This window comes from Tenrec ecaudatus, chromosome X (genome assembly GCF_050624435.1).
Source record: "Tenrec ecaudatus isolate mTenEca1 chromosome X, mTenEca1.hap1, whole genome shotgun sequence".
NCBI classification, from domain to species: Eukaryota; Metazoa; Chordata; class Mammalia; order Afrosoricida; family Tenrecidae; genus Tenrec; species Tenrec ecaudatus.
In genome coordinates, this window is record NC_134548.1 from 110,249,087 (window position 1) to 110,321,175 (window position 72,089).

A 72,089-nucleotide genomic window follows, 5' to 3' on the forward strand; every position below is an offset into this window, starting at 1 on the left:
TGTTTTATCTTGTTCACTTCAATTCCTTTAATGTAACAAAACCTACCCCATGTCCTTCCGGTGTTTCCTGTCTCCATATCCCCTTCTTTCCTAACCCTTCTGAACTTTCTCCTTGGTCCCTTTGTTCCCAAATGGCCCATCATTTTAAGGTGTACCCACATCAGTATGGTTACTATTCTCCTATTATTTGACTGGAAATGGAACCACAGGGATGAGCTCAGTTCCAAGAATCATAATCTCTGGATTTCCACAAGTCTCTATCTAACCAGTAAGTTAGGTCTCCCTTACAACTTTGCATTTTGTTCCACATCTTTCTTCCACTCTATGCAGATCCTTTTAATGTGATCCCTTTCAGAGAAGTTGGTAGTGTCAGCCAGGCACCATCTCCTTAGATTGATGTCAGGGTCATGGAGACTGATGTTTTTGTAGCCCCCAAAGCAAGAGAATTAACCCCAGGAGGTGACTGGTTTTGTCTAATTAGTATCAGCATCTGGACCCCTCCCCCTTTGGGTTGTTATTATTGAAAAGCCATACATACCTTAACATTTACTCATGCATCCCTTCTCCCTGGGCATTGCTTGCTTTATTTTTAATGAATTTTTTGTTGTGAATTTGTGATTAGGTGCTGTCAAGTTAGTTCTGACCCATAGTGAACTTAGGCAAAAGAACAAACACTGCCCATTCCTGTGCCATCCTCACACTTGTTCCTATGCTGGAGCCCATTGTTGCAGCCATGGTGTCAATCCATCTTCTTGAGAACCTTTCTCTTTTTCTCTGCCACTCTACCAAACACGATGTCCTTCTCTAGGAACTGGTGTCTCCTGACAATGTGTCCATAGACATGTAAGATGAAGTCTCACTGTCTTTGACTCTAAGGAACACTACTGTGAATTAAGTGAGGGGGTTTTCATTTCAGACCATCAACTCTGAATTTAACAGTTAAAACCATCATGAGGCTCCACTCCATATTCTTTCCCCACCCCCCGCCCAATTTCTCTTCTCTTTAAAAAAAAAATCACTTTATTGGGGGCTCATACAGCTCTTATCACAATCTATCCATACATCCATTGTGTTACGCATATTTGTACATATGTTGCCATCATCATTTTCAAAACATTTTAATTCTACTTGAGTCCTAGTATCAGCTCATTTTCTCCCTCCCACACCCTGCCTACCTCATGAACCCTTGATAATTTATCAATTCACGTCTTACACTGACGGATGTCTCTCTTCACCCAATTTTCTGTTGTCTGTCCCCCTGGGAGGGAGTAATATGTAGATCATTGTGATTGGTCCCCCCTGTCTTCCCCCACCTTCCCCCTACCCTCCTGGTATCAGTACGCTCATTATTGGTCCTGAGGGTTGTATCTGTCTTAGACTCCCTGTGTTGCCAGCTCTTCGCCGTACCAGTTTACATACTCTGGTCTAGCTGGATTTGTAAGGTAGAATTTTGGTCTGTGGAGGGGAGGAAACATTAAAGAACTAGAGGGAAGTTTTATGTTTCATTAATGCTATGCTGCATCCACCCTGACAGGCTCATCTCTTCCTTGTGACCCTTTTATAAGGGGATGTCCAAATGTCTACAGATGGGATTTGGGTCTCCACTCAGCACTCTCCCTCATTCACAGTGATATGGTGGTTTTGGTTGTTGTTTTGGATCTTTAATGCCTGATACCTGATTCCATCAATATCGCATGATCACACCGAATCGTGTGCTTCTTCCATGTGGGCTTAATTTCCTCTCAGCTAGATGGCCACTTGTTTATCTTCAAGTCTCTAAGACCCCAAACACTATTTCTTTTGATAGCTGGGCACCATGAGCTTTCTTCACCACATTTGCTTATGCACCTATTTTGCCTTCAGTGATTGTGTCAGGAAGCTGAGCATCACAAAATGCTAAGTTATTAGAACACAGTGTTCTTGAGGTGAGGGAGTACTTTAGTCGAGGCCCAAGGTCTGTCTACAATCTTAATATTTAATATATAAATATATGTACATAGATCTATTCCCCTATTGTTATATATAAATGTTTACACATGTACATGCCTATATTTAGATCTCCATAAAAGTCCGTTGCCTCCTAGTTCTTTCCTCTACTTCCTTTCACTTCCCTCTTGTCCCACTATCATATTTGGCCTTCTTGGGTTTCATTAATTCCTCTTGGCTACATTTCCCTTGATCAAGCCCCACCAGACATCCTATGCCCTCTTCACCATTGATTTTAGATCACTTGTTGATCCCTTGTCCCTGGGTTGGTTGGCACACACCTTCCTTTCCCTGACCTTCCCTTCTTCTGTGTCCTCCATGGAACTGTTGGTCCCATTGTTTCCTCCTCCAAATTGTGTATCCCACCTACCTTATTTAGATAGGCATGCGGAGACAATTGTAAGCAAAAAAAAAAAAAAACCAAGAGAAAGCAAAAAGAAAACAAAACCCTATAAATTGTTCAAGGACTGTTTGTTGACCTTTAGGAGTGTTTTCTGGTAGAGTCTGATGGGGTGCTATGCTCTGCCCCCAACGTCTATTTTTGGTATTCCCCAGGGACTTCATTGCTTTGCTCCTCTTGCTACTCTGTTGCGTGCCTTTAGTGCTTTGCCCCAGTATCATGGGGTCAGAATGGGCACAATTCCAGTACTGTGTCTCCAGTGTTGTCCCCATAGGGCTATGGGTCAGTGAGGGACGCCATATCGCATAGTGGGGCCAGGCCTATGGTCCTCTCTCTTCATTGGCTGCTCTGAGCAGGAATATTGTCCTCAAGGCTTGTTGGGCCAGGATGTGTTCCACTCTCTCTCCTTCCGTCTTTGCTCCTGTGTGCTCTGCCTAAGCTGTAGTTTTAGTGCTGTTCTCTGAAGTACATTTTTTCTTGGGGGGCGAGGTCCATGTAGTTGGGATTGCGGCTGGCCGTGCAGACCTCTCTATTGGTTCCCTGCTTCATGCCGGTATGTTGCATTCATGTCTTTGCACACTGGGTTGAAGTTTGTTCCCTCTCTCCCTCTCCTGTGTAGATATAATAGATATAAACCATACCTCCCCTTGGGTAGGTTAGTGCCTATTCCCCCACTACCAATGTCTGTTTTTTCTTTCTTCTGCCTTATGTATCCCTGGATTTGGTCTGGCCCCTGCCACAGAGCCTGGATCTCACCCCAAGAGTTTATGCATATCCAAGCTTTCCCTCTATGTCCACTTTGCATTTTTAAGCTTACCTCAGTGGACTCATTTTGTGCTTGTTCTTTTGTGATTGACTTGCTTTGCTTAGCATGATTTCCTCCAGTTCTTCCTATTCAGCAATGAGCTTCATCCATTCATCACTGCTTTTTAGGGATGCATAATACTCCATTGTATGTATGTACCACCGTTTTTTAATCCATTCGTCCATTGATAGAAATTTGGGTTGTTTCCCACTCCTTGCACTTGTGAACTGTTCGGTGATGAACATTGGAGCACAGATGTCTGGCCATGGTTTGTTTCTTGCCTCTTCTGGGTATATGCCCTCTAGGGGGATTGCAGGGTTGTGGTAGTTACAGAATCTGGTGTCAATTTGAGTATAAGAGTGCAGGGGTGGAGTCTAGCTGTCAACCAGGATATATTCAATGAGGCCTCTGTGTGGGCATCTCTTTCTCCTGAGGATACTTCTGCATTTCCTCCTTGGAGGTGGGAGACACTCTCTATCTCTCTGCTCACTCCCTTGGAGGCTCTCTATTGGCAAGGCTCACTCCCTCTGAGACATCCCTATGAAGAAGACACATGGAGAGAGGCTGATGGAACCAGACCTCTGAAGTTGGAGAAGTCACATTGAGACCCTGGCAGCACTGAGTTGGTCCCACTGCCACTGGATCCACAAGACGTCCCAACAAATGGCCTGTGATCTTCCTGAATTTGGTGATATTGCATGTGTTTCATAAATCTGAAGAGGACTTTATAGATTGGTATCAGACTTATGGACTAATATCAGACTTATGAATTTGATCTGGACTGGGCTGGGATGATTCTCAATATTCAATTGCTCTTGTATATAAAGCTCTTTCTTATACACGTAGGCGTGTCTATAAATTTTCTCTAGTCTCCCCAGACTAACATATGGGTCATATGGTAACTTGATTTCCATCTGTTTTAGGCATCGCCAAATCAATTTGCATAATAGTAGTATATACCTATAGGACTACCACCAGTGGACCAGAGTGCCTATCTCACCACAGTCCTTCCAAACCTTGTTATTTTCTTATTTTTGGAATTGGGCTACCTTTGAGAGTGTTAGGTTGCATCTCACAGTTGTTTTAATTTACATTTCTCTTATGGCTAATAATACGGAACAGTATCTCATATTATTATTGGCCATTTGGATTTCTTCCCTTGTGAAACTTCCGTTCAGGTCCTTTGCCCATCTCCTCAGTGGGCAATTAATTTTTGTCTTATTGTAAGCTTGCAGAGAATTGTAGATTTTAGTAATAAGACCTTTGATGTGTCAGAGCTAAAGAAGTTTTTCCAGTCTCTTTTTACATTTTTGGTGAATTTTTTCAATGTACACAGGTGTTTTATCTTCAGTATTTCCCACTAATCAATTTGTCCCTCATATTATTTGTGCTAGGTGAGCTGCCCATACTGGGTCAGCAAGGATCTTTGATAGGGCTAGGTTTCTTTGTATTCTTTGCGTTTTTCCTCATATGGGAATACTCTTACTTCTCTATCTATCGTGATAGATAATTTGGCTGGATACATTATTCTTGAGTTTGCATTATTTCCCTGCACTTTTTAGAATATGTCACTCCACTCTCTCCTCTTCTTCATACTGCCTGCTGATAGTCTGAGCACATTCTTATTTGGGCGCCTTTATAGGTGATTGTTTTTCCCTAACTGCTCTTATGATTTTCTCATTTTCCTCAAAGTTGGATAGTTTAACTTGGTGACTTCTTTTGGGGCTTCAGTCTAGCAGGTGTTCTTTCAGCCTCCTGAATGGTTGCCTGCTTTTCATTCATTCAAATGGGAAGTTTTCCTCTAAGAAGTCCCTCGATATATTTGCTGTTGACTTCTTCGTGGTGTCTTGTTTCCATTTATTCTAATGTTTTCTTTTTCATAGCATCAGACATTGCTTTCAGGTTTTCTTCAACTTCTCTCATTATCTTATTTGACTGCCTTTCCAGTTTGTTGAAGTCTGTCTCTTTATTCTGTACATCCCTGGTGATATACTCTGTATCAAGTCTGTTTGAGAAGTCTGCTAATTTTCTACTGGCTTTTGTTATCTTGTCCATTAGGTCTTGTATTTCCCTTTGGTGTGTGGCCTTTATATCCTCTATCACTTCATCCCTTTTCTGCATTGCTTACCTCATATACAGTATGATTCCAAGCAGCATTCTGAAGATTTCTTTTTGTGGAAGATCAACATCTACGTCTTCTATGCACATTGTTAGGTTCAGGAATACTTTGGATATTGCCTTTTGTTTCTCCTGTTTTTTCGTAGAGGTTGTTGGCCCTGCTTGCTGTTTGTGTTGTGTTGTTTTAGAGGAACCTGGTGCCATTTTCGAGAGAATCAAAGAGCACTGGACTTTCTTTTTGGGAGACTTGTACGAATGCTTCTTCGAACTTCCTGCAGCTAATTGCACTGTGATGTCAGGCTACCACTTTATCCTCCTGTGGTTTCACTCTTTCCCTAGCCAGCTAGTATTATGTTATTTGGAAAACAAGTTGAATGGTCTTCTTATGGGATGCTCATTGGGTCGTTGTGGACCCACGGGGATGGAGCTGCACTGGATCTCACAGGAAGCCATAGTGGTGTGGCCACAGTCTCTTGCCACACCTCAGAGGGCATGCAGGGGTGCCTGTTGCAATGGGAGTGCCATGGAGGGCCATTGGGTATGTCCGCTTTGGTGTAGAACACTGCAGATGGTGGGCGGAATTGCCTTAGTCAGCAAGAACGTTTTGTAGTTTGGGCAGAGGTTCCAGCAACAGCGGGGTGCACTGGAGAAGGCTGGCAGAACTGCCTTACGTTACGTGTGAAGCACTACAGCAGGTTGGAGGAAGTTCCCTCAGCCACATGGGATCATGAAGGACGAGCAGCAACTTCCTCATCCACATGGAGCATTGTGGAAGGTAGGCAGAGTTTCCCCCAGCCGAGTGGTGCACCACAAAGGATGGACAGGAGTTCTCCCAACTGCTTGAAGGGCCTTGGAGGGTAGGTGGGAGTTCCCCTTCAGTGGAAGGTGGGTGAGATTTTCCCAGTCACATGTAAGGTCACAAGGGCGAGTGGGACGAAGCTCCCCCAGCTCGGTGGAGGGCAGGTGTAGTTGCCTTTGGTAAGGTGCAGTGGCCTGTGGGCCAGCAGTGGCTTGTGAAAGAAAAGAGAAGGAAAAAACCCCAGCGGAATAAAACAAACAAAACTGAGCCTGCTGTGACTGTGGGCAACAAGGGAAGAGAGAGAGAGAGGAAAAAAAACCTAAGGAATTAGCTGAGTCCCAATAGCCTGACCACGTGGCACCGGTCCCGGCAGAGCGGGCGCCATGATTGCCACACCAGAAACCTCGAGTGTCAGCACGGAGCACTGGCGATCAGGTGGGGGTCCACCTCTGGGTCTGAGAGATGCTCTGAGTGGTCTTGGAAATCGAACATACAAATTTGATACCCCTACTCTGCCCCCAACTGTCACCACTCACTAATCTCCTAGGAGCTCCGGGTGTGATCTAACTACCTATCTGTGGCTATCTTCCTGGAGTCCTCCTTGCTCACCTTTAAACTTGATTTTTTTTCCTTTTGGCGGTGATGCAGAATTGGGGTATATATTCGAGTATAATCCAACCCCAATATCAGCTGAGGCACCTAATTGTACCGTAAACTGCATTAAAAATGTGCTAAAACTCGGCTTATACACGAGTATATATGGTACATAGATTTTAATAGTTAGTCCTTTGTCTGTTGTGTCATGGCTAAAGATTTCCCACAGTCTATGGGCTCTCTATTTACACTTTTGGTGTGTGTGTATATCAATCTTCATTTCTTTTTTTATAATTTATTTTTAAAATAATTTTACTGTGGGCTCTTACAACTCTTAGAACAATACATACATCAATTGTATCAAGCATACTTGTACATATGCTCCCATCATCATTCTCTTAACATTTAGTTTTCTATTTGAGCCCTTGGTATCAGTTCCTCTTTTTCCCTTTCCTCCATTTCCCTTCACCCACATTTCTGTTGTTCACCCAACCTTCTGGGGGGTTGTTATACACCCATCATTGCAATCCATTCTCCCTTCATCCCCTCCTACCCCCACCTTCCTCCACCCTCCTGATAATACTACACCCATTTATGTTCCTAAAGGGTTTATCTGCCCTAGATTCCACATGTCATAGCTCTTTTCTGTGCCAGTATACATGTTCCAGAATATCCAGAGCTGAAAGGCAGTACAGGGGTCACGGTGTGTGTGTGTGTGTGTGTGTGTGTGTGTATGTGTGTGTGTGTGTGTGTGTGTGTGTGTGTGTCTCAAAGAACCAGAGGAATATTGTGTGTTTCATCGGTGATATACTGTGCTCTAGTTGACTCATCCCTTCTTTATGACTCTTCTGTAAGGGGATGTTCTATTGTCTACAGATGGGTTCTGGGTTTCTGCTCTGACTTCCTTGTTCTCAACAATAAGTTTTTTGTTTGTTTTGGGTCTTCTAGTGCCTATTACCTGATTATATTGACACCTCATGATCACACAGGCTGGTGTGCTTCTTCAATGTGGGCTTGTTGCTTCTGGGCTAGATGGCCATTTGTTTAACTTCAAGCCTTTAAGGCCCAGAAGCTATATCTTTTCATAGCCAGGCACCGTCAGCTTTCTTTACAACATTTTCTTGTGCCCCCATTTTGTCTTCAGCGATCGTGCTTGGAGGGTGAGCACCACAGAAAGCCAGGTTGTTAGAACAAAGTAACATTGCAGTGAGGGAGGGCTTGAGCAGAGCCCCAAAGTCCGTCCACTTCTTCAACGTATTGCCATATAAATATATGTAGCTATGCCAATACCTCCATTTTAATGAATTGATATATTTACATAAGTGCACACCTATGTTTATACCTCTGTCCATAGCTTTGCTTCCTATAGCTTTCCTGTTTCCTTTTAATATCCTCCTTTCCCACCAGCACACTAGGAGGGGCATTTCCTGGGACCTCCCCAGGACCAGTGGGGATAATCATAAATGTCAGAGGACAGATCTCAAATTATGAATGCTTTTCATTTTTTTTGCTAGATTTTTTCTCTTTTTATTCAATCTTTTGTTTTGTCTCCATTATTGATGTTTTGCCTACCTATGTAAGATAGTGAGGGATTTATGGAGTGTGGGGGGATCAGTGAACAAACAGCACTATAGACAGGGTAACAACTAGGGAATTAAAATCAACAACTAGGAGGATGTAGAGATCCTGGGGGTGTTGGAGCAACAGCAATCTGGCTGACATGAATTACTAAGAGGCAGAAGAAGGGAAAGTGTGCTGGTGGAAAAGGAGGATGTTAAAAGGAATCAGGAAAGGTATAGAAAGCAAAGCTATGGATAGAGGTTAAACATAGGCGTGCACTTATGTAAATATATTAATTCATTAAAATAGTTTATTTTGGGGATTCCTCGGGGGTTTGTGGCTTTGTTCCCAATGCCAATCTGTTATGTTCCCTTCTTGGGTCACCCCACTGTGGGGGTTGTCAGACAGGACTCGCTCCCCACCATGTGTCCCCAGTATTATTCTCTTTTGCGGTGTGCTCCAGCTAGAAACATTATGTCTTGAGCTGTTGTCAGTCCTACAGCTCTCTCTGTGCCTTAGCAACTCAAAGCAGGGACACCATCCCCAGAGCTTGGTGTGCCAGTATGTGGTCTAGTTCCTCTCTCTCTATTTAACCTTCTTGGTTTGCTTCAGTATGGGCATTGCAATCCAGCCCCTCTCCTCAAACTGTAGGTTTAGTCTTGTCTTCTGTAGCACATACTTCCGGGTGGGGGGTAAGTTTGGCTCTGATTGGGACTGACCCTGCAGACCTCTCTGTTCATGAGTTGCTCCATATGGTTACACAGCCCTCAAGGTTTGGTGTATTTTGTAGGGCCTGCACTCACACTCCCATTTCTGTAGAGAAATAAACAATACCCTCCCCCTGGGTGGATTAGTGACCTACACCCCCAGTGCCATTGTCTCCTTCCCCCCAACTTTTCTCTCTTGTATCACTACCCCCCACTGCTTTCTCCTTCTTTGTGTTGGAATGACATGTACACCCTTGGATTTGATATATCTCCCCCACCACCACCACGATTGCGTGTAACTCAACCCATATGTTTGATATAATAGGCTTTTCTTCTGTACCTACTGTGGTGATTATATTTGCTTCAGTGGACTCATGTTGTACTTGTCATTTTTTGATTGGTTAACTTCACTTAGTATCATTTTCTCCAACTTTTCCCATAATATGCTATGCTTCATGCAATTATCAGTGATTTTTAGTGATGCTTTGCACAGTGGCTGTGTCTATCTACATGACCACCAACAACGGAGGAGAGTTCCTATCTCGCCAAATCCCTTTCAATATTTGTTGCTCTCTGATATTCTGCTTTTGGGCTATCCTCAAGAGTGTTAGGTAGTATCTCATAGTTGTTTTAATTTTCATTTATCTGATAGCTAATGATTGGGGCATTTTCTTGTATGTGTCCTGGCCATTTGGGTCTCTTCCCTAGTGAAACTTATGTTCAGGTCTTTTGCCCACTTCTTCAGGAGCTTAATTGTTTCTCCTTTTTGCAGGCTAGGAGGATATTTTACATTTTTACTACTATGCCCTTTGTCTGTTGTGTCATTGCTAAAAATACTCTCCCAGTCTGTGGGTACTCTTATTAGTCTTTTAGTAAAGCCTTTTGATACACACAAGTGTTTTATCCTTAACATATCCCATTTGTTGATTTCAGCGTCATCTATGCGTGTACCCTATTACAGTTAGCTTATGCATTCTCTGTGCCAAGGTTCTTAGGTTTGTCCTTATTCTTTCGTTGATGGTTCTGGAAATTTGGGGTTTTACTTCTAGGTCTGCGATGAACCTTGAGATTGTTCTTGTGCATGGGATGAGGTATGGGTCTTCTTTCATTTTTCTACAGGTAGATATTCATTATTTCCAGCACTATTTGTTAAAGAGCACATCCACCTTCCACTTGATGCTTTTGGGCCCTTATTAAAGATCAGTTGTCTATATGCTAATGGCTTTATTTCTGGGTTAGAGCCCTCCATCTTGGTCCGTCATCTTAAGTTCTGTGCTAATTCCAGTTCTTTGAAGATGGTTTTTAGTATTTGAATCATGATAGTGTTACGCTTATATAGTGCCTTGGGTAAGATTTATTTATTATATTGAGTGTTCTCATCCACAGGCACGGGATATTCTTCCATTTGTGGAGATAACTTTTGGTTTCCTGTAGTAGTGATGTGTAGTTTTCCTTGTATACATCTTTTGTTTTATTCGGTTAAAGATATGCCTTTGTTTTTGGTTATTGTGAAGGATACTGCCTTCTTAATCTTCTCTTCTGTAGTCTTGTCTGATGTATACAGCCAACCAATAGGCTTCTGGATTTCTCATCTTTTTTTCATGTTTGTGTTGATCACTATACATAGCTTTCTGATAACTACTTTTGCTGTGTCCCAAAGGTTTTGGTATATTGTGTTATTGTTCCCGTTTGTTTCAATGAATTTCTTCATTTCATTCCTTATTTAATTTAATATGCAGTCTCTTTTAAGACTTGGTTGTGCGGTAACATGTGACCTGTGTGTTGCAGAAGATTCTGTTGTTGGATATAGTGCTCTCTCTGTACATGGCTCAGAGGTCATGTTGGTTGATTGCATTGTTTAGATCTTTTGTTTCTTTATTGAATTTCTTTCCTGATGATCTGTCTTTCATTGTGAGTCCTGGATTTAAGTCTTCTACTATAATCACCAAACTGTTTCTTTTCAGCTCTGTGAGGACTCGATAAATGTATTTCGAGGGTCTTTCCTTGGAGGTGCTTATGTTTATTGTGATAATATCTTCTTTTCCTAGTGTTCCTTTAATAATTATGTTGTGCTCATTCTTGAATCTCATATTATTTTCCTTGAGGTCTATTTTATCAGAGATTAATGTGGCCACTGATGTTTTGTTGGTGCTGCCATTGACATGGTAAATTTTTCTCCATCCTCTGTTTTTTAGTCTATTTATTTTCTTGACTTTAAGATATGTCTCATGATGGCAGGATATAGAGGGGTCTTGTTTTTAAACCAAGTTTGGTTCCTCTCTCTCTAGATTTAATCCACTGACATTCAGTGTTATTATAAATATATGTGAGGTTTTTGCTGTGTGCGTTTGTTTTTCTTGTGTGTGTGGTATCATTGGTGTCTATTTTCTGCCTCTATTTCTGTGTCATTTTGAGTGACATTATTATTTAATGGGTTCCTGAGTAGTGTTGTCCTGTGTGCTGCTTTCATATTTGTCCTTTATTGCTGTTGATTTTGTGTCCATAGTGATCTAATTAATACTTTTTGTAATGCTAGTCTTGTTTGTATGAATTGCTTTAATTTTTTACTGTCTGGAACTATCATTATTTCTTTCTTGCTTCTGAGCAATAGCTTTGTTGTATATAGGACTCCTGGTTGGCACTTTTTTCACCCAGAAAAAAAAACTTATTATTTTTCTTTAGTATGTTAATCTTTCATTTTTTCCCCTCTTTAACTCAGCTCAAGACTCTTTTTTTCCTTGAAATTGGAGTTTGACTACTTGATTTCATGTTGTGTTTCTTTTGCGATCTATCCTATTTTGATTTCTCAACTCCTTGAATAGTTACTTGCTTCTCTTTTATGATGTCAGGGAAATTTTCATCCCTGATTTCTCATACTAATTTTCAATAAGATTGTTGAGAAACAAAAAAGTAAAAGAGGAGAAAAGGGAAAGCATACTGAAGTGACTACCAGGAAAGTATAAAGATTTAGAGGCCGAAAATGGAGAAACAGATAAAGGGCAATGTCTAGCATCTTATGAATCAGAAGAAGTCAACTCTAATTCATGTTTATCTATCATGTCTTGTCAGTGAGCAATGTTAACTACCTTCTTGGAAAATCCAGAGGGATAGTTTCACCAACTAATTTATAGATGAAATTTTCTTAGTAGCTCTAGAAACAGTTTTAAAAAGCAAGAAATCCTTCTTCATCTCATTTTTAAAGTGTAAATGCTTTTTTAAGGCATGAAATCATTTACAGGTTATTTAGTTCTTGGTACAACCAGAAAATAGTGTGATGCTGAATTGTGGGAAGATTTCACTGTCTTGGGTGCCAAAGGACACTTTGGGATAGGGAAAGGGTAGTTTCTGTATTCCAAATAGAAAACATATTTAATGGCAATTTGAAGTCACTGCCATGCATTTGTGCGATTTGAACATTTAAAATTCTGTTTCCATGCCATCATTTTAAGTGGAATTGTATCTGAAAAATATTCCCTCATCATAACACTTTTACCAGAACTTTGTACATTCTGTAATAAATTTGGTTATACTAGTCCAGATTTTCTGATAACTTTGCTATGTACTATCACAGGTTGAAAATTTGAATATGTAGTATGACATTAAAATGTAAGTTAATGGGATTTATTATGTAACCACTTATCAAGATTTGAAGATAATGCTACTTGTGGCAGTAACAATTGTACTGTCAACTTGAAGATGGGGTGGAGTCTAGCCTGAAAATCAGGTTACATCTTGATGACCTCATTTGGAGGCGTGTTGGAGTTAAAAAGCTCACTGTAGGCCAGGAAAACTCTCTCTGCCTTTTCTTCCTGTTGACAAGATACATGGAGCTACAATGATATAACCAGAGCCCTGGAGCTGGAGGAGTCACAAGAGAGGCATGCCAGCACTGAGATGCTTCCACTGATATTGGATCTACAAGACTTTCCACATACTGGCCTGTAATCATCCATTGGATGTGTTCCATGAGTCTGAAGAACATTTATAGAATGGTATCAGACATGTGGGCTAATATGGGACTTATAGACTTGATCTGGACTGGGCTGGGATATTTTCTTAATATACAATTGCTCTTTTATATAAAACTCTTTCTTACATACATGAGTGTCCTAGATTTGTTTCTCCAGTCATCCCAGCCTAACACACTACTTGATATACTCTTAATGAAAATTTGCCTCAAATTTTAAAATTGGAAAGTCACTGGAATTTAGAAAAGAATTATAATTACATGCCATTTTTTGAAATTGGTGTGCACACTAAGAAGTGTGTACAAATTGTCCATAATGTCTCAGAAGTTATCTCAAAACAACCAGAAAAGACTAGTTTTTATAAAACAAAAAAACAAACAAATCCAAAACAAATTCAACAAGACCAATAGCAATAAGGAGAATGTTTAGAAATATGAAAGAATCTTGAGGGTTTGGGGTGGGGAGGAGAGGGGTCTTTATTTTATAGAGACAAGAGCAGAGCCAAACCAAAGACCAAACCCATTGTTGTCGAGTTGCTTCTGACTCGTAGCAACCCAATAGGGTTTCTGTAGTTGTAAATCTGTATAAAAGCAGGTTATCTCATCTCTCTCCCATCAAGCACCTGGTGGGTTCAAATCACTGAATTTTTGGTTAGCAGGACAAATTTAACCTATTACATCATTAGGGGCCACCCCCGAAAAACTCCACCCCCCAAAACTAAAGGTGTGGAAATGGAAGGGTGACAGAATTGACTAAAAAAATGTGAGAATCTTTTACTCTGAGGTCACTTATTCTCAGGAAGAGGTGTTAAGGAGGAATTGTATGCTAATGTTGGGTCAATATTCTGGAAACATGGGGGAAGTAGAAAAGCTTAAGCAACTTTTGGTTAATAGACCATTTCATTCTAGTTCTCATTGGGAAAAATGTTTATCCAGTCTTTTTTGGGATCATGAATATTAATTTGTAATTTCTGAGGAGTAATAAATAAGGGAGATTCATTCTATTTGGTTAGTATTAGCTCTATCTTTGGGACAAGTAGATGCCAGAGTTCTATAGGAAGGAGAGAAGCCTGACTAAAACTTGGGCAATACAAAGCAGGGAGTAACAGATGAACAATTGTGAGCACTTGGTTAGTAGAGGAGGTAAATGCTACAAGAAATCTTTAGGTGCAATGCTCAAAAGCTGTGGAGTCTTCATCTATGTGTGGAGCCACAGGCTTTGAGAATTTTTGAACTCAGAGTCATTGGACTTCTTTCTTTTAAAAAAATTAATAAATCTTTTTATTGGGGCTCATACAACTCTTATCACAATCCATACATACATCAATTGAGCAAAGCACCCCTATACATTCGTTGCACTCGTCATTCTCAAAATTCACCTTCCACTTGGGTTCCTGGAATTAGCTTGGTTTCCTTTTTACCCCTCCTCCTCCCTCCCCGCTTCCCCCTTCCCCTTGCTCCCTTAATAGTTTATAAATGATTATTTTACCTTATCTTACAGTTCCCGGCGTCTCCCCTCACCCACCTTCCCATTCCCCATCTCCCAGAGAGGAGGTTATACATAGACATAGATCTCCAAGATCGGTTCTCCCTTTCTACACCCCCTTCCCTCCCGGTGTCGCCACTCCCGCCACTGGCCCCGAGGAGTCCATCCGCCCTAGATTCTCTGTGTTTCCAGATCCCTACAGCACCGCTGTACATCCTCTGTTATAACCAAATCCGCAAGGTAGAATTGGGGTCATGATAGTTGGGAGGGGAGGACTTCTTTCTAATGGAGTATTTTATCTGGAGATGGTGAAGACATGGCGTTTCCACAGGTAATCAAACCATTAGGGTTGTTTGAGAAGGCTTCCCACAGAAAGTGGTGTTTATAACAGGAGACGTTAGCCAGGTGAGGAGGAAAGTACCAAGCTAATCAGGTGTAGAAATCTACTACCCTAAAGCATGCTCAATGAGAAAACTGTGTGAAACAGGATCATTGTAGTAAATGCTGAACCCTCTGCCCTCTTTGTTTTAAGCTCAGGCCTATGGTATCAGTCAGTCCACTCAGCTGACTGTAAAACTATTGCTATGATTTACATGTGAGAAACCATGAAGAGTAAAACCAGAGATTTGATCATTATTTTATGCTGCGTAGAACACAACAATATAAAGAAGTTTTAATAGATTTTTCTTTAATGTTTCCAAGTCATGTTTTTCAGTGGAAAAAAAATTCAAAACCGAGAGGTCAGTGCCATCTAGTGACTGGATCCAGAATTGTTGCTTGGACAAGAATGAACAGGAAGCCAGGTTAGTAGAAAGGGAGGGGATTCCTCAGAGGGAATTTTCTGGAAGTTTATGTAGCAAACAAAATATTAATGAGTAACTCAGCCTAAGCCAAAAGATATTAAATCTTGTGACAAAGCTTCATTCATCCTCTCCCACAATAAGAAGAAAGTTGTGTGTGTGTGTGTGTGTGAGAGAGAGAGAGAGAATGTGGATACACAGTCACAATGTTATATTCAAACATAAGATGGGGGCACCCCCCCAGAAAATGGAAAAAGTGCTTTGCTGGGCGGAGCTTTCACAGTACACATTTTTTTCCACTGGGTGAGCATCTAGCAACTGGCTCTAAATTAGTGCACCCAGTGACATTGCCTGGAAAGGTACTTTCTTGTCTCAGTGAATTTTTTTAATAAATGCAGTTTTTCTCAAAACCAGTTTTTTGATGGCTGATTTAATAGAACAGTGTGTGACTGTGAAATGTTTCCTGCTCAGAAAAATATGTTGCAGAATCCGTTGTGATGTTGAAAAACGCGTCTTACAATGACAGAGCTATGGGTGGTTTTCTCATTTAAAAAAGGTGAAATGTCGATTGTCGACAAACCTCATTCTGGACATCTGTCAACTTCCCAAATGAATGAAAATGTCAACAAAATTTGTGCACTTGTGCTGGAAGACCAATGATGTACCATTGAAAAATGGTGATGTTATCTCTTAAAGCTCAGTTCAGTGAATTTTAATGGACAATTTGGGAATGATAAGGGTGGCGGTGACCGTTGGTATAGAAGAAACTCCACTTATCTCACAGTATTTTGGTTGAGGTACAGGCTGTCTGGTAGAGATCAGACCAAATCCAAGCAGGTACATGTTAATCCAACACAAAGAAGAAAATGGGAGAAGGATAAAAGGGAGTGTGTGTGAAGAAACTGAGATAAAGGCATGGGGGGAGTAGAGTACTAACTCCCCCAGGGGAGAGTATTGGTTATGTCTCCACAGAATTTGGAATGTGCATAAAGACATCATCACTATGCACCAAACCATGAGGGCAATGTAACTACTTGGAAGAGTGCATGAAAAGACTGTGTTACAGAGCCGACTCTAACCAGAGCCAAACTGACCCCCACCCTAGAAGTATGTGTGATAGAGAACTACACTAAATCTTCAGGTGGGCCGACATGCCACACCCACACAGAAGCAAACCAAGAAGGAAAAAGAGAAAGGGACAGTTGGCCTAGACCACATTTTGGCACAGCAAGACAGGAGGACGATGTCCTTTCATGGAGCTGCTAAGGCACAGAGAGGACTGCAGGGCTGATAACAGCTCATGATATGTTAATCCCTTACTGTAGCATTCTGTGATAGAGGACAATAATGGAGATACACGGGTGGTGGGTGTAATGCGGTCTGGTAAACCAAGAAGGGAGCATAACAGATCAACAAACCACAAAGCCCCTAAAGAGCCCCCAAAATAGACTTCAGGTTAGGAGGGGCAGCTTCTGGAACTCCAGGACCAGGGAGGAGATAGTAATAAAGGACAGTGGACAGACCTGGAATTACGTATGCTTTCTCTCTCTCTCTTCCCTTTTTGCTTTACTTTTTTTCAATCTTTTGTTTTCTCATTGTTTGATCTATGTCATTGTTGGTTTGCCTACTTATATAAGACAGGTATGGGAAGCAAGGTTAAGGAGAAAGCAACAAGACCAATGGCCCTGGTGGGTCTTGAGGGGAGAAGGTGGTGGCAGGTGTTGGTGGGTTGTGGTGAGCAAACAACGCTAAAGACAAGGAAAAAACTAAGGGATTAAAACCAACAACAAGGAGGTTGTAGAGATCCTGTGGGTGTTGAGAGGAAGTATTAGGAGGTGGAAGTAGGGGGAACGTGATGGTGGGGCAGGAGGAAGGCAAAAGGAAACAGAGGAAGGTTCTAGGAAGCAAAGCTATGGATAGAGGTAAAGGCATAGGTGTGTATATATGTAAACACATCAATCAATTAAAATAGAGGTATTGGTGCATCTATCTATCTATCTATCTTTCTATCTATCTATTTAGTCACTGAAGTTGTGGACGGACCTTGGGCCTTAGCTCAAACCCTCCCTCAATACAAAAACACTTTGTTCTAACAAACTTACATTTGTGATGCTCAAGACCCCACCCCCACCCCCTGGCACAATTGCTGAAGACAAAATGGGTACATAAGCAAATGTGGTAAAAAGAAAGCGGATAGTGCCCGGCCATTAAAAGATATAGCGTATGGGGTCTTAAGGACCGAAGTTAAACAAATGGCCATCTATCCGTGAAGCAACAAGCCCACATGGAGGAAGCACACCAGTTGGTACGATCATGAGGTGTCATTGGGACTGGTTAATAGACATAAAAAAATCCCTAACAAACAAACAAAAATATATTGCTGAGAATGAGGGGGGGGTTGAAGCAGAGACTCAAAGCCCATGTAGGTAATGGAAATCCCCCCACAGAGGGACCACAGGAAAGAGGTGAGTCAACCAGGGTGCATTTAAGTACCAATGAAACACACAATATCCCTTTGGTTCCTTGAGGCTTCCTCACCCCCCACTATCATGACTCCCAGTGCTGCTTATCACTCTGGACTAGACTAAAGCATGTACATAGGTATAGATAAGAGACAGAAAGCTGACAACACAGAGAATCCAGGAACAGGAATGGGAATAGCAATACCAGAAGGGTAGAGGGAAGGGATGGGGGGAGAGAAGGGGAGGAAGGGGAACCAATTGTATGATTGACACATAACCACAGACCCAATTCCAAGGGGAAGAGCAACCGAAACTATGGGGGAAGGGAGACAGTGGTCAGAGTGAGATATTAAAATAATAATACTTTATAATCTATCAAGGGGCCACGAGTTGGAGGGGGGGATGGAAACAAAGAGGAGCTGATACAAAGGGTTCAATAGAAAGTAAATATGCAGAAAAGAAAGATGGCAACCTATGTACAAATATACCTGATACAATTGATGTATGGACTGCAATAAGTTGTCAGAGCCCCCAATAAAATGATCTTTTAGTTTAAAAAACACGAATAAGGGTGGCTGTGAAATTTGTGCCTAGGGTTCTGACGAACCAGTAAAAGGCACGTAGAGTGGAAACATGCTGGTGTTTGAAAGAACAGCTCCGAAGCAACCCAGAAATTTTTCCCATGGTCTTTCCTGGTGAGGCATCATGGTGCTATTACGACGACTGCAAAAGCAAACATAAATCAAGGCATTGTCACCTTACACCAGCCCCCCAAAGCCCATAATGTGAAACCAAAATCAAGATGATTCTATTTATTTTTTTGGATGTGAGGGGGTAGTGCATTTGGAGTTCATCCCACTAGCTCAGACTATTTATCAGCCTTTCTATTTAGGGGTTCTGAAATGATTGTGTAATGGTGTATCCCAAAAAAGGCCTGATTTGTGGCAGTTTGGGGACTGGATTCACTGCCTCCACAATGCACCTACACACGCGGCCATTTTAGTGTGCCACTTTTGGGCAAAAAAAAAAAGGATGCCTCTCTTGCCTCCCACACAACTGATGCACCTGACCTTGCTTCATGCAACTTCTGTTTGTTTCCACAAATTCAGAGGGACATGAAAAGACAGCGATTTGATATAATAAAACAGGTGGAAAAAAAAACCGAGGGAGATGCTGTTAGCTATCCAAAGAGATCAGTTTGAAAAACCTTTCCAAAAATGAAATAGCAGATTTGACATATGTATTAAGTGTAATGTGGCAATAAGGTTATTTTGTAAAAAAAAAAATTAAAGATTTGAAAAAAAATTATGTTATTTTGGTACCCCCTCATACATATTACAATCTTTCTGTGTTTAGATTTATAATTTGCTCTTGTATTTGGATATTTCCTTGCATTTTGTATTATAATATTTTTGTGTTCAACGGAAACTTATTTGGATTATTTCAATATACACTTGGAGAAATGATCTTTTAGGTAATCAGGTGTGCTCATGTACCAAGAGTCTCTCAAGAAACACATTCCAAATATTTTCTCAGTGATTCACATTTATGTGTGAGATTCTTGTTTGTGATCGAAAAGATGTTTCATGATTTCCACTAGATTTCTCTAAGTAAATTTATAGTACGGTTCTGTGTTTTTCAAGGGTCACACATCTAGTTTGAACGCTCCCACTGTCTCTGCCATGCCCTCAGGGCACACATACAACTAGGCCTCTTGGTGGGAAAGATAGTGGCGGAGAAGAGATTCCTCCTCTTGGACCTAAAGGCCTGGGACTCTATTAGAGACCTCTACGGATTGCTGCTCACACCACAAACTGCAAGACCATTCCAGGGAAACTGAGTCCAACTCTGTGGTGGATAATGACTCCCACTCCACACACCAGCGTCCGGTGGAAATGCCAGTCTCCCTTCCTTGGTTAGAGCAGACCTCAGCTGCCTAGACTGCTCTCTTTCATCCTCATTCACTTGGGGCTAGGCCAGTTGATACTGGTCCTTTCTCTCTTGGCCCCCTTCACCAGTTAATCTATTTGGAATGAATTGCAAACTCCAGGGAAACGACTAACTGTAATCTAGCAAGAAAAAAGGGGATCAAACCGAGATGGCAAATCCTGAGAAAAGTCTCACCTCAGAGCTGCCATGTCCCCAGGGGATATGCTCACACTCCTGCAAGCAGATGCTCAGTCACCACCCTGAAAGCTGCACTGAACCTCTGTTTTCCAAAGCCTTTGTAGCCCCCAGAGAGTAGCCCTGAGAGCCTGCATCACGCATGAGGCTTAGTCAGCATATGGCCTCCAAGGTGGACCCTCTTGGTCTGTCAGCCTCAGATGTGGTCTGGCTTTCAGGAACGAGGACCCAAGGCCAGACTGTTTACTGTGAGGAGACTTCACACCTCACACGTGGATGTTGGGCCACATGCACTGGCTTGTCCAGGATGTGTTTTGAGGTTCTCAGAAGCACGGGACAAGTGGCCAACTTGGAGGGAAGGTCATTAAAATGAATTACTTTAATCCAGAGGTAAATTGATTGATTTATACTGTAGTTCCTTTACACCAGACAAATACCTAATTACTGTACCCAGTATTCACAAATGTAGAATTAGATCTAAAGCTTTTCCCAGTGTGCCCTGAAGCCTCCCAAGCTGTAAAAGCTGGATTCTCTAGTGGCCTGGTGTTTGGTGAAACCCTGGGCATTACTCAATTTTGTTCTGCCATGAGTGCATTACTTTAGAATAAAATGTAGTGGGGTTTTTTAGAAGGATTGCTTTTTTCCCACTGTCAAGAGTAAAAGGATGTTTTGAAATGTGAAAGGGAATTTAAATATGTGTCAACAAATTTACAGGCTTTGCTAAAATATGTGCAATCATAAAAGACTTTCTTTAAACAATAGGAGAGAGACGGAGAAGTATACCAACAATTATTTGGCCTAAAGAGGAGCCTGCTTCTGTAATAAAAGTCTGGAGCGATGCTATCTATAGCTGAAGAAATGAAAACCAAAGATGAGGAAAACTTTACGGAACATGATTTGCGTGGCTACCAATGTTCAAAGTGTACGCATACCTACTGACACTCAGAAATATTTAAGGTAGGTCCACACAGAATCTAAAGAGAAACTTACCTGCAAAACGAGCACTGATTTCTTTACGCTTGGTGTCAGTGGACCACAGCGAGCGGGTCTTGGATGGATGCACAATTATTCTACAAGGAGACGTTTTGATATTTATCATTTTATAAGTAGGCATGTTTGTTGGGATAAATACTTAAAACTATCTCATAAATTTGTATAAAAGTTCCACATCTGTTTAGGAAACTTTTCACAGGAGAGTTTTCTCTTTTCCAAAAGCACATTTTGATTTATCTGCATTTGTATTTCTGTGTGTATTTGTGCGTATGTGTTGTACTTCTCTCACCCCAAATGCTTGTACCCTCACATGCATGTATTTTCTCTTCACACAGGGACTGTGCTTCTCTCAAGGGACAGTGACTGCTTACAAGGAGTGAATAATTCTAAACAAAAAATCATATCATTGTAAATGAGGTGAGTGCAGAGTGGAGACCCAAGCCCATCTTTAGGCAACTGGGCATCCCCTAACAGAAGGGTCGCGGGGAGGAGACAAGCAGGTCAGGGTGCAAGGTAGCAACGATGAAACACACAACATTCTTCTAGTTCCTAAATGCTTATCCCCACCCCACCCCCCTATCCTGATTCCAATTCTACCTGACAAATCTGGCTAGACCAGAGGATGTACACTGGTACAGATAGGAATTGGAATCACAGGAAATCCTAGACAGATGATCCCTTCACGGCCATGGGTGAGAGTGGTGATACCTGAAGGAGGAACCGAAGGTAGGGTAGAAATGGGGAACCAATTACAAGGATCTACATATAACCTCCGTACTGGGGGACGGACAACAGAAAAGTCGGTGAAGGGAGACATCGGACAGTGCAAGATATGACAAAAGAATAATAATTTTATAAATTATCAAGGGTTCATGAGGGAGGGGGAAGCGGTTGGAAGGGGAAAACGAGGAACTGATATCAGGGGCTCAAGTAGATAACAAATGTTTTGTGAATAATGAGGGCAAAAATGTACAAATGTGCTTGACACAATGGATGTATGGATTGTGATAAGAGTTGTACAAGTCCCCAAGTAAATGATTGAAAACAAATGCTCTGGCTACGTAGAATCGCCCCAAAGTCTTATTGCAGACTTTCAGTCACATTTCTTGCTCAGAAAACCAGGGGGAATCCATTTATAGTGAGCCCTCCCTCACATTTTAACGTTAAATCGAGTTGACACCCTCCCCTTCTGCTATCCTCCCCCAGCCCCTGTCCCCCCTCCCCATCACAGTCTCTCCTCCCATCCCCCAGTCCCTCCTCTGCTACAGCGCCCAATCTCATTTCAGGGAACTACCAAAGTCAGTCATTTCCCTTTTAGATTTCAACTTCGGTTTTTGCATATGTTATCTGGGATGTCCTCCTTTATTTTGCCCGAATTTCAGAAAACCCCGACAGTCCACCCAGACTTTAATGCAGCTAGCCGTGGGAGGGGGTCACATCTCTCGGCTGCACCGTGCTTTCCCAGGCAGCATCGGAGCTCCTGCACCGCACTAAGGCTCAGCAACCTCGGAGGGTTGGTAGCTGTGCACTGGCAGCGCTCTTGCGAGGGAGGTAGGAGCAAATACATGAAATGTAGCAAACTCAGGGCCTGGCAGGCGGCCAGCGTCTTTGTCCGTTGGGCTTGGAGGCTGTAGGAGGCTCAGGACATAAGGCAGCGCACGCAGAGTGGGGGGACAGTCTAGCACCCCACTTCCCTAGGTGTGCAGCGGCCATCCTGGCGCCGCCCTCGGGCCACCTCGCTCTGGGGAGCCCCCGGCGCTGGCAGCGTGGGGGATAGCGCGGCTGGAAAGAGACTTCCTGAGCCCGCGCACGCGCAGCCGGGCCGGAAGTGAGGTCTGCTCCCGCCCCGGAAACAACCTCCTCTCGAGGCCCGTTGGGTAGAGCTTTCCCGCTCAAACTCCATTTTGTCCCCGGCGGCGGCGCCATGGCCGCGTGGTTCGGAGACGGCTCCGGCTCTCCCCCAGAGCCCCCCTCGGCCCCAGGCGCCCCGTTGCAGCCGGCAGGCCCAGAACTCTCCTGCGAGCCCGGCGGTGACACATCCATGGCTGCAGGCCACTCCGTGGGTGAGTTGGTCCCCAAGGCAGGGCGCTGCGCCCCTCCCCGCCTCCCTCGCCCAGGTCCCAGAGGAAGCCCTCGCGATGGGCTGGTCAGAGCCCAGGGCTCGGTCACCGTCCTCAGGATGGGGACTAGGGGCGGGGTGTCCAGAGACCCTCCATTGTAGTGCCGCTTGGGACCCCCCACACACACCCTCACCCCCGCCCTTCCTCTGCTTCATGGCTCCTGTGAAACCGTCCTCCTGCTCAAGGCCAATAGCCTGGGTCAAGCGGTTCCCAACTGGGTGAGCGTCCCCCAGGGTGGACGCGTTGGAAGTGCATGTTTGTGAGGGGGGGGTTCATACTAGTGTTGGGGGAGGGCGCGGGAACCTGTCGTTCCTCTGGCGTCGTCAGAGTTGTGGAGGGCGCGGGAACCTGTCTTTCCTCTGGCGTCGCCAGAGTTGGGGGAGGGCGCGGGATCCTGTCGTTCCTCTGGCGTCGTCAGAGTTGGGGAGGGCGCGGGAACCCGTCATTGCTCTGACGTCGTCAGAGTTGGGGAGGGCGCGGGAACCGTCTTTGCTCTGGCATCGCCACACCAGCCTTTGAGGGACAGACGGAATCCCCCTGGGAAACGTGTCTGGAGCGCTGGTGCCTTAGCGGTCGGGTGCTGGGCTGCGCTCCGCAAAGTCAGCAATGGAGACCAGCATCCGCTCCGCGGGAGGAACACGCGGCTCTCTCCGCCCGGAAAGAGTCTCAGCCTGGAACCCACGGGGGCCCTGCTCCCCCGCCCACAGGGTCGCTAGGAGTCCGCACGGGCTCCACGGCAGTGAGACGAAAAGCTTCCAGAGGCTTGTTTTGTGGCCCCGCATACAATTTATTTTGGAGCGTCCCACGTGTTCTTGTTACGTGCCCTGTTCGACGCCAGTGAAGCCGATATCGTTACGCACTTTCAGTCTTCTCCATCTGACTTTGGATTTGCCTCTTTTATTCGCCACTCCATTAAAATGGTCCGCTCTGGTGATGACATACCATTTCCTCTATTTGGGGGGTCAGTTTTTTCCATATACATATATATATATAATATGTATATGTGTATATATATATATTCACACACACATATATATATATATATTAGCTTCTAGGCTGAAGCATTGCTTTATAGTGCTTGGTGAATTGAACCTTTTATCATGAGAAAAGCTCTCCCTTTTTGCTAGCAGTGATTTTATCTTAAGTGTGCTTTTTCCTTGTTAATATTATAATAGTAAATATGATCATTGTAGCTTCACACACTTAGAAAACCCCCCCTCACTAAGTGCAGTTAGACTAAGGTACTTAATTCAGTCTCTAGGAAACGCTAAAAGAATTTCTCCAATCCAGTCAGGTTGGATGTGGATGTCAGCTACAGGGGCCAGAGACCTCGGAGAATCTTTTCATGTTTACCTGGCTGCCAGTGACTAAAAGCTGGGCCCTGCTATCGAGTTAGTCGATAAACACAGCCTGAGACGTACAGATCCTTCTTACTCTGTTGACATGGGAATGGTAAACAGTTATTTCCCGCGTTTACCCTGAAACCCGAGTTAATGTAAAACATTTACGAAGGGGTACCCTTGTGCCCCCAAAGGGGAAAAACATGTATTTCCTCACCCCCCAAAGCTACGTATTTAATTTTTTTTACACACCACCTGATCACCTTCAAAGGACTCTCCATTACACTTAATCCATTTGTTAAATTGGGGATTCCGTTATAGGAAAACATTTTTCAAACTATTCTTGTTTGGATGGCTGACAGCACCCCCTGCATTTTCCTTCTTCTTTTTTCCACTTCACCTCTATTAATTCATTGTCCTTTCTGTTCTCTCTTCATTTCAGGAAACAAAAAGAAGTTGCACAGAGCGAAGTCAGGTGAGTCAGGTGTGTGCGGCAAGAGAGGCATGCTGTATTTTTGCCTCAAACAGGTGCACTGACATGGATGCATGAGCAGGTGCGTTGTCGTGATTGCAAAATCAGTCCACCGTCTGCCACAACTCAGGCATTTTTGTCACACTCTGTTATACAATCTTTTCAGAACCTGTCAATAGAAAGCTTGATTAACAGTCTGACCCGGTGCAATGAGCTCCAATAGCACTTATCAGCTCGCATCAAAAAAATAATAATAATTGAGCTTTTCCTTGATCTTTGATTTCACGTGGCGAGCTTTTTTAGGGTGAGGTGATGATGGCTTCTTTGACCGGTTTATTTGATGTTTGTTTTAGGGCTTGTCAGAATAGCACCATGTCTTGTCACCAGCAATGACTTTGGGGGGAAAAATGTCTGGGTCGCTGCCGTGCTATAAATCGAAACAAGGCATGTTTCCATGCGGCTCTGTGTTTCCTAGTCAGTCAGACACTTTCGAAGCTACCCTTCTCCTTCCCAAATGTTCCATTACAATTTGCTGAACCAAGTTCCAAGGTAGTCCAGATAACGTCCCATCTCTTCATTGGTCCGGCGGCGGCAGACTATCTTGAGAATATCTGCCCGAATTGCATTGACATTTTTGGTGCTTCTGGAAGTTGATGGACGTCCAGAATGAGGTGTGTTATCAATTGACATTTCCCCATTTTTGAAATGAGTAATCCACTCGCACACTTGAGTTTTTCCCATAGTGCTGTCCTTGAGAGCTGTGTTTAATATCAAAACCATCTCTGCAGCAATTTTCCCGAGCAGGAAACAGCATTTCACAGCCTCACGCTGTTCTCTTAAATGGGCCATCACAGAAAATGATGTTTGAGCAAAATTGCCTTTATGAAAAATTTTGCTGTGACCAGAGAGGACCCTCCCATGCGACGCCACTGGTGCACTGACTCAGAGCGAGTTGCTTGACGCTCGCCTGGGGACCGGGGGGAACGCATACTAGGAAATCTCTGCCCGGCGGAGCCTTTTCCCATTTTTTTGGTTTTTATAGCCCCTCATAGATGTGACTCTCCAAAGCATAAATTCCAGAGTGGAAGGTATGTACTCTTTTTGTAGCCTGATTTCAAACGGGACAGCACAGGGACAGCCGGTTTTAGTGTTGGTTTCCTCACTGATGTACACCTCATACGAAAAACATCGATTTCTTCTTCTAATTTATATTGAGTAACTTGTCAGCCCCACTCCCGAGGAAAAGACTTGCATGTCAGGTGTCAACCTGGGAAGAACAAGTTGGTGTCTGTTGTTACCACTGGAAGGGTTTCAGTCACAGTCTCTTCAAGCTCTGCTTCTCCGTTGTTCTCTCCATGACTTCAATTTAACAAGTGTTCGGTTTTGTCACTGCACGCCCTTTGACCTTAATGTGTTACTACCCGTCAGTTTATCTCTCCAGGATTCATTCTGGGGGTTTTCTTCAGACCAATCTTTCACTTCCTAGAGCAGAAGAAAGAAGCCCTGCTACTGCTGTCAGATACGTGGCAGACTGCTCACATAAGCTTGGCAGTTCAAACCAACCAGCCACCTCTTGGGCAATTAATGAGGCTGTCTGTCCTACAAAGAATTAACAGCTTCAGAAAGCCGATAGAAGGCTGCTACGTGTTGGACTGCACTCGATGGCAGTGGAGTTTGATGTGATTTGTCTTGGTTTTAGAACAGAAGAGGTTTACGGTGTTAAGCGATGTTGTTCAGTGTTGCCCAGACTGTGATAGGCACAACAGGGACTTCCATCTCAGAATGGACCCTCTGCTCAAGGCCTTTCCTCTGTGCTGCTCAATTCAGTCTGGTCTTAAGAGTCTCCCCGTTTCTCAGACCCCAGGAAGTGCAACCATCATGAAAGAGTTCAACTATGGCAGCAGTGTGCTAGATTTCTTTGTAGATTATGAAAATCGTGATTGGTTCTGTATTAGTTATGGTGTTGTTCTAGCTTCTTACCCCACCCCCCCCTGCCCATCATGTAAACTATTGATACCTTGTTCTCAGCTTCAAAGAAGAATCGCCAAGCGGATTCTTTGCCAAAGAAAAAGACAATACGCTGGACTATTCCTCTAAGAACGTTTGCCAAATCTCCTCAACAAGTCTGCATTGAAGCAACATGGAGACCTTTGCCAAATCCTCTCAACAATTCCGGCCAGAAGCGAGATGGAGACGCGGAAATGAGCGATACCAAAGGGCGGCTTGGAATAAGATTGTGAGTGACCACTCTGCCGGGCGGGGTGCACAACCATCGGGATATGTAAAGCTGTCCTTGCAGCTGTCATTCCTCTTCTGTTCTCCAACCAGCCAGAGAGAATGAGGACTGCGACAGCCAGCCTCCTGGTCGAGCAAACATTCTCATAGACTTGGTCTCAGTAGAGCAGGGTGTGAGAAAACATTCTCGGCATTTACCCGTGCTTTCTTTCTCTCTACGTTCTCATAGCAGCCCTTACGCCATAAGAGACCGTGCTCATAAGGGGGACCAAACCCGCGGTAATGTGGACAGCGAGGAAAATCGTCCTGACGGAGCACTGGATGGGGACAGGCAGGACAGCTCCACCACCATGCTCTTCAAAACCACAGTGAGTCTCCTGGCAAAACTGGACGTCGTGCGTAGGGGAGAAAGTTCGGTGGGAGTTGTGCTGATCTCCAGTGGAGACCCTGGGCACTTTCTGGGGGTATAGGGAATGGATCGTTTGTGTTTTTTATTAGTACATGTTAACAACCTCAATTCATCAAAAGGTAGATTGAGAGTAGTCATATAACAGGAAGAGGCTGAGGGTCGGGAGGATGGCTAGGTTGTCTACAGACAGAGGTCTAAACTGCTCTCAAAAGAGATGACACAATGACCCACTGCATGGCTCAGTTTGGTTCAAATCTAAGGGCTGGAGGAGAGGGGAAGGTAGGGTTTATACTAGGTAGGATCTCCTGGAACATGATGAAAGGAACATCATGTTACACAACTTAATCTGATTATGTAGTTTACATGTTCAAATGTACAGGAAGGGGATTGTGGAAACCCATACCTGGCATAGCAGGTATAAATAATGGATTCTGGTCTTTATTTTTAAATAATGTGAAGCTTGATAAAAGATCTGAAAACAGGAGTCTGTGTACGTTTTATTTCCATCGTGTCATTGTCTTCTTGTGCCCCCCCCCTTTTCTTTGCTCCAAGTTTCCAATTGGTATGAGATATAAGAATTTGCAGGTGACTTGGTCCAAGAAGCAATGTCAGGTGCCATTTGTTCCATCCAAGGTAAGAGGGGACAGGGAGGCTATAGAGTGGTCACCAGCTGGACGGAGGTGTTAGGCTGAGCAGGGTTTTGGGCCTCCTGCTGTATTTCTCTTGCTCCTCTCATTGAAGTTTCAGGATGAGAAAAGGAAAGCCTTTTTTTGTTTTTGTTTTTTTCTTTTTGGTGTTTGTGTGGGATGTCAAAAATGCCAGCATTGAGTTTGTATTGAACAATTTCAGTGCTGAGATTTGGGATTACAGTAATGTGTGTGTCTGAGCATGGCCAGAGTTAGGTAAGGGCAGGAACGTAGGCTATGGAATGGTTCCTCCTTGATATTGGTTGTCAGAGGTCCTGGCATATATCCAGCCTCTTGTTTCTTCTGCAGACTGCTGTCTCTATAGACCTCTCTGATATGTCAGAGTCTGTGCAAAGAATGTTGCAATCAAACGACAGGAAAACTCTAGAAGTAATACAATCTCAAAACATATGTGTCTAGACGCAGACCCACTAGTGCTCCTTCCCTCACTGATTTCCCCTCCACCACTTCGGTCTCAATGCCACTGACCTCTGTTTCTATCTGTACAGGTGATCAATGTGAAAACCGTTGATGATAATTCGGAAACCCTTCATCTCCTGGGACGCCACTCAGCACCAGGTACCATGGGCAGCAATAACTCTAGGTCAGGTGAGGGTGGGGGTGCCACCCTGGGAGGGAGAGTTAGAAGATAGCTTCTGGAGGGCTTGGTGTTGGGGCTGGTCCAGCTGAACTCCTCAACTGAGTCTCTCCTCTTGGTTTGCTGAAGGTGTGATGGCCAATGACCCGGAACCGGGACCAAATCTTAGAAGTGACCCGGGTGCCTCCCTGCAGATCAGCGAGGGGAACATGCCCACGGTGAGGCTGTGGGCCCAGTATTGAGGGCGAGGGAGGCACAGAGGGGATGGAGGGCAGATGACTCCCAGATAGCCCCTATGGGAACCTTCACTCAAACTTCCTACGCCACAGGCTTTGTCCTGCCACTCAGTTGGCCGCCCCAACACCATGCAGGACGCCACTGAATGCTACAGCCTGGACCTCTCCAAAAACCAGGTGAGGAGCAGTAGCCAGAGAACTCTGAAGGAAGGAGGTAAGGTGAAAATGGACAGGTAGGGTGATCTGTGGGAGAAGATGTCACTGTGGAATGCAAGATTTGCCGAGGTATCTCATGGATTTACGTGGCTCCTCGTAGTTACCGGCACAGTGTGAAGGCATGTTGGACAAGGTGAAAGAGCCGGAGCCAGAGGAGATGTGTGCGGGGAGAAAGCCTCTGGGCACCACCCTCCCAGATGAGCCCACCAACGTAAGGTCAGTTGCACCCTCTGTTGCCTCCATCGGCAGGAGATTACAGCCCTGCTTTGCTGGCTTGACCACATGCCATGTCCTCTCCAATCGGTCGGTCACCCGTGGGAGTGGCTGGTGTCCACTTCCTGGGTCTTTGCCCCTGGGCAAGGGGGTCTGGGCGCTTGCCAGGGGGAAGAAAAGAGTGAGATGGTTGTGGAGACAGTGCCCACTAGGCCTTTCTCTGGATGAGTCCATGATGGAGGTTCCTGAAGGGCTGGTGGCTCTGGGGCCTGGGAGGGGCACACCCGGCTGAGTTCCCATTTAGGTGTGCTTGTTCCATGGGGCAGGCTGTCACTGACTCCTTGCTTTTTCAAATGTGTGTTTCACAGTGACCTCGTGGACTTGTTCCCCAAATTTTTGTGCCTGGTAAGTGAATTTTTTATCCCTTCCTCCTCCACCTGCTGCAGGCTGCCACTCACACCCTGCCCTGAATCTCCTAGCTCCGGTCCAGCTTAGATGTTTGGATCTGGCCTTGAACCCTCAAAGGAGCATGAACCCATGAGGGCACCTGACAGAGGCTATGGTCTTTCTGCACCGCCCTGCCCTAGCTTCTGGGACCCCTGGCGAAGGCACCAGGAATTCTGAGGACTCCTCCCTGATCTTCCTTCTGTCCTGGGCCCATTCTGTCCCCTGAGCATCCAGTGCCACCCTGTGGTCTGCCCTACTGACTTCCTCCTCCTTTCCTCAGGAAGGTCAGCAGCTACCCCGTACCACTGTCTCTGATACTGAAGGCAGTAAGCGCTTACCAGTCAGCAAGGTGAGGAGGCAGGATCCAGCAGGGCTTGGGGTGGTGCGTGAGGAGCTGACAGCAGCCAGAGTCCTGAGGACGTTTTTTGTTTCCAGGGGAGTGACTTTGAATTTAATATCCTGGAGAATCTAGCTTTGAAATTCCTCAAACAGTAAGCACCCGTGGGGCCCTAAGGGAGGACTAGAATGGAGGAGACCATCCAGACACAGGCCTGCTCATGGAGGGGTGGTATCAAGTCTAGGAGGGGGTGCAGATATCACAGAGCCTGTCTTCTTTCCTTCCCACAGGTATTGCTGGGTGTATGACTGTTGTGACCGACAGGGTCTCCTGGATGCTTACCATGAAGAAGCCTGTTTCTCCATGACCCTTCCCAGCCACCCAGAAGATTTAGCTTTGTGAGTGCCACAGTCCCAGCGACAGACCTGGGTTCCGTGACTCCCAGAAAACATTAGCCAGTCTTCCAACTTCCGTTCCTCTTTTCCTCCTAGATCCAGCTTGGGCAAGTACTTCAGAGGTAGTGGGAATATGAAGGAGCAAAAAGACTCCGGTACGTGTGAGCAGGGAGATTAACAGGAGGCGTGGAGGAGTCAACCATAAGGCTCAGTTCTGTGAAGCAACCCCTGTCCTTCTCTGCCCCTCCCTGCGCAGTTCCACGGACTCAGCTGCTGAAACGCACAAAAGGGGAGATTATTGACTTTCTCCGTGTGTTGCCACCAACCCAGCATGACCTCAACTCCTTCACGGTGGACATGTGTGTCTACAGTGTGAGCACCTGCTTCCTCCCTGCGGCGGGCTCTGGGAGCAGAGGTGGGTAGGAGGTTTATTGGGATCCTGGGGGCCTGACCTCTTTTTCTCTTTCAGCAAAAGGAAAAGGTGCTCTACTTTTCGGTCAATGGGCATATCAAGGAGGGTGAGTGTCTGTAGGGTCTCGTGTCCCCCATCCCCATGGCTCCCTCTCAGAGCTCTCCAGGCTTCCTTCATCCCCTCCCTTCCTCTGCTTCCTTCAGCTCTCACCTTGCCCCCAAACCACCCTTGTCTGACCGACTTGCGTTTCTACCTAACCCGCCGCAGACCAGGTGTTAGTGCCACAGGCATTTGACTTTGATGGCTCATGTCTCCATCCCACCCCTTGGGGCATCACATGCCTTGAGACATCTCTTAGCCTCACTGACAAAATGGGCCAGTACTGGCCATCTCTCAGGCTTCTGTTCAAATGGAGCCAAACGCACTTGTGAAGAGCTCTGACAAGGAGTGTGGCACTAGCATTGGGAAGAGATTTTCCCTCTTGTTGCCCTCCCCCATGCTGAGCCTTACCCCCCCCCCCGCCTGAAGCTCTGTGGATACCTGTCCCTGTGTGCACCCCCTTCCATGTGCCATGAGAAAATCATACCCTTGATGAGTGTGTAAACCATGGGCACGCTGATGTGCTTTGTGCTTGTTGTCCTTGAAGTAGAGGGCATGTGTGAGGCGAGTGTCTGCACCTTCACCAGGAAGTTCATTTTGAGGACTGGCAGCGATTCCAGGTGAGTGCTGGGTTTGTGGTCCCACAGGGAACACCCATCCCAGGCTATGGACAGAGGATGGAATGGTGACATTGGACTCCTCTGATTTCCCCACCATTGAATAATGTCAAAAGGTAGACTCCAGGAGCCTACCGGCCTAGTGGTTGAGAGTCTAGGCTGTGGCATAGTGACGTCTACCCCTGACGCCAGCCTTCAATTAGCTGTCTGACTTTGGTCAAGCTAAGTGACATCTCTGTCCATCTTTGGATATTATGATTAAAGGAAGCACCTCCTTGGGCTGTTGTAAAGGCAAAGGCAGGTATGAAACCCTCCCTGGGTGGGGGAAACCTAGAAACCTAGTGCAGGTGGCAGACAGCTCTCCAAAGGCAGGTTCTGTGAGAGAAAAGAGTACTAGTCAAGGAGTCGGAGGCAGGCAGGGTCGTGGATGGCAGGAGTGGTGGTTGAGTGTGGGCAGCATCGGTTTTGGCGGTGTGAGTTAGTCTATGTGTCCAGCTGTCTGAGCCCCATTCTTTCTCCAGCATACGCATCTTTAAGGACCAACTGACTGTGGCTGACGTGAGCCCCAAAGAAAGCCAGAGTGCCTTCTTCACCCCAGGGCCCAGTTTTGGGGCCCCCTCTTCCCAGGAGCAGCAGTAAATCCTGCAGGCACTGTCCACACGGTCTGGTAGGAGTTTCCAGTGGCCTTAGTAGGGACTGTGGGAGTGGGAGGGGAGGGCAGGGTCTAGAGAGTGAATGATGGAAATTCAAAGGCCATGAGTCTTGTTTATTTATTTCACTCATTGTCACTCTGGACCTCTTTCCCACTCAGTATGTATATTGCGCCATGTAGGTGTTTTCAGGCGGTGCAGAGACGTTCTGGGTTGCATGGACTCTGTGCCTGTACGGGCATACTCAGGGTGTCTAGGAGGTTCCTCCCTGACACTCTAGGCGCTATGCTCATTCGGCTGCTTTTGTCACAGCAACATTACTCAGAAGCACGGTTCTGATGTCACCTTGTGTGGTCATTGTACCCACTTTGGCCCCGGTGGATGTAATAGTCCTTCCTCCACCCCAGGTCCCTTTGTGACAACAACTCGGATGATGCCATAGCCTCATAGGTCTTTGCTCTTTCCTTAGTGAGGCCTGATTTTCAGGCTATGTGAGCGGAAGCCAGATGGCCTGGGACTGACACTCAGACCTTCTCCCTCCAGCCTATGATTGAGATCACAAAAGATTCCTTCATGAAGTGACCCAAGGTTCCTGCAATGAAAACTCCAAAGGAGCCCAGATTTGGGCCATAAGCATCCTTATCATGTTCCTGCTCCCTTTGGCCATTTTTTAATGCATTTGTTCCACCCAGTTGCACTGTTCCTTTTAAAAATAAAGAGTGATGTTGTTTGTTATGTTAATCCCTGCAGTGTCCATTTGAGTCACGCATTCTCATCACTGCACCGTAGGTAACATTCTCCAGGGGCTGATGCTATTCTTGAGCATTGAATCCCCTGAAGAACATAAAATGTGAATCTATGGCAGCAAATGGGTACGGTGGGGAGGTCAGGGAAGGCCTCTCTATGGGACAGACTTGAGCCTGACATTCAAAGGGTCAGAAGGTAGATCACAGGTTCTGAGCACTGTGTGCCCAGGAAGTGGTCCTGAGGTGTGAATAAGCATGGCACGTGTATGGGAAAGCTTGGTCCACACTGCATTAGCAATACAGTGGGAGGAAATGGGGTCATAGTGATACGAGGAGCCAGCCCACAGGAGACCTTGTAGGCCATGAAAAGAGCTATGAAATTTATGTTTCCTCTGGCGGGAGCCATTGGGGAGCTTTAAGAAAGAAAGGAATATTATCGTCTGCTTTGGTTAAATGCTCCTGTTAAATTACTGGGAATGGTCCTTGGACATAAGATGGAAAGACAGCAACAGTCGGGATAGGGACAGGAGGTAATAGACCACCATGATCGTGCAGGAGACAGGGTCCTTTGGCTTGCCTGAAGTTTCAGGGAATTCCCCCTAAAAGTGGAGCCAACTGGACTTGTTGATGGAGTGCATGCGATTGGTGAGGGATAGAAAGGAATCAAGCGTGTCTCTTACAACCTCAGTCTGCCAACTGGGTAAGGCTAATGCTTGAGATGTTGGGGCGCCATGTTTGCTGTCGGTCAATGAATTTGAGAGTTCTGTTGTAGTTGCAATGATGGGGAAGCATGTTGTGATGTTCAGATCTGAAGGTCCTGAGGGAGCTTGGGTTATGTAAAAATGACCCTAGTCCCGCTTAATACAATAACATAATCAATGAGTGCATGTTGAGTATCCTAGAAGCGATACAAATATTCAAAATCATCTTAATAGAAATATAAATTATATTCAATATAATACACATGTTTTGGGGTGTACAGTGTAATGAGTTTGGATGAATGCCTTACCCACCTATTGACACAAAGGCTTTTAAGATTCCTGTGACTTTCTTCCAGAATCTCAGGTTGTCAGAGATGCACGCACACTAAAGAGTTGGAGAAAGATGCTAAGAGAAGTCAAAGTTAAATCAGAATGATGTGCACAGTCCATGAGGACTTGCACTTTGGGGAAGGATATTGGTTAGAAATCACATAGGGTTTCCCTTGACATATGTGTTGTCAATCCTCACCTGTGGCTCCATCGCTGGGCATGTCAGTTTGTCGTATTGTGGTAGCTGGTATGGCACTTTGATGCTGACAGGTATGTCACTGGCATTAAAATGCCGGCAGGGTCCCCATGGTGGATAGGTTGCAGCAGGGATTCCAGACTAAGATTAGGGGCCAAGGTCTTGGGAGGAATTCCAGCCTGGACTTGAGCAGTGTGCTGTATAAAGCCAATCAGGAAAATAAGAAAGCCCCCCCCCACTAAGATGGATTGATTTACATGGTGGCTAACAATGGGTTCCATGGAGCTGTGTTAATGAGGATGTCCCAGTACTTAGTTCCGTTGTGCCTAGAGACGCTATGCTTTGGGGCCCAATTTTATGGCACCTAACAACAGAACCATGGTTAAAATTGCATTTGGGAATGCGCTATCTTTGTCATATTAATGAGGCAATATCGGTGCAGGGTGTGCCTTACGTTAATCTCTTTGGAGATAGAAAACAGCAGATTAAGGCATCAAGTGAGCAAGCAGAGGTGGGGGGAGATGGACGCCGTGCCACCTGAGGATCCCCATGTTTGCCAAGGTGTAGAACCCGAAAAGAGACACGGACCGTCTCCCAGAGCCAATAGGGAAGGAAAGTCCCCATTGCCAGCACACAATTTCAGACTTTATCAGACTTTACCCTCAGAACTAGTGAGAAAATAAATGTTCGTTTGTTAAATCCATCCACTGTTAGCAGCAGAACTAAATATCTAACAGAACACCCACACGTATACATACATGCATACATATGTTACTACACCTACAGTTTTGGGTTGCTTCTATTTCAAAATTATGCTGTCATAGCATTTATAAAAATGTCCCCGTCCCGTGTACTTAATTAAAGTGAAAGACAAGGCTTTCCTCCTATAGAGACTCATCGTCTGGGAGACCCACAGGAGGCAGTAGTGACTCTACTTTGTCCTGTAGAGTCACTGAGTCAGAGTGGACTCAATGGCAATGGGCTTGTTTGTCAGTTTATTTGTTGTGCCTTATGTGTTGACCCAGGTTGACTACATAAACAAACCCAGGGCCACTCATTATGTACAAGTAAGCGCTATATATCAAAGAGTATGTGTACATTAAGGAAACATACCAGCCCAGTCCAGATCAAGTCTCTGAAGTCCCATATTAGCCCCTAAGTCTGATACTGGTCCTTAAGTCCCCCTTCAGAATCACACATTCACGCAATGAAGCGGAATGCAGGAAGATCACAGGCCAGTGAGTGCAATGTCTTGTAGATCCAGTGGTGGTGGAAGCATCTCCTGGGCCCTCGCAGGTGTCAGCATCACTCCACATGGTTTGTCAGCAAGAAGGTGATGGCACAGAGAGAACGGGCCCGGCCTCCAGTGAGCCATTCATCTTGGTGGCTCTCCAAACAAACTGTGACCTAATAGGCAGGCTAATCCCTGCCGAAAAGGTGCTTATAGAGCCATGTTGACCCACAAACCCTAGCTATCACCATTTACTTCTTTATAATGAGGAGCCTTGGTAACATAGTGGGAGGTGCCTTCAGCTGCTACCCACAAGATTGACTGTTGAAACCCACCAGTTCTGCAGGGGAAAAGAGGAGAGCGTTTCCCTACCCATAAAGATTTTCAGCTCCAGAAACCCACAAGCGCAGTTCTACTCTGTCCTGACAGGTTGCTATGAGTCAGAGTCGACTCTGACAGTGGATTTCGGGGTTTACTTTCTTTAAATCATTTTATTGGGGACTCACACAACACTTTCCACCGTCCATCCATCCATCCATCCATCCATCCATCCATCCATCCATCCATCCATCCATCCATCCATCCATTGTGTCAAGCACATTTGTACATTTGTTGCCATCATCATTCTCAAAACATTTTCTTACTACTTGAGCCTTTGGTATCAGCTCCTCAGTTTTCGCCTCCTTCCCTGAACCCCTCCCTCAGGAATACTTGATTTATAAATAATAATTATTATTGTCATGTGTTAGACTGCCTGAATATCTCCCTTCACCCACTTTTCTGCTGTCAGTACCCCAGAGAGGGGTTATATATAGATCCTTGTGATTGGTTCCCCCTTCCTCCCACCTTCTCTCCACTCTGCCGGTATCACCACTCTCACCACTGGTCCTAAGATGTTAATCTGTCTAGATTCCCTGTTTCCAGTTCCTATCTGTACCAGTGTACATCCTCCGATTCAGCCGTATTCCTAAGGTGGAATTGGGATCATGAGAATGGGCGGGGAGGGGGAGCAATCAAGAACTAGAGGAAAATTGTACGTTTCATCATTGCTACACTGCATCCTGACTGGCTCCTCTCCTTCTCATGGCCCTTCTATATATGGATGTCCAATTGCCCACAAATGGTCCCTGGGTCCCCACTATGCGCTCCCCCTCAATCACAATGATATGTTTTATTTGGTCTCTGATACCTGATAACTGATGTATTCGACGTCTCGTGATCTCACAGACATGCCTGTATGTAGACCTCTATAAATGTCTTTGCCTTCTAGGTCTTTCCTCTATTGCCTTTTACTTTCCTCTTGTCCCACTATCATGCTCAGCCTTCATTTGTCTATGAGTAATTCCTTTCGATTACATTGTCCGTGATGAATCACTACTAGAACTCTGACATCCTCCTTGACACTGATTTTGAAAAACTTGTTGTTCCCTAGTTAACATCACTTCCTCCCCCAACCCTCCCATGCCCCCCCCCCCCGGAACCATTGGTCCCGTTATTTTCTCCTCCAGATTATTCATCTAGGTAGACATTCAGAGATAATAATATGCACAAAAACAAGACTGAGCAAAACAAAGCAACAAAAGAAAACAACAACCCATGACAAAGAAAAGACTGTAAATAGTTCAAGGTGTGTTTCTTGACCTTTAGGAGAGTTTGCCGGTTGAGTCTGATGAGTACCACACCCTGAGCCCAAAGGCCACCTTTGGCATTCCTCATTGCTTTTCTCCCATTGCTGCTCCACTGAACTCCCGGACTGTTTCACCCCGGTGTGCTGCGGTCAATTCAGGCACAACTCCCACACTGCGTCCCCAGTGCTGTCCCCCCTAACGCTGTGTCAGTGAGGGACATCGTCTTTTCTTGTGTTGGAACTGACCCTGTGATCCTCTCTGTGCTTTGGCTACTCTGAGCTGGAATTCTGTCCTCAAGGCTTGCTGGGTCGTGATGTGTTCCACTCTCTCCTTCACTCTTTGCTCCTGATCAGACGTGCCCCCTCTTCCTGAGCTGAAGATTCAGTGCTGTCCTCTGAAGTGAATTCTTCTGGGGTTGGGGAGATGGGGGAGTGACCACGTAGTTGGTATTGGGGACCGACCTCGCAGGTCTATCTATTAGTCCCCTGATTCATGCCTGCATGTTGCATTCACATCTTGGCCCACTGGGTTGAAATCTGATCCCTTTCCCACTCTCCCATGGAGGGAGATATACAACACCCTACCCTTGGGTGTGTTAGTGCCCTGTTCTCCGGCTACCCCTGTCTCTTTTGTGGTTGTGTTTTCCCCCCTTCTTAAGTAGGCTGCCATATGTATCCCTGGGTTGCGTTTGGCACCTGACGTAGTACCTGGACCTCACCCCGGGAATATATGTATATAGTAGCCTTTCCCATATGTCCCCTTTTGCCTTTGCTTCATTTGCTTGCCTCAGTGGTATTCCTTCAATTTTCATAAAATGTTGCTCCACTCTCCTCTTCTTCATAGTGTCCACTGACAGGTCTGAGCATATGTGACTGCTTGTTTTTCCTTACCTGCTCTCATGATTTTCTCCTTTTGCTCAAAGTTGCATAGTTTTGCTATTACATGATTTGGTGACTTCTTGGGATTCAGTCTAGCTGGTGTTCTTTTGGCCCCCTGAATGGTTGCCTGGTTTTCATTCCTTAAGCTGGGGAAGTTTTCCTCCAGGAATTCCATGGCTGTATTTGTCATTGACTTTTTTGTTGTGTCTTCTTGGGGTAATCCAACTATTCTGATGTTCTACGTCTTCATAGCATCAGGCAAAGCTCACAGGTTTTCTTCAGCTTCTCTGATGAACTTATTTGAATTTTTCCCTTTTTTCCCTTTGTTAAAGTCTGCTGGGCTCTCTCTCTTTCCGTCAGTTGGCGAAGTCCGTGAGTTTGATATTAGTTTTTGTTGTCTCGTCCCTTAGCTCTTGTATTTCCCTTTGGTGTGTGGCTGTTATCTCCTCTATCCTTTCATCCTTTTTCTGTATTGCATCCCTCATATCCAGTGTGACTCAAAGCAGCAGTCTGAAGATTTCTTCCTGTGGAGGTCAACATCTAACTTTTCTTGGACTGCTGTTAGTTCCAGGTCATCCTCTGAGATTGGATTTTGTTTCTCTTTCCTTGTGGAAGCTGTTGAAGCATCTTGCTGCTTTCTTGTCAATTTATTGGAACTAGGTGCCATTTTCCCGGGATTCACAGAGCCCTGGGCTCTCTCTTTGGGAAGATGGCATTTGTGCTTCTGCTGGCTGCCTATGGCCAACTGCCTCGAGGGGTTGTGTTCCACCTTTGTCCCACTGGGGTTTCCCTCTCACCCTAGCCTATCGGTAATCTGTTGTTTGGAAGGCAGGCTGAGTGGTCCTCTCACTAGTCAGCCCCAGAGGTCAGTCTGAGTCGTGCTTCATCCCCTCTCAGGCCTCCATAGGGGCTGTTTGCAGCTGTGGGACATGCAGTCTGAGGGAAAGTGCTGTCCCAGGCACCGGGGCACCCAGTTCAGGGATGAGAATGGGTTGCGGGTGTGGTGAGGTGTTTCTGGCTAGGAGCACTGTGGACAGGAGGGCGGGTGAGCAGGAGGGCCCAGCTACTTCTGTTAGCACACACTCCACTGCTGGGGACATAGGGGGCCCGTAAATTGCACAGGGAAGTTGTAGAATCCTGACCTCCAAGTGGGCAGTGGTAGGGCGGCTGTGTGCTTAGGTCCCCTAACCACAGTTGCACGAGCCTCTTTCAGGTACCTGGTGGATCTGAGGCATCGCAAACGGGGCATAAATTTCTTTCCTGCCACCTGCGGGCCTCGGGTGCTGCAAAAGGAGCGCAATCCTCTTCCGGGGTCGCGAAGGACTAGGGTGATTGTTAATCACAACGACCCTGTATAGGGTTCCTGAGGCTAAAAATCTTTATGGGCTTGAACTGCCAACTATGTGGTTAGTAGCCCAACACTTACTCAACAGTCGTTGCTTAGGTTATGTCCATCATTTGGCTAATGTGAATAGATCCGCAATGAACATAGAGGCGCGTCTCTTCTGCTTGATCTCTAAGGCGTATGCCTTGGAATTGGATTCCTGGATCATAAGACAGTGCTACTCCTGTATTTCTGAGCATGCTCCATAGCATTTTTCATAGTGATTGTACCACTTACCAATCCCACCAGCAGCAAGTAGATAAGCGATGAGTTCACCCTCCCTACAGGCTTACCAGAATTGTTTTCTGAAAGGTTTTCTTTCCTTCTCCAACCCCCAGATGTCCCATTTTAGCAGTGGTGAATGGGTACCTAATTGTGGTCCTGATTTGCATCTCTCTAGTAACTAATAGGTTAAGCATTGAAATGCTAACTTCAAGATCACGTGTTCAAATCCACCAGTCACTGCCAAGGAGCTAGATGTAGCTGAAAAGTCCCATACAGATTTAGTTTCAGAAACCCAATGGTGAAGCTCTACTCAGTCCTAAGCTGGAATCATGTCAGCAGCAGTGAGAAGGAAAGAGAATGACTAATAACCAGGATCATATTTTCGTTGTTAGCCACTGTAATGACCCCTTCTGTGGAGCGTCTGCTCACGTCCTCTGCACATTGTAAAATTGTTTTGTTGTTGAGGTGTTGAAGTTTGCTATAAATATCAGAGATTCGTACACTGCTAAATTAGCCATTATCCCTCCTGGTGGCATTCTTCATTTTTCACTCCTTATTATGGTTATGTCCCTAGCAGGTTAGTTTTAAGAGATTTGTCTTCGCTTTTACTAATTTTTTCTTCCTCGGATTCAGTTCTATTCCTTTGCACCTTCTATGGCTTTATTTCCAAAGTCTTAGATTTATTCTTCAAGGATTGTATAGGTTGTTGGTGTATCATTTCTAATATTTATTTCTACTGACAGTTGTTTCTCTTGTTTTCCAGAAGTCTTCTGTCTGTTGTTTTTTTCCTGACTTCCCTGATGTTTTCTGTGTTTTCCTTGATCATTCTTGCAGTTGTTGAATCAACTCCACACCAAACTTATTGCCATCGAGTTGATTCTCACCAACAGAAATCCCGTAGATCAGAGTAAGACTGCTTCTTAAGGGTATCAGAGGCTTTAAATCTTTAGAGAATCTGACTGTTTCACCTTTGGCCCACAGAGAGGCTGGTGTATTTGAACCACCAAGCTTGAACTTAGCAGCCTGATGTGTACCCCACCAATACCAGGGAGTCTTAGTTCCAATGGCATGTCTTCCTCAAGAAACTTTCCTGACTGTAGTTAGTGACTTATTTGTACCACGTGTCTTGTTACTTTGTGTAAACCCGTATTTTTTGTGTGTAGTAATATTTACGTATTTGTATGTAACTGCAGACAGTAGGTTGGTTTGTTTTGACCAGGAATTGTCAATGCATATACTCAAGGGAGCAGGACAGTCGTGCTATTCTGCTTGCTCACTTGGCAGCACTTAGGTCCTCACAACTGTCATCTGGTTGGTGTGATGGAGTAAGGGAATATGTGTGCGATTTTGTTTGCTATTCATTTAGGGATGTGGAGGGTGCGTTGGGGTGGATTTGGAGGCCATTTATTATTGTGTGAATCTTCAGAGGTGCCGATGTGCCTGGCAAGTATGGCCACAGTTACTGTCTTCCAATGGGCTGAGCGTACGAATCAATGAACGAACAAAAGAATGAAAGAACAAAAGAAAACCAGGAACAACATCAACCAAAAGGAAAAAAACAGTAAAGAAAAACAAAAATGAGTATTAAAACAATGTTTAAAAAAAGCAGAAATGGAAAAGCCAAGTGTTACAAAAAGGGAAAAATAAACTAGGGTCAGAGGAAAAGAAAATGAATAGCAAAGAATGTAGTAAAAAGGAGGGAAAGGATACAGACAAGATAAAATAGACAAGATAAAGGAAAGAGGAAGAATAAAGGAAACAAGGAAAAACATACAAATAACTAGGGCGGGGGCGGGGGGGAGGGGAGTGGAGGTATGGTCAGGCACCTGGGTCATGCTCCTGCTGGCTGTATGTGTATATGTGGTTCCTATTCCAGGATGCTGTTTCTGCAGCTCCACACGTCAGTGGAGGTAGGAAGCCTTGTCCCAGAATGAGTTCCTGCTAGCCCCCTGCTAGAGTGTAGAGGGAGGTAGGCTGACTAGCCAGCACTGCCGTTCTTCTGATCCTATAAAGTGTAATGTACGTGGCTCCAAACAAGGTAGTAGCACATACCTGGTGCGAGAGCCAGGAAGCACACCTCTAAATTCAGGTAGAGCAGGGGCAGCTTTGGGCTGTGTGTCTGGAACCAGTGGCTGGCCATGCGTCTTGTCAATAGAAGGTATGAGGAATTAGGGGAAGGTGACGCCTTTCTGGTCATCCACTACCGATATGGGCACTGGTGCAGTCCTGGGCAAATAAAGATGATTATCAGGTGGTTACCAAGATCAAAATGTTGCTTGCAAATATTCAAAATGGCTGTGTTGTGTTGGGACAGTTAACAGTTCACTACTCAATGTTTCTCTTTGTCCAGTTGTTAGGTTCATTTCCCCCTCCTCCTCCCCCTCCACCTCTAGGCCGTATTTCATCTAACTTTTGGTCTTTTTCCTTTGAAGTACAGGGCTCCAGGACTATCATCTGTGTTTGTTTCATTTGGTTTCTTGGGTCTTCATTGTAGAGGGCCTCTGTAACCTGTCTGCCAAATCTATCACCTTGCCAGAAGGCCTACTGGTTTGTAAGTTTTCCACTACTAAAGAAGGTTGGCATTTGGGTCAGAATGGCAATATATTGTGTGTTCTTTTTTAAAAAGAGCCAATATTCTCAGTACATAGTCAATGAAAACAAATGAGAGAGCAAAAAAGCATATTTGTTATCACCATATTAGCAAATTACAGGAAAGAAGAAGCCAGAACAATCAAAGAATATGAACACATAAAATGTGTGAACTTTTAAAGAGGTCCATTTAGCTATTAAGTTAAACCATTTTCCTGTGGTTTACAATTAAAGAATTTCAAATGTGATAAGTATCAGGAGTTGCTTTTTGTACCTGCAATTCACATCTATTAAATTCACTCCTATAAAAGCACACAAGACAGACCACTCTACAACCAGGCAGCCTGACTCAGAGTTTCCGTATACAGACTAGTATCTACCTCTTAGAATGAATTAGATCAACGGAAGCTCTGTCCTTACATAACTTTCTTCATTGCTTCATAGGACAATATCATAATCAGAAGTAACTTGTAACAAAATTAAAGTTATTATTATGTGTATTGTCTTCAAATCCCCATAATGATGCACTCACAGCAGGAATATAATCCATCCTTTTGCTGATGAAAAAAATTACAGCACTAGCTATGGCAAATGAAAGTTCATAACATTCTATCAAATATTTTCTAGTGTGTTGTTAAATATTGTTTCAAATAAGCTTTTAATTTATTTAAAAATTCTACAAAATGCTTTTTGCTCACAGCCGATGTGGGCTGAGTTGGTGAAATGGCATGGAAAACATCTGACTACAAGAGAACAAAAGGACATACTGCCTGCTCTGTGCCACCCTCACAATTGTTCTTATGTTTAAGCTCGTTGTACAGCCACCGTGTCAATCCCTCTCATTCAGGGCTTTCCTCTTTTCCTCAAGCCGCCCACTTTGCCAAACATGACGTCCTTCTCCAGGTTCGATCTCTCCCAATAACATGTCCAAAGGACATGAGATAAAATCCCACCATCCTTGCCTTTAATGGGCATTTTGGTTGTACTTCTTCGTGGACACATCGGTTTGTTCTTTTAGCAGTCTACGGTGCATTTCAAGATTCTTCACCAACACCATGCATCTATTTTTCTTTGTTCTTCTTTATTCAATGTGCAACTTTCATATGCATATAAGTCCACTCAAAATATTATGGCTTTGTTCAGGGTAATCTTATGCAGAAAATCTACAGAGTCCAATTTCCTACTTAAAGGTTTTGGTTGTTTTTTTTTTTACTTGTATTGGGAATTAAATTTTATGTTAAAGGTAGCAATAATGTAAGACTGCCTTACAGTGTCTTTGTTGATGGACATTGTAAATTCAGAACATAAAAATTGAAAACACATTTAGATTGTACCTCAACTGCTACCAAAAATGGTTGGTGGTTCAAACCCATGAAGAGGCATCCAGGAAGACAAAACTCGCTGCCTTGAAAACATTCTGGAACAGTTCTACTTTGCACACATCGCCATACATTTGAATCAACATTTGATAACCACCAATATGAACACACCTTTCTGTTCTGCCTCAACTATCCTTTTTAATGGTTGTATCAACATATACATTGCATATCATATAATTTCACTGGTCAATCATATTAAGAAAATTTGTGCTTTTATCACCTGTGTTCGACAGGGTTCGCTAGAGAAACAAAACCAGGACACTGAAGATTAGCTAGATAGATAGATAGATAGAGATAGATAGATAGATAGACAGATAGACAGATGCAGCATGAAGGAATATAACTGCTAATTATTCCATACAGCAGTTCAGAGGGCTCAGTTCAACTGACTTCCTTGGGACAGTTCATATACTGGAAGACCTTCAATTCAGGAAGGCCACTGGGTCCAAGGTCAAGGAAGCAATCAGCTGAAACTTTTGCAAGGCAATGCAGGCAGTCCGGCACATGCATCAAAGAGCAGGGTGGTCCCCAACAGTCAGCAAGACGACAGGTTCTGACAGTCCCAAGCTCAAGCGCAGAATACACTAGCAGCGTGGCAAAGCAGGCTTCTAAGGAACCTCAAGCTCTAGCGACATGACCAACGTGTTGGCAGTCCCACAAATTGAGGCAGAGAACTAGCATCCGCATGCTGATCTGATCAGCAGAGAACAAGAGAGGCGAGGCTTGCCGAGCCATTTATCTCTTTGCCTTCCAATCAAGCTGTGAGCTTATTAAGTCCAATCTTCCTGTTGGCCAGGTTGGCACGATAAACCAACTTATCACATCACCACAGTCAATTTCAGAAGATTTCTTTCTCGTACTCATTGTTGTTAGTGCCCCATTTCCTTCCATCCTGCACTGCCATGCCCCTAGGAAATTAGCTATGCAATTGCTATTTCCATCCATGATTCCCTACCCTAACCTATCCTATCCTATCCTATCCTATCCTATCCTGTCCTGTCCTATCCTATCCTATCCGATCCGATGCAATCCTATCCTATCCTATCCAGGTTTTCTTATGCAGAAAATCATACAAAACACAAATTGGAAGGAAACAAACAACCAACCCACAGTAATAACCCAATGAAACCCAGAAAACTTCAATTGAAAAGAAAGCAGATCATATTAAAAACTAAAACAACTTTCAAACATGTCAAAAGGGAGATCAAATGGTATAAATTTAACTCAACGACATCAGTCATAATCAATTTTTAAATGCTCTCTGTCTGATGGCAAGGCTATTCACGTCCTTGGACTACAGTCGGAGGGCATTCCAAGAGGCTTAAGCCTTGTGGGGACCTTCCAGATGAATCTGGGGCTTCAGCTATCTTTCGTAGCCTTCTGCAAACTGAGTGTTTGCAATTGAAATGCTGTTACGATTCCCTCCTTCCAAATTTTGCTTTATTATTTACCATCCTTAGATCACACAGACTGGTGTTTTTCTTCCATTTGGCCTTAGTTAAAACCTGTGTAGTTTCATAATCTCCTGTCACCTTGATAAATAGAGGGAAGGGGTGGAGTCTAGCCTGTCAATTGAGTCACAGCCTGATGGTACCTTCTTGTGTCCATGGCCTTCTCATAAGGTGGGTCCTACGACTCTCCCTCTGTCACTTCTTTCGCCTTTCTGTTGAGAAGCCCGGCTGCAGCCTGTGAGCCCTGTGATGCAGCCACCACCATGGGATCCACAAGACTTTGCACTCACCAGCCTGTGATCTTCCTGTATTCTGCAGGGTTGCATGTGGCTGCATGAGTTTGAAGAGGGACTTACGGATTTATGGACTAATATCACACTTGTGGAATAGTTTTGGACTTCTGGACTTGATCTTGACTGGACTGGGATGTTTGCTTGTTATATAATTACTCTTGGATGTAACGATCTCTCTTACACATATTTGAGAGGCGCTGGAAGTTGTTTCTCTAGTCAAACTCACATGACACAGTACCTCCTTTAGATGGCTGCTTGTTTAAGAGGGTCTATGTGAGTGTGTGGTGATGCATTGGGCTGTAATCCACATAGTTGGCAGTGTGAAAACTCCAGCAGCTCTGAGAGAGAAAGACTGGGCTTTCTATGCCCTCCCATAAACAGTTACAGTCTCAGAAATCCACATGGGTTCCTATGAGTCAGCACTGAGTCCATGGCAGGGAGGTTGGGTCTTTTTGGTTATTTTGTTTTAAGACAAGCCTTTAAGACCTCAGACACTATTCTTCTTTCTGATAGCTGGGCACTATCTGGTTTCGTCAGTATACTTTGCTGTAGCAGCCATATTGTTAGGGATCTTTTCACAAGGGCGAGCACTGAGCAGGGTCATGCAATAAGAACTAATTGTCCTTATATTCGGACTAGAATTAAGTTCTAGCTCAACATCCGATTATACGTTTCTTGTTCACCTTAGAGACACAATTATCATTTTATGATAGAGAACATTATAAGGTAAATCAATTGATAGTGTCATGAGTTTAGCCCATCATATATAATTAAAATACTGTTGATCAGAGGGAATTATACAGGTATATGCAGACTTCAGACGGTAATATATGAATTGTTGATTTCTACACACTGAATTCTTAAATGACTGAACATTATTTGCCCACACATTGGGGTCTTTTTATAGGGCATGAGTTTCAATAGCATTCATTCACCAAGGCAGAACCATGCCTACCAGATTGATACGTGCCGTAAGAAAGCAAAAGGGGCATTAAAATAGTAAATATATGGTAGCCCCTGGCCACTACCCATCGGGCACCCTCAAAGCTTGAGATTCAAACGAACTCCAATGACCACCAACTCCATAACTTTGAGACAGTGGCCCTCTGCTGCTTCTCACCCTAGGGCATTTCAGCCTCGGGTCTAAGGGAGTATGTTGGTTCCTTAAATCTGCTACAAGTGAGTTTGAGAAAAAGATCAGTTTGCTTAGTGGAGTTTTCAAATAGAATCCTTCTGGTGTGATCTATGAAGAATGCTGTGTGCCTTGACAAGACAGAGTCTAAAGTCCCCATAGTCTACAGCAAAAGGCCCGGATCACCAAAGGCTTGACAGAAACTAGGTCAAAAGTGTTCAGTTAGGAACACCATACCAGCATTATTCTGTCCTTGGGTTGTATATTAGTATGTATGTATCACTATTTTCCCCTTGGGTTCTATATAAGCATTATTCAGCATTAAATACACACACACACACACACACACACACACACAAATGGGAGGTTGCTCCTCCTGGTTTACTCACCAACAGAAATGTAATGACCTTCACTGAGATATGCCTCTCTCCCATCTTGTCTTGAATTTCGCTCACCAGTCTTGTAGGAGTGTCTGTTAATTTGCGGTGTTGTTACCACAAACTTTTATGGCAGAAACTAAATGATCTCCTTTTCTGCCCTTCTTGAAAAAATGACCCCAAATGAGGTGAGGTATCATCTGCTAAAGTGGTTTTCAAGATGTACTTATACAAGACATGATAAATGGTCCATGGACACCAGGCCAGCTCTGTACTTTCTTGTTTGGGAGCCCAGATTAGATGACTACATGACCTGAGGTCAGGAACCTGACTTCATCTTAATGTTTATCTTTACAGTAGCGGACTCCTACAACCTTTGTTATTTTGTGATTGTCTAACTTCATTTGACGTAATGATTCCCAGCCCTCTTGATGTCAGGAGGTGCTTCATCAATGTTTTTTAGGGCTGCATAGTACTCCATTGTGTGTGTTTACGAGGGTGTCTGTCCATTCTTCTACTGATGGACATTTGGCTTATTTTCAGGTTCTTGCTATTGTAGACTATGCTTTTAAGAACAAAACCAGGTCACTTAGGATTATATAATATACATATTGATACTTATAGATATATAGATAGGTTTATACAGCACAAAGTATGATAAAAGCTAAGTATTCCACACAGCAATTCAGAGGTCTCAGTTTAACTCGCTTCCATGGAACAGTTAATATAATTGTTGTCCTTTAACTCCTGAGAGCTCCCGGGTCCAAGGTCAAGAAACACACAGCTCAGTCTTCCCTCTGGCTATGCAGGCAGAGTCTGCCCAAAGGCAGCACACAGTAGGACAGGTCGCCAACAATAAGCAGCTCTGGAGCGAGTGAAGCAAGCCCACATGGGCTATGGAATTTAAACAGTGCACGACAGGATCCACCAGCCTCAGGCTCAGGCGATCCACACAACAGCATCATGGGGAAACATGTCTTGAAGGAACGCCAAGGTCTGGTGACAAAATGCGTGGGCTGGCTGTCCCGCAGTTAATGTAGCTCACAAGTTGAGGCAGAGAACTCTCTAAGCAGCTACACGTTGGTTCAGTCACCAGAGAGCAAGAGAGCGAGGGGCGGCCTTGCTAAGCCATTTATCTCTTTACCCTACAGTCAAACTGCGACCTGCTTAACCAATCCCACATGCTTCTATTGGCCAGGTTGGCACAATGGGAGAGCATATGCCTGTTCATAGTCTTCTACATACTTCTTTGGGATATATCCCCCAAAGGGGTCATAGGGGATTTGTATTCCCAGTTGTTTTAGGTAGTTCCCTATGAGTTTCTGCAATGGCTTTACATATTTACAATCCCACCAGGAGTGCAATAAGGGTTCTTATCTTGCTAAACCCTCTCCAGAATTTGTTTCTCTCTCTCTTTTGGGGATCAGGCTATTTTTGTGTGCATACGGTGCTATTTCATTGATGGTTTGATTTGCATCTCCCAGATGGTTAGTAATTGTGAGCATTTCGTGTTGTGTTTGTCAGTTATTTGAATGTTATCCCTTGTGAATTGCCTATTCATGTCCATTGACCACCTCTTAATTGGCTTGTCTGTTTTTCTGCTTATTATTGAGATGTTGCAGAATACCATATATTTTAGCAATATGTGGAATTTAGTAATATATTTTAGTAATGTATGCCTGTTGTTTAATTGCTAATGATGTTCCCCCAATCCGTGGGCTCTCATTTGACTATTTCAATGTGCATGAAGGATTATTTATTTATTTTAGTCTTATGATTTTGTTTTATTAAATCATTTTATTAGGGGCTTATACAACTCTTATCACAATCCATAATGTATCAGTTGTTTAAAGCACATTTGTACATTCATTTCCCTCATAATTCTGAAAACATTTGCTCTCCACTTAAGCCCCTGACATCAGCTCCTCAATTTTTCATCTCCCTCCCCGCTCCCGACTCCCTCATTGACCCTTGATAATTCATAAATTATTATTTTGTCATATCTTGCCCTGTCTGATGTCTCCCTTCACCCACTTTTCTGTTGTCAGACCCCAGGGAAGATGTTATATGTAGATTCCTTGTAATCGGTTCCCCCTTTTCACCCCACTCTCCCCCCACCATCCTAGTATCTCCACTCTCACCACTGGTCCTAAAGGGATCATCCACCCTGGATTTCCTTTGTTTCCAGGGCCTTTCTGTACCAGTGTACATTCTCTGATCTAGCCAGATTTATTAGGTAGAAGTTGAATAGAAATAGTGGGTGGGGAGGAAACATTTGGTAACTAGAGGAAAGCTATATGTTTCATCGTTGCTACAATGCACCCTGACTGGCTCATCTCCTCCCCGTGACCTTTCTGTAAGAGGATGTACAGTTACCTGCAGATGGGCTATGGGTCTCCATCCCGCACTCCCCCTCATTCACAATGATATGATTTTTTTTTGGTTCTGATCCCTTTGGCAACTGGTGATCACGCAGGCGCATGTGTTCCTTCCATGTGGGCTTTGTTGCTTCTGAGTTGGATAGCCCTTTGTTTACCTTCAAGCCTCATAAAGGATTATTTTTAAGTAGATCCCAGTCATGTATTTTGTCGTCCAGAATGTGGGCTTCCTTTGTTATATTTAGTCTTCTATGTGTGCTCTGTACTTTGTCCCAGTTTTCCAAGTGATGATCCCTACCGTACTGGGGTTTACATATAGGTCTCTATTCCATCTTCTCTTCATGTTTGTGCATGATATGGAGAGGTCTGGCTTCTGTGTCATTCTTTTGAAGGTGGAGATCATACTTTTGCAGGCCTATTGGTAGAAGAGGTAAATCCTTTTGAATTTAATGCTTACTGGTACTTTGCAAAAGGTCTTTTGCCTATAGGTGGAAGTCTGTCTGTCTGGGTTTTCTAACCTGTTGCATTGGGCTGTACATCTATCAGTGTACCAGTTCCAGACTGTTTTTGCTACTGGGACTGTGTAGTTGTGTTAAGTCAGGTGAGGCATGTAAGGTCTCCTACTTTTTTCTTCTTTTAGAAAAGGTCTTTGTTTATGCTTGGCTTCTTTTCTCTTCATATGAAGATGGTGATTCATTTTTCCATTTCTTTAATGAATGAAGCTGTGATTTGAATCTGAATTTCATTTTGTGTGTTCAGTGCGTTAGGTAGTATTGGCATTTGTCACAATATTAATTCCTCCTACCCAGGACCATGAGGTATTCCTCCATTTGTATGCCTCTTGTTTTCTTGTAATAATGTTCTGTCATTTACTTCTTCATCCTTTTTAAAATTTGAGTTTCCTCTTGTTCCTTTGGTTAAATTTATTCTTGAGTGTTTCTTCTTTCGTGTGGCCATTTGAAATGCTATTGTGTCCTTGTTGCTTTATATTAGATCTCTTCATTGTTATTATAGGAATCTGATTGATTTCTGCTTGATGATCTTGTATCCTAGTATATCACCAAATCCCTCCAGTGATTCCAAGAGTCTTCTGTGTGCTTTTGAAATTCTCTCTCTATAAAATGATATCATCTACAAATAGAGAGAGGTATTAAAACTTACCTATTCAGAGGGTGTTTGAAAAAAATCACAAACCAAATCCTAGTAATTGAGCAAACAAACAAACAATTGAATGTTTCAAGATAAATATAGCTTAACGCAAAGCTTTCAATGTTCTACCTTTGGGGAAGTTTATTTCTTGGGGATTTGAAATATTCTGGGTTGTAATGAAAAGTCGCCGCCATTGATTAGATTCTGGGTAATAATGGCCCTTTAAAACATAGAAGTACTGTCCCTGTAGGTTTCCATGGCTGCCTCCCCCATAACTGGGGAAGGCGCCCCCACACACCTTCCCTGGCCTCAGACCACTGGACCCTTCACATGTTCATAGACATAGGCTCTGAGCAAGCTTCTGAGCAACTACTTACACTTTAGACCAGCCATCCCTCTTTCTGAGACTGTAAGTCTATGGGAGTACAAAGCCTCATCTATCCCTCCTGAAGCAGCTGATGATTTCAAACTGCTGTCCTTTCAGCATAACCCACTAGACTACCAGGGCTCCTGCACTTATTTGATAGAAAGCATGACTATAGCATTGATGTTAGTTGAAAGTGCACAAGGTGAATGTCTACATGGAAGAATGACTGAGTATCTTCTCTAAACAATTTACTGATACACAAAGCATTAAACCCATAGTTCAGATTTGATTACCTTCTAGCACAGTGGTGCCAAAGTTTACTCACCATGCACACAGATGTGCCAAAATATAAGGGATGTTATCTCTATATGGCTAGTCTAGCTTTTCCTTTGACTGTATCTACATGTTGTGGAGTCCAGAATGGGTTTGCCTTGCTCTCCAGCTAATCATGCTCTATCGTGAAAATTTTGGGTTACTTGAGTGGTTTGGGGTAGGGTGGGGAGGTCAGGGGAGAGGTAGTGGCTTAGTTGACCTGATGATTTGTTTGTTCTTTGCATTGGTGACTGTTGAGCTATGACCAATCCTGGGTAAAATTTTTTTGCTCTGTCCCCAGCCCTTCCAGCACAGTGTCTTCATAGGTAATCAGTAAATACTATCTGTATTAGAATATATGCATATGTTGTTACTGTTTGTAGTTCGGTGCTATTGAATCAGTTGTGACTCATACAGACCCTATGTACAACAGACCTAAACATTGCACAGCCCTGTGCCATCTACACAATGGTGATTCTGTTGATCACCTTGTTGTAGACACTGTGTCAATCCATCTAATTAAGCATATTCCTCTTTTTGCTTTTGCCAATCTTCTACCAAGCGTGATGTCCTTTGCCAGGGTCTGGCGTCTCATGATAAAAAGAAAAGAAAACAACTGTCATTGAGTTGATTGCAAGTCATAGTGACGCTGTAGGGCAAACTAGAACTGCCCCTTTGGGTTTCCAAGACTTTAGATTCTTATTGACCCAGACGCCCTCGTCTTTGTCCCAAAGATTTTCATAAGTTTCAACCACTGACATTGGGGTTAGCAGCTCAATGCTTGGACCATGCCACCACCAGGGCTCCTTATCTGATAACATATCCAAAATATGTGAGAACAAGTCTTACCTTCTTCTCTTTGAAGAACCATTCTGGCTGTACGTCTTCGAAGACAAATTTATTTGGTCTTCTGGTAGTCCATGGTACTTTCAATATTCTTCATCAAAATTCAAATACATAAATTCTTCTGCTGTCTCCTTACTGTTTGACTGTCTAGCTTATATATGCATATGAGTTGATGGAAAATATTATGGCTTGGGGTTGGCCCACCTCAGTACTTAAATTAACACATTAACTTTTAACACTTTGAAGCAATCTTTTCCGACACATTTGCCCATTGCAACAAGTCCTTGGATTTCTTAACTGCTTGAAAACTTCAAGTTTTCTCTGTTTGTCATGGTTTATTCTCTCACTCCAGTAGTGAAGATTTTTGTTTTTATATTGAGCTGAAAGCATCAGTAAGTGCTTCAGGTCCTTTGAATTTGAGCACTCAAGACTATGTCTGCTCCATATTGCAGACTGTTAGCGAACCTCCTTTCAATTCTGATGCCATTTCTCTTCCTCAAATCCAATTTCTCCTATTATTTGGTCAATATAGAGACTGACCGAGTAGGCAGAAAGGGCAAAAATTTGACAGGCAAATGCTTTCCTGAATGGAAACCCATGTACGGCATGTTATGTCCTTGTTCTGTTTGAATGCTGCCTCTTGTTCTTTGTACAGGTTCTACTAGAACACAATAAATAGTTAGGAAATTCTCATTCTTCTCAGGGTTGCCCATAGTGTCTTAGGTTCCAAATAGTCAAATGCTTTTGCAGGGTCAATAAATGCAAACAGGAATCTTTTGATGGTTTCTGCTTTTTTGCCAAGATCCATCCTTCATTGGAAATAATATCCCACATCCCACTTCCTCTTCTCAGTCCAGTTTGAATTTCTGCCCACTACATGTCAGAGGAGTGCTGAAGCTATTGTTGATTTTTTTTCCAGTTTTACTTGCACGTGATAGTAATTATACTGTTTTCTTTTCTTTGGAATGGGCACAAATATGGATCTCTTCCATGCCTGGCCAATTAATTGTCTTCCATATTTTCTTAGCATAGACTTTTGAATGCTTCCAGTGCTTCATCAGTTTGTTGAAGTATTTCCACGGATATTCTGACAATTCCTACAGCTTATCCTGTTCCAAATGCCTCCAGTGCAGCTTAGAGTTTGTCCTTCAATACCCGTGGTTTGTGATCATATGTTCCCTCTTGAAGTAGTTGAATGTCAACCAGTTCCCTTTGGTCCAGTTGCTCTGCATCCTTCCATATTCATTGATGTTTCCTGCATAGGTCAATATTTTGCCCATAGAATCCTTCACATTGACTCGAGGCTTTACTTTTCCTTCACTTCTTTCAGAAAGGTATATATACACCAATGACCTTTTCTTCTTGTTCATACAAATGTACAAAATAAACTACTGTGAAAGAAAAAAAAATCTCCCTAGCAGGATGTTCTAGTCTGGGTTGACTAGAGAAACAAATCCATAGAAACTCATACATGTATAATAAAAAGGTTTCCATATAAGAGCAACTGAATATTGAGAAAACATCCCAGCCCAGGCCAGATCAAATCTATCAGTCCAATATGAGCCCACCTGTCTGATGCCAATTCATAAAGACTCACAAAATACATGCAATGATTCCAAATGCAGGACGATCCCAGGCAGTGGGTTGGAAGTCTTGTGCATCCAGTGGCATTGTAAGCATCTCTGCGCTGGCAGGGTCTCTATGTGCCTTCTCTGGTTTCAGAGGTCTGGTTGCATCAGGGTAGGTCCATGTGGCTTATTCTTCTCCCAGGTCGTAGCGCCTCGTGCCTTCTCAGTAGGACATCACTCAGAGAGTGAGCAGAGAGAGTCTCTCCCACCTCAGAGGAGGAAAAGTCATGAGTAACAAGGAGGAAAATTCAGGAGTTCCCAGAATTCTCAGGAGAAGGCCATGCCCACACAGAGGTCTCATTGGTTGTATCTTGATTGACAGGCCAGATTGCATCCCTTCACTCATAATCCTCTCAAAATGACACCATATAATGTAATTATTACACAGGATTTTAGAAGTGATTGCCTGATCATCTGTGGAAAATGTCTGGTTCAACAGTGGCCCTTGAAACATGTTAGAAATCTTTGTTGTGAAATTAAGTGCATAAATGGAATCAGGGGAATATGAAAAGGTGCACGCAAGACATAAAATGTACATAAATTAAGGCGCCTCATGAGCTTTAGTACTGTTTATGTTGTAGCATCTTTTCACACGGAGAAAGGGAAAGAAGGATATTTGTTCCATTCTTTTTATGATTTAATGAGCATGTCTAATTCTGAACTCTTCAGTTTGACATCAGAGAAACACGCATACACACTCAAACTACACGTGTAGAATGCCCTGCGGGTGGTTGGAAATAAGAGTCTGGTGGCAGAGATACGGGTGGGATGAAAAACTGGAGGCCACATGCTAATTCGCTCTCAAATGTCTATTGAATAAATGAATGCTTGTGAAGAGCTCAGCTTTGGCAATAATTATCAGTCAATTAAACTATACACATGTAATTTCAGTGTTCTGTGTCTGCATTTGTTTTTCAGATAGATTTAGGAGTATGTATTTCATTTTGTGAGTCTGCAAAAAGTGGCCGCATTCTGTTGCAACAAAGGTAGATGATGGAGAAAATGTCCACCTGCTGGTCAGAGCCAGAACTACATCAGAGAATATTTAGGGCGGCATTTAGGCGAGAGCTGTGGAGAGGAATGGGCTTTAGGTCTGACCTACCAAACTACTTGTGGCAGGCTTGAATGGCTCAGGCAGCCCTTCCTGCAGGAGCCCAGGCTGCCTGGTTCCGGTTCCTTCAGCTCCTGGAAGTTCCACCCCATCTCAGATGAAGAGAAAGCTGGCGGCGTGTGTTTCTGAGTGACTGTGCAGCAGTTTGCACGTGTGTCTGTGTGTTTTGCATGTGTGTGGGTTACTGCATTTTGGATCAGACACACTGGTTTTGTACATGGACATATATGTACTCCTACATAAATTATAAAATAAATGGGATTATATTTTATCTATCTATATATTTTTTCTGACTTTTCAAACTCAACAAATATCAATTCAGCAGATGTATATGAGGATGGGCTTTCAAACTAAGGACATAACATGTTTCTTTTTCCTAATCATGAAAATTTATCTGAGCTGGCCTGTACTTTGAGCTGTTCACAAAGTGAGCAGTTCAAAACCAGCAGTGGCTCCAGGAGCCAAAGATGAGGCTTTCTACTCCCGTGAATATTTGTGACCTCTGAACACCACAGGACCTGCTCTGTTCTTTCCGGTAGGATAGTTAGGAGTCAGAAAGCCAGTCGGTGGCAGTGAGTGAGATCATTCTTATTAACAAGAATAATGTACATCTGTAATGGAAAGAAATCAGACTATGACGTTGTGTACTGTGAAAGATGAAATCATGCCGGATTTACCTCCTTTCCTCCTGCGAAAGTATGCGTTTTAGTGGTGTGGGACATACTCTGCAAATGATTTTCCCACTTTAAAGAGAAAATGTTTATTTCTGAGAACATATGTATATGGTGTATATATATAGACAGATGCATGTGCGTGCAAGCGAGCACTTATGTGCACGCACACACAAACACACAGCTCCTCATACTGTGCAGTGTATCTTTTGGAACCGAGAATAAAAATGATTAGGACATTTCTTTATATGATGATTGTTGCTGGGTATCTTTCCATATGTTTAGTTGTATTTCTGTAGTTGTCTATCAGAGTATTACTTCTCAAATTTCCATCTCTTTTTTGATTAAAAAGAGTTTCTCATTATAAAGTGTTTTTGAGGCTTATGAGGGCAATTTCTCCTATTTCCATACATCTTTTCAATTTTAAATGCCATTAATTCATAGCATCAACAATTTAATGAGGCACAGTATAAAAGTTTTGAAGGGTTGTTGGTGTTTGGGGAATTCTGATTTGAGGGAGTATTTGAGTATGAGACCATTCAAGACTGAGGAGACACCAGATGGCCCAGCTCGGGTTTTAGAGTCCCCTGCCCTGTGTTGACGGGAGCCTGGTGGCATCGTGGGTAAGTATTGGGCTGCCAACCATAAGGTCAGCAGCTCACACCCAGTAGCGACTCTGTGGTGAAAGAGAAAGACTTTTGCTTCTGTCAAGATTTACCGCCTTGGAAACCAACAGGGGCAGCTCTACTCTGCCCACGGGGTTGCTCTGAGTCAGAATTGACCTGAGGCCTTGATATTAAAGAGCCCGGGTGGTGTAGTGGGTTGTGCCTTGTGCTGCTAACCGCAAGGTCAGTAGCTCAAAACCACCAGCCACTTCTTGGGACAATGGTGAGGCTTTCTGCTTCCATAAAGATTTACACTCTCAGAAACCGTTATGGGGCCTTTCTACCCTGTCCTAAAGGGTGACAATGAATTGGGATCAACTCAGTGGCAATAAGCTGGTCCCGTGATTACAAGCATGGCAACTGAAGACAACATAGTTAGAAGCCTGTAGAGCAGTGGTGGGGAAACCTTGCTTCTGCCAAGGGCCATTTACAACATCTTCCTCAGCCATACAAAATTGTCCATTTGAATGTTAACCTGGTGTCACTGGTCAAACATTTGATTGACTTACCGCTAATAAGATGGGTGGAACGCTTCTCTTTGGTGAGACGTGTGATGTTAGCTGGTGTTGATGAGTTCACAGGCCTTATACGCCCGTGGCCTGTCTGTTCCCCACCCCTCCAGTCTAGAATCCTGTTGTGGTAGTGCTGTACCCTTGAGTTCATGTCAACTCATAGTGACCCTATTTATATAGGCATTGTACATCTGCCCCACAGGCTTTCCTAGGCTGTAATCTTTACAAGAGCATATTGCCAGGTTACCAGCTATTTTCTCCTTGGGGGACTTGAACCACTGCCCTTTCAGTCATCAGCCAAATGCTTATCCATTGCACCACCAGAGCACCTTTCTACCATTGTAGGGTTTCTCATGTCGAAGGCGGGATTGCTACTCTCTACAAGGAGGAGTCCTGGTAGCACAGAACTCCTGGCACAATGCTATCTGGCCCATTGGGTTTTAGCCCCGTCCTGCCTCCTCTGCCATACAGCAGAGATGACTGTGTTCGAATCGAAATGGCAAAACTCTCAGAATTGGGGTGAAATAGACGCACACGTGTTTAGATATTAGATGAGGTAACTGTCCAGTGTTGTTGGATGAGTTATCGCAGGGGTTTGCAGAAGTTCCTCACACCATTTCTTTTTATCCCAACTAGTTTCCTGTTTGGGGTGTTTTGCCTTTTAGGTTGTAAAAGAAGGCCCATCACTTTCCCTGAAATAGTACTTATTGATTATAGGGGCATGTGCAAGCACAGGCAAAATAATATAAAGAAATGAAAGCCCCCAAACAACATGGAAACCATATTTACACCACCCAATGGGTGTGTGCAGATAGAGGAGGAGTAGTTAGTGGTATTTCCTCCTCTGTATGTGTTAGTAATTCCACATGATCCCAATGAGCACGGCTGACTCTTACTATACAGTAGTGAGCCTAACTCATAAAGAGCACAGGAGTGGGAGAAGTGGGAGAAGGAACAGCTCTTTGAATGCTAGCCTGGGGTGAGTTAAGAAACAGCTCCCTGGGCCCCAGCTTCCCCATTTAAGGCGCACAGCACTTAATCTCTATCCCATAAGGTTCTGGGAGATGTGTTCTGATCGCAAATGTCTGAGTTGTTGCGTTAATTGTTCCCTTCAAGCTTCTATGGAGCATCAGAGTGGTATCCAGTGCTTAGGTCTGCTGCTGCGCTGTACACTGTGATTCTTTTTTCCTTGACCCCAGACTACTTAACCCCAGCAGCCATCTCAGACCAGTGCGATTCTGTAGTTACCCCGCAAACCAAAAGTATTTGTTTAAAAGTTCCCCACTGATATACAATTATAATAGTCTGATTAGTTAAAGCAGTGTTCTCAAAATGGGATCTCCAGACCAGCATCATCATCTGTGAACTTGTCAGAAAGTCAAATATCGGTCTACATAACCAGAAATTCTAGTTGGTGGGACCCAACATCCTGTTAGTCGTCTTCCCAGTTAACTCCAAAGGAATGTCGGCTGAAATTTGGACGCCATACTCCACAAAACCTAAATATTATGCAGTGAATGAGAAGTTTCTATTGATAAAGAAGTAATCAAGCCTGTATTTCATATACCGTTTCACATCCTTTTGGAATACATTCATGATTTTCATCAGAAAATGGATTTTGAGTTGGTGATTGTTGCCATCTGCTGACCAGATCCAGAATTGCAGCTAGGGCATCACCTTAGCATCACTGCCATAATCAATCCCACTCACAGTGACCCTAAAAGACAGAGTTGAACAGCCCGTTTGGGTTTCCCTATGGAGCAGAAAACCTCATTTTTCTTCCGCGGATCTGGTGGGTTTCAACTCTAGAGCTTTCAGCTAGCAGCCCAAGGTTTCATCTACTGTGCCCCTACTCCCTACACCCCCCCCCCCGCCCCCGGATCCCGACTGGTAAGAAAGACTAGGAAGGGGGAGGAAAAAAAGCAGGATGGACTTCAACTGAAATCCCCCCTCCCCCCCCGAAGACATTTCCTGAAGGGTTATATGGCAAAGGAAGTATAAAGTGCTGGCGCAGGCCAATTCCATGGACATTAACGCGCCTCGTGGGAAGTTTCCTTTGGTCCCTCTTTCAAATTAAACCAAGCTCTGTGTAGGAGTGTGGTTGAGGTGGTGGTTGAAGCAAGATGGTTAACACTAAATTTTGTTATGCTGACACATAGATGAATTGTATAGTTGTTCTACAACTGGGTTTAAGCTCCTCTTGATTTTACAATACGATTAACATCTTTGAAGCCCTGTACATGTACATGGAAAAACGTACTGTTACAAAATTATAGAAAGTCCTATACAACAAAAGTGCAAAACATGAAACTCTTATTCACAACATATCCTCCAACTAGGTCTATAACACTGCATCCGAGAAGGTGGTGTTTCCATTGATCTAACCCTTCCCCAAAGACTCCTGTGCTCTTTGATTTGCAGCTTAACAAAGTGACACCAATGACATAGGATGAGCTCAAATCTCGTCCCTTCCAATGTGTTTTGAGTTTGGGGAAGAAAAAAATAAAAGGCTGGAGGGGCAGTGTCACGGTGGGAGGCTGGGTGGGGTAAGGTTTCTCAGTAAAATTCTCATAGGAGAGCCCTTGTTACCCTTGAAGAAGAATCCGGAGCATTGCATGATGGAAAACAATTGCTGGGTGCACCGATTCTGGAGTTTTCTAAACATCACAGGCTTCCACTTTCTTAACACTTTGAGAAAATCTATCGAGATCATGCCTTTGGAGTCTGCCTCCTCCACACACACACACCCCCCCACACAAGCACCATAACCTTCTGGGTTGACCTATCTGCCTTGAATTTAACTGGACCAGCAAATCCTCCCTTGATTGGACCTTTCTTTGGAAGGTTCCCTAATGCATGCAAGACAATTGCATTGCCTGAGAGGACTTGTCGACAGCGATTCACCGATCACACGCAGAGACGTGTTCACACACGATTTGTTAGCAATAAACTCTTGCATGTATAAGCTGGACCCCTAGTAACTATATATTTTTAATTACTCTGGTATAACTCGTCTGCCACTTGTCTGTCAGTTGTCACACTGTGGTGGCTTGCGCATTACTGTCGTGCTGGAAGCTATGTCATTAGTGTTTTAAATGTCAGCAAGGTCATCCAATGAGAAGTGACCTCAGCTGAGTTTCCAAACAAGAAACAGACTATGAAGATACAATATGTTGTCCAATTCTGAGGACATCGCCCCAAAGCAGACTTCAAAATGTACCTCGAAGTAAAATGCTGTTTCTGAGATCACCTATTGGTCTGGTAGTGCAGTGGATTGTGCATTGTGCTGCAAACCACAAGATGCCAATTTGAACCCATTGGCAACTTCAAGGCAGGGGTATGAAGCTTTCTACTTGCACACCGTTTTACAGTCTCAGAGGAAGTTATACACTATCTAGTGGGTTACTATGAATGAGAATGGCGAAGCGGCAGTGAGTTTGGTATTTTAACAAGGAAATTCAGTAAATACAACTATTACGCAAATTTACTAACTAACCACTAATGCTAGTGAAGAAGAAACGGAAGAATTCTACCAATGTCTTCAGTTTGAAATTGATTAAATATACCATAAAGATGCATTGATAAACATTGCCTATTGGAATGTGAAAGTTGGAAACAAAGAAGAAGGGACAGAGATGTGACCTTGGTGATAAAAGTGCAGTGAGGGATGACATGGGAGCATTTTTTTAAGACCCACACCTTCTTCATTGCAAATACCCGTTTCAACGACATAAATGGTGGCTCTCCACATGGACCTTTCTAGATGGAATACACAGGAATCGACTACATCTGTAGAACAAGATAATAGAGAAGTTCAGATGAAGATGTAGGGGTAGAGCCTTCAGTAGGGATTACGACTCATCGTACAGAAAACCCAAATCCTCATAACTGGAGTAATAGGTAACATTATGATAAACAGAGGATATGTTGACGTTGCGAGGGATTTCAGTTTGCTTAAATTCAGTCAATGCTCAAGCACTCAAGACATCAAACGATGCATTGCATTGGGAAAATCTGTTGCATAAAACTATTTAAAGTGTTGAAGAGCAAGGATGTCACGGTGAAGACCAAGCCATGGTATTTCCAACCACCTCATATACTTGTCAAAGTGGAAAAACAAATAAGGAAGACTTGAGAGAAATTGATGCACTGAAATGATGGTGTTGTAGGACAATATTGAAAGTACCATGGACTGCCAGAAAAAACAAATCTGTCTTGGGAGAAGTACAGTCAGAACGCTCCGTAGAGGCAAACATGGTGAGTCTCACATACTTTAGCCATGTTATCAGGAGAGACCATTCTCTGGAAAGGACATCTTGCTTGGTAAAGTAGAAGGGCAGCAAAGAAGACGAAGAAGGTCAAGGAGAAGGAATGGCGCAGTGGCTGCAACAATGGGATAAAAAATAACCATTGTGAGGATGGTGCAGGACTGGGCAGTGCTTCCTTCAACAGCACGTTATGACACCAACAACAGTATTATTCACATTATAAAGCAGCTACAGTATTTAAATTCACCACGTCTCTGTCAGTTGCTGTTGAAGATCAAGAATTGCAGCCCTCACAAACCCCCACAACTGGATACAGAAATAACATCATGATAATGGGAGACAAGGTTGAAGTTGTCAAGGATTTCATCTTAGAATCACATTCATAATCAATGCTCGTGGAAGCTGCAGTTAAGAGGTTAAAAGACACATTGTACTAGGTAAATCTGCTGCATAAGACCTCTGTAGAGTATTGAAAAGCAAGGATGTTACTGTGGGGAGGAAGGTGTGTCTGACTTAAGCCACAGTCTTTTCAATTGCCTCATATGCATGTGAAAGTTGGACACTAAATAAGGTAGACTACAGAAAAAAATTGATGCATTTGAATTGTGGTGTTGGAGCATAACATTTAAAGTCCCATGGACTGCCTAACGCACAAACCAAGCTTTCTTTTTTTCATTGCCCTCATCATTTTATTTTTTTTTCTTTTTTTACATTTTATTAGGGACTCATACAACTCTCAAACCAAGCTTTCTAGTAAGACATAAAATACTCCCTAAAGGCAAGGATGACTAAATTTCTTCTTCTAGACTTTGGACTTGTCAGGAGGGACCGGTCCCTGGAGAAAGGCATCAGCCATGGCAAAGTAGAGGGGCAGTAAAAAAGAAGCAGGCCCTGAAGGAGATGGCCTGACACTGAGGTTGCAACATCGCTAGAAAAGAGAACCACAGGAACAATTGTGAGGGTGTTGCAAGACTGGACAGTGTTCTGTTCTGTTGTGCATAGGGTTGCTAAGGAGCTGAACCAGTTCGGTGATACCTAACAGCAACAATAACATTTTAAATGACTGTAACTACTCAGAAAGAGATGATGGACATAATTGCAGGAGGCGTCTAATGTGCACAGATGTATTGCCCCATTGGTAATGGCCCGAATCTCAAAAGTAAACATTTGGTGCTAGTATACAAAGACACCTTTGCCCGGAGAAGAAAAGGAACCATTCACAACTCTGCAGTGATATGTGCAGGATGGAGCCCAGACCACACCTTCCCATGAGATCTTCTAGACAGCGTGTGTCCACATTAAGACACTAGAAGAAGTATTCTGTCCTGAGAACAGCCCATGTGCAGCATTATTTACAGACACAACTAGTATGCTTGGAATATAGGGAATCTGGCTATCTAGAAAAGCCATGTCTGTGTTTACAAATAGTTTATTCAAAGAAAAAGGAAGCACATGTAAAATTGCTCAACTGCATCAAAACATAAGGGAATGCAATCTTGTGTGCACACGCACACACACACGTACCTGATACAGAACATAATGATCTTAATTTTGAGAATACCTATTTCCTTATTTGTAGGTGCCCTCGAGTTGATTGCCACTCATAGCGACCCTGTGTACAATAGAATGAAATGCCCTTCCTGCATCATCTTTGCACTTGTTGCTACCTTTGAGCCCATTGTTGCAGCCATTGTGTCAATCCATCTTGTGGCAGGTCTTTTTTTTTTATTGTCCCTCTACTAAGGATGACATAATTTTTTCTTAAAGAACATAAAATAAATACCTACCTAAATATTTTCTTTTTCATTTCTTTTTCAATCATTTTATTGGGGGCTCTTACTACTCTTACCAAAATCCATCCATCCATTCATTGTGTCTAGTACTTTTGTACATATGTTGCCATCATCATTTTCAAAATATTTTCATTCTACTTGAATCCTTCATATCAGCTTATTATGTCCCTCTTTCATGAACCCTTGGTAAATTATAAACTCTTATTATTTTCATATTTTACAGCATCCTCTGTCTCCCATCTCTCACTATTCTGTTTTTTGTCTCCCCATGTGTGTGTGTGGGGGGGAGGTTATGTGTCTATCATTGTGATTGATTCCCTCTTTCTCACCCCATCTTCCCCCTACCCTCCTGGTATCACTACTTTCATTATTAGTACTTGGGGGGTAGGATGGTTATCTGTCCTGAATTCCCTGTGTTGTGAGCTCTTATCTGTACCAGTGTACACGCTCTGGTCTAGTCAGATGAGTAAGGTAGAATTGGGGTCATGATAGTCGGCAGGGGGTGGTGCCGGGGGAGGTAGCACTGAAAAACTAGAGGAAAGTTGTATGGTATGTTTCCTCAGTGCTGTACTGCACCCTGGCTGGCATGGCCCATCCTTGTGACCCCTCCGCAAGGGGATGTCCAATTGTCTACAGATGGGCTTTGGGTTTGTCCTCTGCCCTCCCCTTAATTCACATAGGCCATCCTGAGGCAGGTGTGGAGAGTGGAAGACTGGGAAAAAGGCAGGTGTGGAGACAGAAGGCAGTGCCCCCCTCCCAGCACCATGTGGAGTCATCCTGCATGGAACTTCAGAAGAGCCCTGGGTAGTCGGACTAGGACTGATTCCTCAGAAAGGGGACCACCTAAGGCAGGCACCGTTGTACAGGGACCACCAGAGGAGGCAGGGGTCATGCTCTCAAGGAAGGCCACCATGTCTCCATCCCCTGCTCTGCAGAGACCTGAGCCTTTCCTCCTGGGGAAGGTCTGCTGACCCATGGCTGATCTGCTTCCCACGCCCAGCTCAGAGGGGGACACACTGGGAACCAAGTACTGGCTTTCTATTCCAGGGGCAGACGAAAGACAGACACAGTGGCAGCAAAGGGGATCATTTCCCTTTCCTCTCTTCTTTGTCCCCAATGCCCACTCCTCACAGCTACCTTCGCCCCACTTGTCTTTCTTTAACTAGTTCTTCGTCTCCAATGACCTATGTCTCCACTTCTCACCTCACCATTCATTCAGTGGCTTTCTGTCCCGATTCTCTCCCTGCCTCCTTATGCTGCCATGCTTATCAGTCTGACAAGCAATCTGGGGCCACGGGATGTCCCGGTCTTGTCCAGAGTCAGACCTGGCAGATCATTGGACATCTGGTGAAGTAGAATGACCCTGGACCTTCTCTCATGCCCTCATTCTTCGCAGACTTCTTTGAGAACTTGCAGGGTATGAGGTAGGGAGGAATGCCTGCATCCTAGCCTGCCATGAGGCTTCTGTGTCACTGGAGAAGAGGCCAGGACTGTCCCCACGGGAGCAGTCCAGGAGGAAGGAGAGGAAGAGAGTGTCATGGAGGTGGCATCCCTGAAGTGGCATCCCCCAGTTCTCTGTCTGAGTGAGTCCGTGGGGGAGTTTACAGGGTCCCCAAGGGGTGGAGACATTGAAAAGTAGGTGGGACACACCCATCTGTGATGCTGTGCAGGTGTGCTTGTTTTAACCAAGCAGGCAAGCTCTGATTTTCGATTTTTCCTTGATATATAACCGTGACCTCCTGGACCTGTTTCCCAAGTTTTCAAGACAGGTGACTGTATTATTTCTTTTTCCAGGACTCCTCATCCTGCTACATAATGCCACCCAAAACCTGCCCTGAGTCCCTTAAATACTTCCCAGATTAGATGTTTGGATCTGACCCCTAATCTCTCTGGGAAGGAAGCCCCAGGGGGAAGCTGATAAAGCACAAGGACTTTCTCTGCCCTTTTTCACGAGCACGTGGTCCCTCCGGTGAATACCCTGCCATAATCATATCCATGGAATCTGTAGGACCCTTTATAATTTGGTCTCTGCCCTGACTTGACAACTCCCCCGTCCCCTCTTTCCTATGGCCAACCTTCTCCCAGAACAACATGTGCCCCCACTGCAGTGAGCACTGCTGACCCCTTCTTTCTGTCCCCAGAATGCGAAGAAATTGCCCTCACCTGTTTGTTCTCACACTGGAGATGACAAGAAGTTACCAGTCTGCGAGGTGAGCAGGCAGGCACAATCAGGGCTTGGAGTGGAGGGTGAGGAGGGGATGGCTGCTAAGGCACTGAAGTCCATGTTCATCCCAGGGGCGTGTCTTTGAATCAGAGGTCCTGAAGGATCTAGTCTGGAAGTTCCTGAAGCAGTAAGAACCCCATTGTGCCTTGAGTAGGCACACACATTGAGATGGGCCCATCTGCCCATGCACAGGCCTGCTTATGGCGGGGGCCGTGGGGTGTGCTATGTCTCTAAGGAGCCTTGCTTCCCCTTAGGTATTACAGCATCCATGATGATGGGGACCGACAGACTGTCCTGAGTGCTTACCATGACAATGCCTGCTTCTCACTGACTGCTCTCTTCAACCCTAAGGATCTGCCCCTGTGATTATCTCAGAGCAGACAACAGCCCTGGACCTGTGACTCACAGCAGACTGACCAGTCCTCCTCCTCCTGTTCCTGCTTTCTTCCTAGAGTCAGCTGGGGCAAGTTCTCTGAGGACAGCAGAGTGATGTAGCAGCTCAAGGGCATCGGTATGCGTGTGTAAGACTGAAGATTGGATGGGGTGGGAGGTGTGAAGGTCAATCATAGGGACCCAGTGAGTGAGGCAGCCCTTGACCGTCTCTTGTCTTTGCCCACAGGATTGTGTGTCCAGGTGCTGAACCATACAAAAAGGGAGGTTGTTGACTTCCTCCGTGTGTTTCCCAAGACCCAGCATGACTTCAGCTCCTGTGTGGTGGACACGTGTGTCCCGAGGGTGAGCACCTGCCTCTTGGAGGCCCAGGGAGGAGAGGTGGGTCAGAGATGTACCAGCATCCTGGGAGCTGAGCTCCTTTTCTCTTTCAGAAAAAGCTGCTCTGCTTTTCTGTCAGTGGGAAATCCAAGGAGGGTGAGTGTCTGCAGAGTCTCATGCCTCCCCTCCCGCCCTCACTGCTCCCTCTCAGAGCTTTCCAGGCTTCCTCCATCCCTTCCTTTCCCATTTCCTCTTCTGCTTCCAGCCTGTTCTCAAGCCCCCTTGCCTGACCTATTTCCATTCCTGCCTATCCCACCACAGACCAGGTTTTAGAGACACAGCCTGTGGACTTTGGTGGTCATGTCTCCATCCCCCTCTCTAGCACCTTGAGACATCTCTCAGGTGCCTCATTTCTAAAAAGGGACTAGCAGAGGGCATCTCTCACTGCTCTCAAAATTGAGACAAATGTACTTGTGATGAGATTGTCACAGGTCCTGACAAAAACATAACATCCCTATCATTGGGAAGAGATTTTACTGCTTGTTGCCCTCCCAAACACTGATACCAACATCACTACCACCCCCAAATCCCAGTGGACAGCGCTCCCTTCAAGGCCCCATAAGTGTGCCATGAGAAAACAAGACCCCTGATGAGTGTGTAAAGCACGGGGACTCTGACAGACTTTGTTGCTTGTTGTCCTTGAAGTGGAAGGAATGTGTGAGGCTCCTGTCTGTACCTTCACTCGGACCTTCATTTTGAGGATGGACAGCGATTCCAGGTTAGTGCTGTGCTGTGGGTCCCAGAGGGATCACCCATCTCAGGCTGTGACCAATGGTGCAGAAGTAACACTGCATCCCTTAGGATTTCCCCACCATTGCAGAATTCTGAAAGGTAGATTCCAGGAGCAGGCCGTCCTACTGGTTAAGAGTATAGGCTGTGGCCTAGTGACTTCTCCCCCTGACTAGCTGTGTGACCTTGGTCTAGTTCAATGGTTCTCAACCTTCCTAATGCTGCAGCCCTTCATTTCGGTTCCTCATGTTGTGGTCACACGCAAGCATAAAATTATTTTCATTGCTACTTTGTAACTGTAATTTTGTTACTGTTATGAATCATAATATAAATATCTTATATGCAAGACATATTTTCATTGTTACAAATTGAACATAATTGAAGCAGAGTGGTTAATCACAAAAGCAATATGTAATTATATATTGTGAATATTTATTTCTAATTACAAATAAATGGTGTTTTGTCTTGGAGCATGGTGTAGGATGGGTAACAGACTTAAATATAACAACAATAAACTAATATGTGTTTTTTTGATGTTCTTAGGCGACCCCCAAGGGAATTTGCAACTCACAGGTTGAGAACCACTGGCCTAGTTACATGACTTCTCTGTGACTCTCGGTCCATCTTTGGATATTATGATTAAAGGAAGCACCTCCTTGGGCTGTTGTAAAGGCAAAGGCAGGTATGAAATGCTCCCTGGGTGGGGGAAACCTAGAAACCTAGTGCAGGTGGCAGACAGCTCTCCAAAGGCAGGTTCTGTGTGAGAGAAAAGAGTACCAGTGAAAGGAGTCTGGGAGGCAGGCAGAGTCGTGGATGGCAGGAGAGTGGTTGTTGAGTGTGGGCAGCATCGGTTTTGGCGGTGTGAGTTAGTCTGTGTGTCCAGCTCTCTGAGCCCCATTCTTTCTCCAGCATACGCATCGTTAAGGACCAACTGACTGTGACTGACGTGAGCCCCAAAGAAAGCCAGAGTGCCTTCTTCACCCCAGGGCCCAGTTTTGGGCCCGCCCCTTCCCAGGAGCAGCAGTAAATCCTGCAGGCACTGTTCACGTGGTCTGGTAGGAGTTTCCAGTGGCCTCAGTAGGGTTTGTGGGAGTGGGAGGGGATGGCAGGGGCTAGAGAGTGAATGATGGAAATTCAAAGGTCGTGTGTTCAGCTTCTTTTTTTTTCACTGAATGCTTTTTATTTTATATATATTTAAAATCTTGTTTTAAATGAAATAATTTTATTGGTGCCTCTTACATCTCATACCATAATCCATAATTCATCCAGTGTGTCAAGCACATTTGCATATATGCTACCTTCATCATTTTCAAAGCATTTGCTTTCCACTTGAGCCCCTGATGGCAGCTCCCCATTTCTTCCACCTCCCTCCCCCTTCTGTCCTCCCTCACGAACCCTTGATAAGTTATAGATTATCATTTTCTTATCTTACATTTTCCTCTGTTGCCCCTCACCCACTTTTCTATTGTTCATCCCCCTGAGAGGGGGTTATAGGTTGAACCTTGTGATCGATTCCCTCTTTCTCTCCCCACCCTCTCCTAATCCTTCTAATATCTTTATTCTCATTGTTGGCCATGGAGGGTTTGTCTATCCTGGATTCCCTGTGTTTGGGGCTCATGTCTGTAGCTGTGTGCATACTCTGGTCTAATCTGATGTATAAGGTAGAACTGAGGTCATGATAGTGGGGGAAAGGAAGCAACAAAGAACTAGAGGAAACTTGCGTGTTTCATCGGTGGTATACTGCACCCTGACTGGCTCATTTCCTCCCTGTGTCCCTTCTGTGAGGAGATGTCCAATTTTCTACAGATAGGCTTTGGGTCTCCACTCCGCGCTCCTCCTCATTCACAACAATACGATTTTTTGTTCTGGGTCTTTGATGCCTGATATATGATCCCATTGACACCTCATGATCACACAGGCTGGTGTGCTGCATCCATGTGGGTTTCATTGCTTCTCAGCTAGAGGGCCACTTGTTTATCTTCCAGCCGTTGGGACCCCAGACGCTATATCTTTTGATAGCCAGGCACCATCAGCTTCCTTCAACACATTTGCTGATGCACCCATTGTGTCTTCAGCAATCATGTTGAAAAGGTGAGTATCACATAATCCTGGGTTACTAGAACAAAGTGATCTTGCATTGAGGGAGTATTTGACTCAAGGCCCAATATCTGTCCATTGCCTTAACACTTAACAAATAAATATATGTATATAGATCTATCTCCCTATTATTATATATACATATATTTACATATGTATCTGCTTGTATTTAAACCTGTATTAATGTCTTCAGCCTCTAAGTACTTTCCTCTATTTCCTTGAACTTTCCTCTTGTCACACTATCATGTTTGGCCATCATTCGGGTTTTGGTAATTCCTCTTGGATATATTGCCCTTGATCAAGTCCAACCAGACATCCATCACCCTCCTTGCTATAGCTTTTAGATCACTTGTTCCCTTGCCCCTGGGTGTGTTGGCACCCCCTTTCAATTTCCCTACCTCCCCTTCCCCTGTGCCCCCCCAGAACCGTTGGTCCTGCTGTTTTTCCCTCCAAATTGTTTGTCCCACCTCTCCTATCTAGATAGATATGCAGAGACAATAATGAGTGCATACACACACACACACACACACACACACACACAACAAAAAACATCAACAAAAAAGAAAAGCCCATAAATGGGTCCAGGTCTGTTTGTTGACCTTTATGAGTGCTTTCTTTTATTTTTTAAGATTCATTTTATTGGGGACTCATTCAACTCTTATCACAATTCTTACATACATCAATTGTGTAAAGCACATTTGTGCATTCGTTGCCCTCAGCATTCTCAAAACATTTGTCTCCACTTAAGCCCTTGGCATCAGCTCCTTATTTCCCCCCTCCATCCCTGCTCACCCCACCACCACGAACCCTTGATAATTTCTAAATTTTTATTTTGCCATGTCTTACACTGTCAGACTTCTCCCTTCACCTGCTTTTCTGTTGTCCTGTCCCAGGGAAGAGGTTATATGTGGATCTTTGTAATCAGTTCCCCCTTTCCACACCCTCTCCTTCCACCCTCCCAGTATCGCCACTCTCAGCACTGGTCCTGGAGGGATCATCTGACCTGGATTCCCTGTGCTTCCAGTTCCTATCTGTACCAGTGTACATCCTCTGGTCTAGCCGGATTTGGAAGGTAGAATTGGGATAATGATAGTAGGGAGTGGGGGCGAAGAGAAGCATTTAGGAACTAGAGGAAAGCTGTATGTTTCATCGTTGCTACACTGCACCCTAATTGGCTCGTCTCCTCCCTGCGACACTTCTGTTAGTGGAAGTCCAGTTGCCTATAGATGGGCTTTGGGTCTCCATTCCACACTCCCCCTCATTCACAATGATATGATTTTTTTTGTTCTTTGATGCCTGATAGCATGATCTCTTAAGCACCTCGTGATCACACAGGCTGGTATGCTTCTTCCATGCGGGCTTTGTTGCTTCTGAGCTAGATGGCCGATTGTTTACCTTCAAGCCTTTAATACCCCAGATGCAATATCTTTTGATAGCTGGGTTCCATCAGCTTTATTCACAACCTTTACTTATGCACTCGCTTTGTCTTCAGCAATCGTGTTGGAAGGTGAGCACCATGGAATGCCAGTTTAATAGAAAAAAGTATTCTTGGATTGAGGGAGTACTTGAGTGGAGGCCCAGTGTCCATCTGCTACCTTAATACTAAACCTATAAATATATACACATAGATCTATTTTCCCATCCTCATATATAAATATATTTACATATGGCCATGTCTTTATTTAGACCTCTATAAATTCCATTTGCCTCCTAGATCTTTCCTCTATTTCCTTTTACTCTTCCCTTTATGAGTATTTTCTCTTTTGCTTGTTTATTTCACTCATTGTCACTCTGGACATCTCTCTCTCTTTCAGTATATATTGCACGCTTCGGTGTTTTCAACAGTTTCCCAGGACTTTATGAATTGCATGAACTCTTTACCTTTATGGGCATATTCAGGGCGTCTAGGAATTTCCTTCCTCACACTCGAGGCGCTATGCTCATTCGGCTGCTTTTGTCACAGCAACGTTACTCGGAGGCATGTTTCTGATACATAGATTAGTAATTCACCGTGGGTGGTCATTGTGTCCACTTTGGTCCTGGTGGATGCAATTGTCCTTCCTCTATTCTAGGTACCTTCATGACAGCAACTCAGATGACACCAAACCTCACATTTGTTTGCTGTGTCCACGTGAGCAGAGACCAGGTGGCTTGGGAATGACACTACGGTGTCTGGTTCTGATGATGCCCCGCCTTCTCCCTATTCTTTCCCCAGCCTGTGACTGAGGCCTAGAAGAGGCATTCGTGAAGGCATGCACAGCTTTTAAAAGGAAAACTCCAAAGAAGCCCAGGTTTTGGTCACGGTCATCATCCTTGTTATACTCTTGCTTATGTGTTATCAAATTTTTCTCTAGTTTTAAAAATCCAGACTGATAATCACCCTCTTTGGTGTCACCCAATTTCTGTAACTTTAAAAAATAAAGGTTGATATTGTACGTTATGTTAAATCCCTGCAGCGTCAATTTGTGACATGCATTATCAGCACTGCCCTGTAGCTTATGTTCTGCAGGGGATGATGCTAAACTTGAGCATTGAATTCTCTGAAGAACATAAAATGGGAAGCTATGATAGCAATTGAGTACAATGGGAAGGTCAGGGATGGCTTCTCCATGGGATTGAATTGGACCTTCTTCACAAAGAGCAAGAAAGAAGATATAGTTATCCTCGGTATATTCGGAATGGCAATAGTGAACTTTTATGGTGTTAGTGAACTAACAAAGGACTAGTATTCTCACCCATGGAAGATACTTTGGAAGTTTGCAGGGTCGCAGGGGATGCTTGTTATTTAATGGAAATCTGCAGGTAGAGTCTGGATTTATAATTTGTGTTGTGGTTTTTGTTATTGCCTAAAAGTCAGTTATGGCTCACAACAACCCCATCTCTACAAAACTAAATATGGCCCAATCCTGTGCCATCCTCAAAACTCCTCTTATGTTTGAGACCATTAGTGCAGCCACCATCTGATCCATTCTAGTTGAAGCGCTTCCATTTTTTTTACTGACTGGCTACTTTACCAAGCATGATGCCTTCTCCAGGGAGAGATCTCTCCTAAAAACAGGGTCAAAGTTCTGATACCATCGCTGAAGACAAATAGGTGCATAAGCAAATGTGGTGAATAAAGCTGATGGTGCCAGGCTATCAAAAGATCTAGCATCTGGGGTCTTAACGGCTTGAAGGGAAACAAGCGGCCATCTAGCTCACAAGAAACAAAGCCCACATGGAAGAAGCTCACCAGCCTGTATGATCACGAGGTGTCGAAGGGATCAGGTATCAGGCATCATCAGAACAAAAATATCATATCATTGTGAATAAGGTGAGGGGGTATGGAGTGGAGTCCCAAAGCCCATTTTTAGGCCACTTGGCATCCCCTTACAGAAGAGTCTCGGGGAGGAGACAAGCCAGTCAGGGTGTGATGAAGCAAAGATGAAACACACAACTTTCCTCTAGTTCCTAAATGCTTCCTTCTCCAACCCCACTATCATGATCCCAATTCTACCTTACAAATCCGCCTAGACCAGAGGATGTACACTGGTACAGATAGGAATGGAAAACACAGGGAATCCAGGTTGGATGATCCCTTCAGGAGCAGTGGTGCGAGTGGCGATACCAGGAGGGTAGAGGGAGGGTTGATTGGAAAGGGGGAACTGATTACAAGGATCTACATATAGCCTCCTCCCTGTGGGGACAGACAACAGAAAAGTGGGTGAAGGAAGACGTTGGACAGTGAAAGATATGAAAAAATAAT

The 72,089-nt window shown here is 44.2% G+C and overlaps 1 protein-coding gene across 1 annotated transcript; it reads left to right on the forward strand.

Annotated features, from left to right (window-relative positions):
* Positions 1–22,725: 22,725 nt before the first annotated feature.
* LOC142434229 (nuclear RNA export factor 3-like) lies at positions 22,726–32,977 on the forward strand. Its single transcript, XM_075538937.1, has 19 exons — positions 22,726–22,864; positions 24,704–24,736; positions 26,762–26,969; positions 27,198–27,336; positions 27,930–28,010; positions 28,573–28,642; positions 28,791–28,879; positions 28,991–29,074; positions 29,214–29,329; positions 29,695–29,731; positions 30,054–30,122; positions 30,209–30,264; positions 30,401–30,508; positions 30,602–30,660; positions 30,762–30,877; positions 30,975–31,023; positions 31,564–31,636; positions 32,155–32,300; positions 32,753–32,977. Exons 1-18 carry the CDS (start codon positions 22,726–22,728, stop codon positions 32,270–32,272), a joined length of 1,644 nt encoding a protein of 547 aa, XP_075395052.1. The 3' UTR covers positions 32,273–32,300; positions 32,753–32,977.
* The last annotated feature ends 39,112 nt before the right edge of the window (positions 32,978–72,089 follow it).

Excerpts from the sequence above, each read along its gene's own strand:
- LOC142434229 (XM_075538937.1), top strand. The coding sequence starts at position 22,726 with ATGGCCGCGTGGTTCGGAGACGGCTCCGGCTCTCCCCCAGAGCCCCCC. Across the intron at positions 24,737-26,761 it reads GTTGCACAGAGCGAAGTCAG|CTTCAAAGAAGAATCGCCAA; the intron begins GTGAGTCAGGTG and ends CCTTGTTCTCAG. Across the intron at positions 29,732-30,053 it reads TCCCCAAATTTTTGTGCCTG|GAAGGTCAGCAGCTACCCCG; the intron begins GTAAGTGAATTT and ends TCCTTTCCTCAG.